Source organism: Scleropages formosus, chromosome 14 (genome assembly GCF_900964775.1).
Source record: "Scleropages formosus chromosome 14, fSclFor1.1, whole genome shotgun sequence".
NCBI lineage: Eukaryota > Metazoa > Chordata > Actinopteri > Osteoglossiformes > Osteoglossidae > Scleropages > Scleropages formosus.
The window spans coordinates 27,167,423-27,239,176 of record NC_041819.1 but is presented as its reverse complement, the minus strand read 5'-3'; the positions used below and the strand labels follow the sequence as shown (position 1 = coordinate 27,239,176).

Below are 71,754 nucleotides of genomic sequence, written 5' to 3'. Positions count from 1 at the left end.
TCATTCGGATACTTCAATATAAGTTATGTGAGCAAAGTAGCCACATGTGTGGTGGTGAGTTAACTTTGATTAGTTTAACTGGAGGAGAAGGATGAGCGCGTGTATTGAAGACACCATCATTGCACCGAGTTTTCCAAGCTGCGACCCTGTCTTGGGTTTTCAGCAGCAAGCACACCTCAGCAGTCATCCACGGTTTCTGGTTTGAGTGTGGTGATGGTCTTGAAGGAAGTCACATCATCTAAGCACTTGCTGATGTAGCCAGTCACTGATTCTGTGTATTCCTCCAAGTCTGCGGTGTTATGGTAGTAGCAGCCTCTCTGAACATATTCCAGTCTGTGTGTTCAAAGCAGTCCTGAAGTGCTGGGATGGCTCCCTCAGACCAGGTTCTCACCTGTTTCAAGACTGGTTTGGCACGTTTCAGCAGTGGTCTGTATGCTGGGATTAACATGACAGTGATGTGGCCCGAGTAGCCGAGGTGGGGTCGGGGTGCAGCCTTGTAAGCACCGGGAATGTTTGCGTAAATGAGGTCTAAAGTGTTTGCACCACGGGATGCGAAATCGACATGCCGGTACAATTTTGGCAGCACTGATTTGAGAGTCGCGTGGTTCAAGTCCCCGGCGACAAAGAAAAATCCATCGGGTTGTGATGTCTGTAAGTTGCTGACGGACCCATAGAGTTCACTTGGTGGAATGAAGACCGCGACAGTGAGTACGGCGGTAAATTCTCTGGGCAGGTAGTATGGTCGGTATGTCACGATTATAAACTCCACCAGCGACGAACAGTAGCTAGAGACCACAAAAGCATTCCTGTACCATTCGTTGTTTGTGTAAACACACAGACTACTGCCACCAATCTTACCAGACAGTGCTGCTATCCTGTCGGCACAATGCGCAAATAGCTCGGCCAGCTGAATGGCTGCACCTGGAGTGCTGTCGTTGAGCCGTGTTTGTGTAAAGATGAGAACACGGAAGTCCCTGACTTCACGCTGGGTAGTTAGCTGTAGTCTGAGGGAGTCCAGTTTATTGTCGAGGGAGCGAACATTGGAGAGGAGAATGGATGGTAGAGCCGGGCAGCTAGGGTTAGCCTTTAGCCTACTATGAATACCGGCTCGCTTACCACACTTCCACTGCCTCGCAAACCGTTTCTGGCACCCTTGATTCAGGCAATACCGTGGTCCCAGGGCCTGGCTCACGTAGCAGCCAGAGGTCACGTAGCTCTTCCCAAAGTCCATTGTTTATTCCTCCTGAGCTTTGTTTTCCAATGTTCAGCAGAAGCTGGTGATGATAGGTATGTGCACCAGTGCTTCCGATGCACATATCGGTAAGAGTTTCCCAAATGGTGTAAATAACACATAACATGCACCATGTTGTTTAAGGCTCCCGAAGTGGCCACTGCATGCTACCTTGCTGCCAACTTGTGTTTTCATGTTTGTGTTTTGTCTTGTGTTTGACCCCTGTTCGACTGTAACCCCATGGTCCAGGCCCATTTCTCCAACATACAGAGGTTATTGCGATGCGTTTGTTTACTACAGTCCTCCTGGTCAGGGTGGTTAGGACATCCACAGCAACACTCCTCCCAGGAAGCAGGGACACACCAGGCTCTACTGGAGGTCCAGGAAGTCCCTCCTTGTGTTTCCTGCTCTTGGGGACGGCAACACTTTGCTCAGCAGACTGAGGTGTTTCACCGTCAAACTTGTTAAATTTTGTCCAGTTGACTCCCAGTGTCAGACAATCGACTTTACCCTGCTTTACCCCTTTACACAGCAGGGTCATTTTTACTGCAGCAATTCAGGGTAAGTACTAGAGTCAAAGGCACTACAGAAGAGGGCTTTCAAACCCAGAACCTTCTGAGTGTCAGGTAACAGCATTAACGGCCCCACCCCCTCCTGCCCCGCTCTATACACCTGTACCTGTTGAGCACACAACCCTCATGAGGAAGTTCACTCTTCCAGACTCAAAGAGTTTGTATCTCTGACTCCAGTATAAGGGCTCTGTCCCTGCTCTCTGCTCCATGAGTGCACCAGTACTGCGGTAAAACACCTGGAATGTTAGGAATAAAAGGATCCATGTGCTCAGGTCCGTAACAGATCCATCCCCCCAGATGAAGAGGCCGAGGGTGCTGGGAAGAAACTGTATGTGTCATGTAACTTTGTGCAAAATGCTGCACTGCGGTGTGTCCTCATGTGGACATTCATGTTTCCAGGGACAGTTGTGTCTCAGGTGACAAACAACTGGGACTGAAAGTGTGTTCATAACTGGAACTCTTCATAATTGAAACTTTTTTTAACTGGAACTGTTCATAAGTCCAAACACTACATCACCATCAATGACTGAATTGTAATATGTTTGTGCGGGGTGCGGTGGCGCAGTGGGTTGGACCACAGTCCTGCTGTCCGGTGGGTCTGGGGTTCGAGTCCCGCTTGGGGTACCTTGCGACGGACTGGCGTCCCGTCCTGGGTGTGTCCCCTCCCCCTCCGGCCTTACGCCCTGTGTTACCGGGTAGGCTCCGGTTCCCCTGTGACCCCGTATGGGACAAGCGGCTCTGAAAATGTGTGTGTGTGTGTGTGTGTGTGTGTGTGTAATATGTTTGTGTCACACCCCCATCCATCGACTCATCGGCAACACTTGGAACCACACACAGGGGCACGGTATAAGAAAGTGTGCTGGACTCAGTTCAGTGTGGAACCTCCTCTGAGCAACCACAGGGATTACCCCATACCTGATTTATGATCTGTCTTATCTTTCTGGTTTTGACCTCTGCTTCATATTTCCTTCAACAATGATTTCTGGTTTTCCTCTGATGAATGTTTGCCGTGCGATTGACCCATGCCTGTCCCTGGATTTCCCTATTGGCCTGTCCCGTTGGCTTGGTCTACAGAAGACAAGCACGTGATTGAGCCTGTCGCTCAATTCTGTCTAGCAGGAATGACTGTTTCAACTGTGGGGATGGCACTCATCCTGCTGCGTTTATTGATGGACCGTAATGATGATGATGATAATAATAGCCTGTTTCTGTAGTTGTTGGTCATATTTTTATTTGTCTGTTTAATTGTATTTGCAATTTGTTAGGGTACATGTAAAGCAAAACAACTCCGTGTCCTGTACTGTAGAGTGGGTGTGACTCCATCAATCGATTAATTGCATCTGTTTGTTTTGGTTAGCATTGTCGTAGTAGTGTCAGTTTTGATTAGGACTCTCAGCTGATGTGAATTAGCCAGGTTTAAATAGCAGCTGGTGACCCACAGCTTATTGGTGAGAAGACTGGGGGTGCAAAGACAAGGGAGTCCTACCTCCAGGAGTCCACCACTAGATGAGTTCTGCCATCACCATTATGTTCCGCAAGGGATCCCTGCGGGAAGAAGCTCCTCTTCATTCTCTCTCTGTTGGCCTTCAGGGAGCGAAAACACTTCCCTGACAGGAGCAGGAAGAAAAGTTCGTTGTTCGGGTGGCTGAGGTCTTTCACCATCTTCCTGGCCTTGGTCCAGCACCGCTTGCTGTAAACAGATTGCAGGTCATGGAGTTCAGTGTGGATGATGCGCTCAGATGGTCGCACCACCCTCTGGAGAGCCTGCCTCTCCTGCTTGGTGCTGTTCCCAAACCAGGCCATGATGTTTCCCGTCAAGATGCTCTCGGTGGTACAGATGTAAAAATTCCCCAGCACCCTAGAGGGCAGTTTGAAGTCTCTTAAGCGTCTAAGATGGTAAAGGTGCTGATGGGACTTCTTTGTCAGGGTGTTGATGTGACACGACCATGAGAGGTCCTTTGTGATGTGACCAAGGTAGCGGAAACTGTCCACTCTCTCCACTGGGGCCCCGTTGATGTTAAGGGGGTGGTAGCTCCTGTCCTGCTTCTGGCCGAAGTCCACTATCAGCTCCTTTGTTTTGCTCACGTTCAGGATGAAGTTGTTCTCCTGGCATCAGTTCTCCAGGTTCCTAATCTCCTCCAGGTTGGGCTTCTCGATGTTATCGGAGGTCGGGCCCACAACAGTGTCATCAGCAAACTTAACAATGGTGGTAGAGTTGGAAGTGGCCACTCAGTCACACGTGTACAGTGAGTACAGCAGGGGGCTCAAGACACACCCCTGGGGGCTCCAGTGCTCAGGGTAGGGAGGGGGTGAAATATGTCTGCCCACTCATACTGCTGGTGGTCTGTCTGTATGGAATTTGGAGCTACAGGGACAGACAAAGTCCCAGGTCCTCCAATTTGATTATGAGTTTGGAGGGAATTATAGTGTTAAATGCTGAACTGTAATCTACAAACAGCATTTTAACACATTTCCCCCCTCTCTGTGTCAAAATGGGTCAAAGCTGAGTGTAGGAGGTATGAGATGGTGTCTTCAGTAGAGTGATTGGGACGGTATGCAAACCGTAATGGGTCCAGGGTGTCGGGTAGTGAAGAGGTCATGAAGTTTCTGACCAGCCTTTCAAAGCACTTCATTATAATTGAGACCAGAGCTACTGGGCGATAGTCATTGAGGCAGGCGGGCTGGGATTTCTTCGGGACAGGAACGATAATGGACTGTCTGAAGCATGTGGGGATTACCGGCTGTGCAAGGGAGAGATTGAACATCTCCGTGAACACTGGTCCTCGGGGGTCAGTGCAGCCTCTAAGGACCAGACCTGAGGTGCTGTCTGGTCCTGCAGCCTTCCTGTTGTTCACTCTCCTGAAGGCTTTCCTCATTTCGTGCTCCCAGATGGTGAAAGCGTTTACCGCTCTGACTTTCTCCGCATGCGCACTGCCATCAGCGTTCATAGCAGTGTTAGCGCTCTTGGCAGCATGCTCGAAGTGAGCGAAGTGAGCGTTCAGCTCGTTGGCCAGAGTTGTTCGCATTCACCATTCTGGAGGGTGGTGTTTCATAGTCCGTAATCATTCTCAGTCCCTGCCACAGGCTTCTAGAGTCACCTTCTTGGAACTGTGACTCTCTAATTTTCTCCCGTAGCGCCGCTTTGCTTCATTCACCATTCTGTGCACGTTGTAGGTTGCAGCCTTGTATTCATGTTCATGTTCCTGGTGATGAGCCCCGCATTGTAGGCAGTGGTGCAAGTTCTCAGAGTATCGCGGATGATTTATCCACCCACAGCTTCTGGTTAGGGAATGTACAGATGGGGGTTTTGCAGACTGTATCATCCACCAGTTTCCCTATGAATCCACAACCATTTCCATAAACCTGTTGATGTCATCATCCTAGCTGCTCCTAAACTTGGCCAAGTCTGTGTCCTCTACAGCAGCGGTGGGCAAATTTTTTGATTCAAGGGCCACACTGGGTTTTAAAATTTGACAGAGGGGCTGGGCCAGTAGCAGATGGGGGGAATGAACTAATATAAATTACATGTGAAACCCATTCTCCGAAAAGTAACAAGAACTTTTATTCAATTTCAATGGGAACAGTGTTGTTGGTGAACAGCGCCATCTAGTAGAATCAACTGAAATGCAGGGTATTGCAGGAAAAAGGTGACATGAATGCGGTCTTTAGGATAATTTTGTAAATACTCGACGGGACAGATTAAACAGCCCAACGGGCCGTAGTTTGCCCACCACTGCTCTAGAGTGACCTGAAGAGCGGCCACCAATTGGTCCGTCCAGCACGCGACTTCCCTCTGGACGGGAGCTTCCTGTTTCAGCCTTTGTTTGTATGATCTAGGCATGAGGAGATGGTGACATGGTCCGATTTTCCAAATGGTGGATGAAGTTGTGCCTTGTAGCTGTCTTTAAACAGACAGAAGCAATAGTCCAGAATCTTTTCACCCCTGGTGGGGCAGGTGATGTGTTGGTGAAAGTTTGGCGCTGCACGTTTCAGGTTAGCGCTATTAAAATCCCCAGCACAATGAGCGCAGCGTCCTGGTGGTGAGTCTGTTGCTGGGTGAGAGCCTCATGTAGTTCACATAAGACAGTGTCCATGTCCGCCTGAGGTGGAATATAAACGGTGCTGACTATTACCGAGGTAAATTCTTGAGGAAGACATTTGATAGTCAAGAGCTCCAGGTTAGGAGTGTGTGAGACTATCAATACTCACGCTGTTGCACCAGCTACTGTTTCCCATAGGACACACTCCACCTCCCCTTCACTTGCCAAACTCCAGTGTTCTATCCATGCGGTAAAATGAGAAGAACTCGGCCAGCTGGACAGTCCAGTACCGCTGGTTTCAGCCATGTCTCTGGGAAGCAGGGGAGGTTGCAGTCCTGAATGTCCCTCTGGAACTTAAACTTGGCCCTGAGATCATCGAGCTTGTTCTCCAGAGACCAGATGTTGACTAGCAATACATTTACATTTATATTTATTTATTTATCAGACACTTTCTCCAAAGTGACTTCCAATGAACTCTATGTAGTGTTATCAGCCCACACACCTTATTCACCACGGTGACTTACACTGCTAGATACACTACTTACACTGGGTCGCTCATCCATACATCAGTGGAACACACTTTCTTTTGATCACTTAAACACTATGAGTGATTTAAGAGTCACTAATCTACCTGAACGGCATATTTTGGACTGTGAGAGGAAACCCATGCAGAGAACATGCAAACTCTACACAGACTGAACAGAGATTGAACCCACATCATCTTGCACCCCCCAGGTGCTGTGAGACAGCGATGCCACCATATTTCCCCAGATACATGTGAGGACACAAACAAGATAGGTGTTAGTGTTATGGGTGTGGCTCTGAGATACGGTCATGATCCAAACAGCAGGTTGAGGTTGAAAGAGCTAGGGTTGTGTTTCAAAGAGCATGGAAAGGTTCATTATGAAGGGCCTGTCATCTCTATGATATTTCACAACCATTCATTTCCACCTGGAGCATCAGAGAACTGCGCACGCATTGCTGCTGCCAGTCAGACATCTCTGCATGGATGTCTGATCACCACCTCCAGCTCAACCTCTCTAACTGGCCTGTCCTCCTGTCACGATCTATCGATCAACCTGGACAACTCACTCATTTTCCAGCCTCCTCGACTAAGAGTCTGGGAGTGACGATTGACTCAAGTCTGTCTTTCTCTCAGTAGATCGAACCCACAATCTGGACCTGCAGATACATCCTGCATAACATCCGCAGGATCCGTCCTTACCTCACAACTGAGTTTGCTCAACTACTTGTCTGGGACATGGTGATATCCACTCTGGACACTGCAACTCTCTCCTGTGTGGCCTTCCTGCTACTGCCATCAAATCTCTCCAGCTGATACAGAATACCGCAGTACAAGTTGTGTTTGACTTGCCAAAGCGTTCCTATGTATCTCCTCTACTCGTTTCTCTGCACGGGTTTCCTATAGCTCCCTGGATCAGATTTAAGACCCTGGATATCGTCTACAAATGTATCAATAGAACTGCTCCCAGATATTTACAACGCTATTTACAGACCCCTACATTCCTCCACCTCTGCCTGCTCCGTGGTCCCGTGCACAAAAAGTAAAGCACAAAGGTTCTTGGTTCTGGGTCCGATGTGGTGGAGTCACCAGTCCCCCCGAATCAGAACTGCTGAATACCTGTCTACATTTAAAAAGGGTCTTAAAACTCGCCTCTTCTGGACTCACTTCGCCCCTGATCTCTAAGTGCACAATAAACATGTCAACGTTTTTGTTTAATAATTTTGTGATTGAAACGGTTGAAAAATGGTTAAACTTTTATACACCTACTCGTGTGTTGAACATTGGTTCATATGGTGGAAAGTAACAAACTAACTGTGCTTTAGAATCACGTGTCTGTACCTAAGTGTCTTATCCTGCTAATGTAATGAACACATTGTATTTTCTATGAGATGTACATCGCTTTGGTGAAAAGTGTCTGCTAAATGAATACATGTACATGTAAATGTCATTTGCTTTCTTTTTATGACATTGCTTACATTTATTATCTGTTTATTATTTTGTTGTGTGACAACAGATCACAACTTGGTATATGGTGGTATGACGGCTACATTACATTTATCTCATGCTTCTCTTCAAAGCAACTTTCAATGTTAAGCCATTTAAAATTATTTACCCACTGTCAGTGATCTTTCAATAACCACTCTGAAGGCTTGGAAAGGTATAGCCCAATACCAGAGTTTTATTAGTGTTCTTCAGTGCAAACCTGAAGACTTTGGAAGGTACAGGAAATAACAGGAAAGGCACAGTTGGGGACGAGATGATTGATAAACTCTACGTGAAGCGGTAAGTTCTTAAAGGGCCAAACTGAAGAGGACTCCTCGAAGAAGTTCCACAGTGTGTCAGGTGGTACTGCTCTCAGGATCAGCTCCACATCCTGGAGGTGTGACACCCATTTATACAGCTGAGCAATTTTACTGGAGCAATTTAAGGTAAGGACCTTGATCAAGTGTACTACAGCTGGAGGTGGGATTCAAACCTGCAACCTTTGGGTCCAAAAAAGCAGGTCAAACCTACACTACCAGCTTCCCCCAATATGCACTATGGTTACAATTTTCAATTGTTCATTTGCCACTTCTACTAAGGGCTGATTAATACCATTGAACTCCTGGGCTCAAAGTGAGTCTTACTGCAGTCCTGTGTGACCCCCCTAGGAGAGACAGAAAACATCTTCGATGAATTGATACACTTCTTCACTTCTTCATTTCTTCTTCATCTTCATCTTCATTCGTGTTCATCAAATGGAGAAAAGCCACAAGCAGTTAAATGGGCCAGAACCGCACTGAAGAAAACCTGGAAGTTGTTACATGGTCCAGTTTTGACTTTTCACATTTATTCATGATTGTGTACATGGACTTTATAATTTAGTTTCTTTGTGAATGTGAAATTTTCTGACATTTTTTGTAAACCATTGTACATTCACACCATTAAAATGTGACGACTTGAAGAAAAAAAATATAGGGGCAACTGGTAATGTAGTGGTTACAGCTGCTGCTTTTGGATCAAAAGGTCACAGGTTCAATCTCCAGCTGTAGTATCCTGGAGCAAGGTACTTACCCTCAATTGTTCCAGTAAAAAATTATGCAGTTGTATAAAAGGGTAAATAATTGTAACCTCAACGCTGTAAGTTAATGGATAAATGTAAATGAACCTCCTTACTGGCACCAGTAGGGGGCGACACTGTGTTTCGGGGAAATTTGTGGGGTTGGGTGGGGTCCGTTTCTAGGTTACAACAAACAGTAAATAAAACAAACAAAAATAAATTCTGGCAATAAACGTAGATTCCGTGCCAGAAATTACTATTTCGTTAATCAATATATTCAGTGTTTTCTGTACTGAAACAGACTGCTACAATAAAACGGTTCGATTGAAATTGATTAAATAAATGACTAAAGTGGGAAAAAGGATTAAATGGTACAGTACGAATGATGAACAGCAGCAGGTGACAGTGCCGTGCTGTGTTTTTACGCTGTTTTACAGTCATTTCCGTGTCGAAGGTCACTTAGCGCCTCACTTTTTTTATTTTTGGTTTCACACTGAGAAGAAAGAAAAAGGCGGCGCTTCTTCTGAGCTTCTCTGTTCATTTCGGTGATAAAGGAGGGAGGACGATGCGGACCGGACGGACGGATCATCATAAACTCCTCTTGTTGTATCTCCTTTCTCTCCTCCTTTTCACCCAATTTCTGCTCACTTTTGCCGGTAAGTTTATTCTTCCTTTCTTCCTGATTTCACAGCTCGCAGCTTCTCTCAGGAAACGGACTTTTTATTTATTCTGTACATTTCTGTCGTCTGTCTCAGTTAGTGTATGATAATGTGTGTTCATGTTTAATAATTGTCAGTAGCAATTATTTTCATTTTTTTTAAAACCCTGTGCAGCTGCTCGTCTCATCATCTGCACCGGTTCATGGCGAAAAGTCACAAACTGGCTGTATTTTACAATCGTGTGTTGTTGCGGTTTGCAGAGACGACACAACAGACTCAAGTTCGGGTGGTTTGTAAATGCAGACTAAGTTTATTAGAGAGTAACAAATCCAAGTTGGTCTGCAGAGCAAAAACTGCCGGACAACTTGCAAACAGTACAGGCTTTTACACAATTTGGATTGACCAGACACTCCCATTTTTACGTGCTCCAGATCCCCCCCCCCCGGATCTGGCCACTTTTTTTTACGGCTGTTTTGGTTCATGCCATTAATGGTCCTTCAGTCACAGTGGCGCCTACCATAATATGCCATGATAGTCTGCTCGATTCTCATCTTGACGTGGATCCTAACTTTCTTTGGGGTTCTACTTCCTCCTCCTCACGTGCTGTTCTCGCTACTCCGCTATTATCATGTTTTACAGACACAACTGCCTTCAAGGGATCCCCTTCACTTGATTGATTGTTACTGCCTTTAAACGTACCCTCATCGCAGGGCATACATGATATTATTATTACATGCATCTCAGCTGTGTTTACTCTTGCCTGGGTTAGTTTCAGCTCACATACATAAATCATACTTAAGCTTTAGTTACCATATAATCTGTATCCAAATCTCTGCTCCGGTTGATATAATGAACTCTCTGTTTTTCTCCCAGATGTACGTCGCTTTGGAGAAAGTGTTGGCTAAATAAATAAATATAAATATTTTTACACAGCTGTCACATCTCTCTACATTCCACTGTCCTCCACATGACATGTACAGTAAATTTTGTTTTTCCCACAACTGTTCTATCACCTTTGTCAACTGAAGTTATCTAGCAGTTTAAGTTACCGCGGTGAAGAAGGTGTGTGGGCCGCTAACACTACATAGACTTAATTGGAAGTCGCTCGGAGAAAAGCGGCTGATAAATGAAGAAACGTGAGCATTATATATAATGTAAAGTACCCAACAGTAAACCTGGTTTTGTGGTAATGAAAGTAAACACGGTACTGCGTTACAATAAAGTGGGTATTGTGTTCTTTATAGCAAATGGGTCAGTGTTGCAATAATACACAGGGAAAGATGTTCAACCCCTCGTGCCAAAATCGAGGGGGGCTGGACACAAACCAACCATGCCACAGTACTCCTTCCCTCCACAAAAAAAAAAAACTAAAAATCAGCCCACATCATGGGCAAGCACTATCCTCCTCACCGGGAGCCACCGCGAGCACTTCGTTGGGGTCATCAAGTGGGCACCTTCCTTCGTTGACGTTTCATTGAATTGAGCCCACGACACCTCCGGAAGGCTCAACGGCGAGATCTGGCGTCCCAGACCCACCCACCCCCCCCCTCCCTCCATGTAATTACAGTAAACCGGACAGCGTGTTTAATACAGTGAGCAGGGTAGTGTGTTCATCACAGGGGTTGGAGTGTCTGCGAGGGAGTCGTTCTTTCTGCGGAGTCATCGGTAACGCGGTAATAAAGTGTCTTTCTGAACTGTGGACGTGTTGCTAGTTTGCTGTGAACACCTTCCAGCTTCTGCAGTGTGTGTGTGTGTGTTTACTGTGTTTCACCCCATCATTGACTTGAGTCTGTTTTTAACTCCCCCTCTCGTCTCCGTCCCACAGCCCAGCAGTGCGATGTGACCACTGCGGTCGGAGACCCCGTGACCATTGAACTGCAATATTCAGGCTTCACACAAGACAATGAGTTGATCTGGAAACATGGAGACACAAAAGTTTTTGAGAAGAGGAAAGGAACAGTTATAATAGGCAGTAAAGAAAATGTAACCAGCGGTGGATCCCTTATCCTGCACAGTGTACAGATGGACCAGAAAGGAGCGTATTCTGCTGAAGTGTATGACAGTACAACAGGAAAAGAACTGCATAAAGCAGTGAAGAACTTGTGTGTGACAGGTGAGTGGAGCAGAATATAGAGACACTGATGGACTGTGACAGTAAAACGGTAAATAAAAAAAGATTCTCAGTCCTGTGAGGTTTAACTGTTCAAATTATTTTTAACCCTTTACATTCTAACTTTGTCAGAATTTTTGAAGTCATGATTGACATTTTTTTTAACTCTTTTTATATTTACTCCATGAATCAGATTCTTGCTTAATTAAGGTACCGTTATGAATATTGTGCAAATTATCAAAAGATTAACTTTTACAAAAATGTGAGTTTTAAATCTCCTGGGTCTTAAAACTCATCTCTTCAGGATTCAATTCATTGACAATCTCTTAAGTTCACATAAGGTGTAAATGTTCATGATGATGCTCAGATAAGTCCTTTACAGAGCCTCTCCTGCAATAGAACGTAAATGTTTATATGCTTTTCAAAAAAAAAAAAAACTACTAGGAGGGTGATCAGGAAGCATCAATATTTGGATGAACATTGGTTCATATGGTGGAAAGAAACAAACTAACTGTATTTAATAATTACACGTCTGCATCTATGTGTCTCTTTCTCCTAATGTAATGAACACATTGTATTTTCTATGAGATGTTCATCACTTTGGAGAAAAACGTCTGATAAATGTAAAAAGCATTGAATTCACCTCCCTGAAACCTGAATTTGAATATTCGGTCTGAAAGACTTAATTTAGTAACTTAATATCAATTCTTGACTTGAGTTTTTTTGTTTCTGTGAGACACAGAAGTATAAAAATCGATATCGTACAGTGAACTTCAAGCTGCACACACACCATCGTGTCACATTTACTGTGGAACTCAGATGAACGAAAGCAGCTCTGGGTTTGTTAGAACTTCCACTGTTTCCCCAGCGCTCTTTAAACACTCAGGTGTCTCCAATTTTACTGTTATCAGTGACCAATATGTATAATATTTTGGTTAATAACAGCTGAGCTCCTGCTTAGTACACATTTCTGTGGGAAACACACACTTGGACTGGAGACTCCACTGTGTTGCTGCTGCTGCAGGTGGTGTGTGTTGACCAGCAGGAGGCGCCGTTCACTGTAGAGGCAATGAAAGAGCAAAGTGGCAGAGTAGTGAAGGGGACACTGTACTCTAGAGAGTGTTGTTACTGTCCTCATAGTGACCATTAAACAGTCAGTGTTCTTGCTAAAAGGACAGGACTGCTCATTGCTCATCACACTGATGCTCCAACACACACCACACACACATCATCCTCATCATCATCATCATCATCACCTGGACAATAGGTGGTCAGTGGTCAAAGTGGTCAGTCCATCAGCACTCTGGTGTCCAGTGGAAGACAAAATACAACAATCTTGAGCATTTTTGTGACTTGAAGAGTCTTTAGAGCCACAGATTTGCTCCATATTTTACCTTGTTTACCTGAGCAGTTCTTTTCTTCTCCAGAGTCCAAAGACAGAGAGTTATCTCCAGGTCAGTAGTTCAATAAAGTGTTTTTACTCTTTTATTATCACGGTATCTTCATACCACAGTGTGGATGGTGGTACAGCTGTGGTTAAAACTCCTGAGTGGTAAAGGAGGGTAAAAGGTGGTATCTGTGTTTGATGAGCTCCATCCTGCTGAAAGTTGTTCAGAGAATCAGGAACATTTAATATTATAATGTGATAGATGTGCAGTGATTTGTCAGGATTTACTCACCATGTTAATCATGTTTTAAACTCTGTTTCAGCTGAAGGTTCTTCAGTTGGTCCCATCGTTGGTGGTGTCGTTGGAGGGGTGTTGGTCACAGTGCTGGCGGCAGGAGCCCTGATATATTGGAAGAAAAGACATCCACAGGGTAGGGAAAAGCAAACATGTAAAACAATTTACTGTGTTCAGAATTTCTGTTCCTCCAACATGACAGGAGCTGAACTTTGACTCAAGTGTGTTGATTGTACCTTTATTGAACTTTTACCGCATTTTGTTCACTCTAAACTCCGCTAGGTTGAATGTCCCTCACAGCCCTTTGAATCTACAATTTCCTCATTTCTCATGAGTGAAGTAAAAAGTCACTCATCCTGTGACATTTACACCTTTACTGACTCCAGGTGTTTCTAGTTCTTTGGTGCCGGACAGAAACCTGTCTGGGTTCAGGTGTCGGTGCTCCTCAACTGTATAAAAGGGTAAATAATTGTAAATACATATATGTAAATAAATTGTAAATTGTAAATAGCTGAGCCTTTGTAAGTCACCTTGGAGAAAAGCATCAGATAAAAGTAGATGTTGAGTCAATGAGGCAGAATAAAGTTATTTGAGCTTTGAGGGACTAGATGGTTCATGACCAAATGGGTCTTTCGTTTTATATTTACTTGATTAATATTGTTGACATGGGTGTCATGGTAACAAAGCAGGTACCCCTGGCACATCACACCACATGGGCTGTTTGGACATTTGAATCCAGGTCTATCTGTGTGCAGGTTGCATGTTTCCTCCGGGTGCTCTGGTTTCCTCCCACAGTCAAAAGACATGCAGTTTGAATTGGTGACTCTGATCTGCTTTTGGTGTGTGTGGGTACACTGCGATGCATAAACTGGGGTCCCGTTCAGCGTGCCCCCCCCCCCCCCCCCCAGCCTTGCACCCAGTGATTCTGGGATAGGCTCTGGACCACCATGACCCTGGCATGTGGTTATTGAACTGCATGAATGGATGAATACTATTGATATAGAGTTTTGTATACATTAAAACTATATATTTAAGATGTTAACTTTGCTAGTAGTACAAGAAAATAAAAAGAATAACTTGTGAAAACCAGAAATAAGAGGTAATAAATGTAATAATTACTGTATTCATTCACTAAGGTGTGTGTGTGTGTGTGTGTGTGTGTGTGTGTGTGTGTGTGTGTGTGTGTGTGTGTGTATCAGTGCTGGTAAAGATAGGTCCCTTTTGGAGACGTCCAGTGTAAACACGTCAGTAACAGGCCACACTTTCCAATTGGGAAACTGAGACCCGGGAGAAGATGCTCATCAGTTGTGTTTAGGCACACTATCGTACTGGAGACCTGGAGCAGTTCAGGTGTTTACTGCTCACTTTGGACATTTGGCCATTTGGACATCGTCCACAAGCAGGGAAAGTGACGGTGGAGCTTTGAGGGAAGCGCTGCTCCTCACCATCATGGGCATCCCATTGAGAGGAGCAGTGAGCTCCCATGTGGGCTGTTGATCCTGAACCACACACTGGCTACATGTGAAGAGCGATGCTGAAGGGCGGAGGGGCTACACACCACCTACACCTGTCTCACGTCTCTTGTCGTCTTTGCCAAAGGGTTTGAATCTCCGCACAACCGAAGTCCACGTCCGCTGTAGAAAAGGTCACAGTAAGTTGTTGTTCTTCTCCTGTTGTGTCGCTCACCTGCTAACTGCTCACTAACTAGTTAACCAGCTCTGGGTGCTTCATAGCCAGAACTTCAGTGTCCGTGGACTCTCACTTAAACAAGTAACTTGCACATTTACCTTACCATGGTAAACTAGCTGTATGATTTGTGTTCGGGTCAATACTTGGTAGTGTCTCGTTTTTACATCCTAAAAACTGTTACCTAAAGGAAAGTGATCGGGCAGCTGGAAGGGTTAGGGTTAGTGCTGCTCCCGTTAGATCCAGAAGTTGCAGGTTCCGGTCTTACCATCAGGCATAGTGCCCGTGATCAAGGAACTTATGTGGTTTACCCAACTGTAGAAAAAGGGAGGTAATTGTAAATAGCTCAACCTTTGTAAGTGACTTTGGAGAAAAGTGTCAGATAAAAGTAGATGTTGAGTCAATACGGCTGAAGCTCATAAGTTATGAGAAACTAGATGGTTAATTACCACACTGGTGTTTTGTTTTATATTCACTTGATTAATACAGTATTATTGACATTGGTGTCATGGTAACAAAGCAGGTACCTCTGGCGCATCACACCACATGGGCTGTTTGGACATTTGAATGCAGGTCTATCTGTGTGAAGTTTGCATGTTTTTTCCAGGTGCTCTGGTTTCCTCTCACAATCGAAAGACATGAAGTTTGAATTGGTGATTCTGATTTGTTTTTAGTGTGTGTAGCTACACTGTGATGCATAAACTGGGGTCCCATTCAGCGTGTCCCCCCCCCCCCCCCCCTTTGAGCCTTGGACCAAGTGATTCTGGGATAGGCTCTGGACCACCATGACCCTGATCATGTGGTTATTGAAATTGCATAGATTGATGAATATTATTAATATACATCAATTTTATAGACATAAAAACTGTAGAGTTAAGATGTTAACTTTGCTAGTGGTGCAGAACAATAAAAAGAATAACTTGGAAAAAATCTGAAATAAGTGACAATGGAATAATTGCTGTATTCATTCACCTTTTCAAGGTGTGTGTGTGTGCTTGTGCTTGATGAGTTGAGCAGTGTACTCTAAAAAAACTTACTATAAAACAGTGTGTAATGAACAAGGTATAATGTACTCAATGCTGTTTACTTATTAATATCTAAATTTTGCTTTTATTTGTGAAAACACACCAGACCTCAGCACAAGAAACTAATTTCTTTTTCCTTTTGTAAAACCTGTAAAATTTCTCCTAATTGTTTAAATTGTTTTCAGGAGAGTGTTCACATCCAGTGCAGGTTAAAAAGTGTTGAATACAGTGATTTACACTGGAAGTGTAGTAAAGGGTTTTAAGGTGTGAAACAGTGTACTCAGTCCTGTATGGATACAGATACATGAGATAAGATACATTTATCAATTGACATTTACCGTATGAGGCTGGATTTTTAGCTCAAGTAAAGGAACGAGGCAGCAGTGTGGATCGTGGTCTGAGCAGAAGGATTCGTGTGGAGTCTGACATGGGAATTTACTCTGTTTTGCCCCTTTCCTACAGAGAACTGTAAAGCACAGCAAAACACCACGCGGGGGGGGGGAAGAGCAGAGTCTGAAGGACAACAACTAAAGACTGAAGATGGAGCCACTGCTTAAGTCCATCGATCTTAGTGGACATTTGCTTTCACACAGCAGGCAGTTTAGGGCAGAAAACACGGTAAAAAAGGTGAACTGGTCACGTTTCACTGATTGTGAGTCCAGCTCAAACTTAACAGTTCAAATCCAGTGGAATATGAGTCCAACGTTTCACCTCCACTGTGACACACAACCCAACTTGTCACCTTCTCACTGAACACTTCACCTTCTTACCGTAGTAAAAATTGTGTGGAACTCTAGTCACGTTTTTATTTGTAACGCTTGAAGTGCAGAAGAATTTTGACATTAATAATAAATAAACGGGGAAAGGACACTTAGCTTCTCTCTCTGTTCCCGAATCCCGCAATTTTTGTCGGTCTGTCTGCCCCCACAACGGCCTCGGACCGCAGAGGCGCCTGGTCTGAACACTCGTCCGATGTGTCCATGAATGATCGCGTGTGTCCAGGAAGAAAAGATACTTGTATTTAACAGCCTGGACAAGGCGACTCTTTTTCTGCCTTCTTTGGGAAACTGAACACAAGTAAATTAGTCACAGTTTCAGTCAAAGTTTGTTTCCCCCCCCCCCTTTATTTCAATGGGTTTTAATGTATGTTAATGTTTCTGCTTGGGGGGGCAGTTTTATGCCATTTAATTTATGGTGGGGTTTGCGGGGGTTTATTTACATTTACATTTTGCATTTACTCATTTAGCAGATGCTTTTATGCATTACATTAAGAGAAGGAGACATAGCTGTAGCCAGAGATGTTGGGATACAGAAAGGATGGAGGAATTTCCACCCCACGTGATGCTCATATGGTGATGTACAGGTTGGGTGGGGGGAGTGTTGGTCTCTGGGGTTTGAGTGTTTAATTTGCTTTTGTTTTTTTCTAATAACTATTTCACTGGATCACAGCTTTTAGTTTGTGTTCTTTGAACCCATATGGTGGTACACAGTATTACCTGGGCTGCACTGTTACTATTTATATGGAGTCATTACCTGGAATGTTGTAATAAAATTTTTATATTATTAAAGTAAAAGTAGTTATTACTTTGTTAGAAACCTGTCTTTGTCCAACAGAGCATTTAAAACTGAAAAGAGACAAAAAAAATGAGACCCCTTCATCTCTAGATTTATGTGGAACAATAAAATGCCCAGAATTATGCTATAAAAACTTGATGAACCAAAAGACGGGTTGGGGCTTCTGCACCGGATGTGAGATTTTACTGCACAGACTAAACAAATGAGTAGTTTGACACATTTTATTCCAAGACTGGTCAAATAAAAGTTGACTGGACTTTTAACAAAAAGTTTGATTTCTCCCCAACTCTTCTCTTGTTACATTACAACCCAAACTCCTTTCTTGCTCATGTTACGGTGTGTAAACCAGGTATCTCTGACATGTTTGGAAAAGAAATGTATTTCAATGCTGTGGTCGACACGTGAAGTTCCCTCTGTAAACGTGTGGATCACTGAAGTGTTTAAGTTTCTCCCACTTGAAAAATTTACATTTAATTTCCATGACCATTCTGTTGAATTCTGGAATTATCTGCACATCCTTCTGGAAGTTTCTAGAAAGAGCTACATGATCTATTGTAACCTTTCACCCCTGAGCCCTTGCTGTGTGTATGTGGACATATTTACTGTTTCTTTATAACATTCCTTGTCTTCAATTAATGGGAAAAGGTCGTCTGATGGACCACTTTTGTGGACCAGATTGTCTCTTTGGAGGAAGTTGAGTGTAAAAATCTTTGAAAGACAAGTTTATATTGTTGTTATTTAGCTTAAAAGCACACTAAGTGCTGCTTGTTTTTCCACACGGGGGTGCGGTGGCGCAGTGGGTTGGACCAGGTCCTGCTCTCTGGTGGGTCTGGGGTTTGAGTCCCGCTTGGTGTGCCTTGCAATGGACTGGTGTCCCGTCCTGGGTGTGTCCCCTCCCCCTCCAGCCTTACGCCCTGTGTTACCGGGTAGGCTCCGGTTCCCCGTGACCCCATGTGGGACAAGCGGTTCTGAAAATGTGTGTGTGTGTGTGTGTGTGTGTGTGTTTTTCCACACTGAATGTTCACCTTGTGTGTCGCTTTAAATCTCTTTAATTAATGTGTATTAAAGTAAGATCAACTAAACTCTTCTATGTGTTCAGTCCTTTGTTAAAAAGAAGAAATAGTGAAGATCAGAAAACAATGAAACATTCAGTTTAACACATTGAACACGTGGTTTGGGTTTTAAACAAAACTTCACGATTGTTTATGTATGAAAAATGCATTTTCACACAATCCATTCTGTGTTTATTTATAACACTGTTTAAAACATCCTTCAGTTGAAGGCAAACTGGTAAATCAGTGTAAGGACTGAAGTGAGAGCTGCACTTGTACAACATTTACCTGGTTTACTTTGAAATCACTGTGAAATGAGTGACTCGCAGCACTTAGTGTGAATGTGTGTGTTTTTACCACGGTGCCAGAAGAACCAGAGAGAGGTCCCAAAGTGCGGAGCCCCGTACTCCTCACCTCATGCTTGGTGGTGTGTGAAACGAGATCCTCCTACTCATGCTGCTCGCTGGTGTCCTCTTGAGGTGTCGTGTTGGACACACTTGTGTGGTGTGGAGCAGGACACTCAGTTCCTCTACTTTTCACTTCGATAAATACATGGTAAATAACCCGTTGTTAAGGTACCCCTCCCCCCAGGTACTTGCTCATCTCCTCCAGCTCCACTCCATCAGCTCTCACTGGACACACCAAACTCTTCCACCACCATCCCTTTAGTCTTTCCATCACTGAGCTGCTGATGGTTCCTTCTGCTCCACTCAAAGTCCTTCACCAGGCTCCTGTACTCGTCCTCCTGCCCCTCCCTGATACACCCAGCAATCACTGTCCTCTGAGAACTTCCACAAATGACACAAGTTGGTGTTGCACCTGAAGTCAGAGGTGTACAGGGGGATCAGGATGGGAGCCGTGACTTCCTGTGAGGAACCTCTGTGCTGCACACCATCACAGTACACAGTGCTGCACAATATGAGAAATTACACATATTTCATGTACATAAATCAAGAATGAAAGTATAGCACATCCAAGTGTCCCTCCCTCTCACAAACCTCTCTAGTCAACCAGGTTACTAGACCAGTCTGCTCTAAACACCCTGACACCCTTGACATCCCACCCTTCTGCACTGACATGTCAATATCTACATTCCTGAGGAGGAGGAAACACTGAGCAAAAATGCTGAAGAACAACTTGAGATCTGAACTGGTTGACCCTTTCTGAATTCTCCACCTTTGGGATCCACACCCCTTCGGCACATCTCCCCTGGTGTGCAACTATGTCCCTCCTCCAGATGATCTGATGACTGATATGTCTACATACATAAATGACAGGGGAAAGAATAGCACATCCAAGTGTCCCTTCCTCTCACAAACCTCTCTAGTCAACCAGGTTACTAGACCAGTCTGCTCTAAACATCCTGACACCCTTGACATCCCACCCTTCTGCACTGACATTTCAATATCTACATTCCTGAGTAGGAGGAAACACTGAGCAGGAATGCTGAAGAAGAATAACTTGCCTTCTACACTGAGCAGAGACCTGAACCGGTTGAGTTCTCCACCTTCGGGATCCACACTATGGCCCATGACCTTCGGGATCCTCCAGAGCCGAGCAGAACACTTGTCGACGGCCCTTGTAGACCCCGTGGCGTGATCCACTGAGACCTGGAGCTCCAGTAGCTCTTGCTTTCCTCACAGCCTCCGGTACCTCCTTCCAAGTAGCTTCTCCCTTGTCCTGTGTGTCCACTGGACTGTGTGGTTCCATTAAGTCCCTGCACTGCTCCAGTTCCTGGTCTCTGGACGAGTCACCGCATGCAGTTTGGAGGTTGTTGTCAATCTCCTTGGAGCAGATCAGCTGCCCGCTGCACTTCTTCTCCAGTCGACCACCAGTGATGTCAAAGAGATCTGCTGGAAACGTGCAAAAAGAGTGAGAAAAAGTCACAAAAGCTCAAGAAGACAAGTGTTTATCCCTGTTGCTGCTTCTGAGTCTCGAACCTGATACCTGCTCTGGTGTCTCTCGTCTCTCACTGCCGAGGAAGAGGGAGGAGAGGATGATGTCAATGATCCAGAAATCATGGAGTACCATGTCAGATACTCTTTGTCCTTCTCGATTTTCAGGCATCTTCTGCTCCATCGTCACTGCTGGTGGCATCAGCCTCCGACGAATAAGAGACTTTCCTCAGTCTCCTTGCCTCTCCACACTGTGTCACTTCGCAGACATGTTATTGCCTTTTTTTCATTCATTTCAAGGGGCAACACAGTGCCTGGATGGTGAAAGAGAATGTGGGTTCAGTGCCTGCTCAGCCTGTGTGAAGTGTGTGTGAGCGGTGACCCTGTGATGGACTGGTATCCTGTCCACGGTGTACCCCCAGCTTCCAGAACAGGCTCCAGATCACCATGACCCTGCTGAGCACAAGTGCTTATTGAACTTGGACGGATAGATGGATATTCTGCTCTACTTTTGCTTTGAATGTTGAATTAATATATACATTTATTTACATACAAACGGTGACCTGTGTACAGATGTTTGTGTTTGGTGAGTGTGTGGTGCACAGCAGCTACAAAGGAGCTGAACATGTGCACATGGAGTTATGCAGTATTACAGAGAAATTAATGAAGGGAATTAATGTGCATTTTCATGGGATTTGGTGATATTTTAGCATAAATGGGAATCACTTTTCAAGTTTACCTTTGAAACTAAAGGTAACGACATCACTGACTTACGAGAATTCATCATGAAACCATGACTTTTCCGGGAATCCATGGCCTCGGTAAGCTGACAGACGACTGAAGTATTTTCAGTTTCATTTTTGTGTGTGTGTGCGTGTGCATGTTCTAATTAAATGCCCATATATGTATTATACATAGAGCCCATAATCCTTGGATTGGTGGCTGTATAAGACCCTCCTGGAGCTCAGAAGCATTGATCCGTGGGAATAAAGAGTGACGATTTTTGCCTAAAATCCCTGCTCCGGTGTTACTCAGGTTACTTCTGCTGACGGCCCCTGATCCACAGTTACATTAGATACACCAACAAAATCACAACGTGACAGAGGTTTTTATTGATCAGAGGTCCCACCTGTTCACCTCTGGGATTCAACTACTAATCCCCCCCCCCCCCCCCCCCCCCAAGTACTGGTTTGCCCAGAAGAAGAGAGTTCTTACTGTGTATCAGTGAACAATAGTGTATTTCAGAGCTGTTAGAACTTCCCATAATTTGCCAGCATCTGCTGGGATTTAGGCCCTCTGTACATTAGAAACATCTGCATGACATTATTCATTCCCTTTTCTCCAAAGCGACTTACTGTGGACTTGGCTACTTACAACAATTTGCCTAGAGGGAAAAAAAAAATGGTCCGAAGGCTGTGCTTCCAACATGGGATGGAGGACAGCTGGATGTTCAGCAGGAGCGGAGAGCTGTTGGTGTGGGGCATCACTTCAAACTCAAAGTGACCTTTACTGTCTCTTCCACAATATGTTTGGAACACACATCGGCGTGAGACAGTGTTTCTCCTGGACCACGGTGTGACGCAGAGGACAACATGTACTGTTACTACTAGAAAGTCTTCATTCATTTCATCATTACTTCATTCAGTACTGCTCCGCTTCATAGAGGGCAGACATTCTCTGTAAAACTGGTCACGTGGAGGCTCTTCTAGAACAATCGAGCATCAGTGTGTGTCAGCTGAAGCACCTACATGTGTGTATCCGTGTGACACAATGACCCTGCTGCCTCGTGGAACAGGCACCCACCCGGCAGTCATGTCTCTCCATTGTCTCCTCTGGTATAAGTACAGTACACTAAATTACTTTACTACATCTGTGTATCCAACATTAGGTGTATAATTTCTACCCTGCCCTACCGCTACTTTTAAAAACACGACGAAGTATCTGCAAACATCTCAAAGGAGAAAAGTGCTCAACATGACCAATTTCGGGAGGAGATGGGATCTTCTGAAGCTTCTGAATGAAAGGCAGAGATCTTAACAGTGTTGAGGAGCAGAAGCCTCACCCTTTTCTTTGTGCTTACAAAGAATGGAGAGTTTACAGAAATGCTTAAAGAGACTGTAGGGCATAGTAATAGTACACTGGAGGACTTGGGTGACACAGGGTAAAAAATGTGAACGGAAATTTTTGAGCATGAGAGGAGCTTCAGGGAGGAGCTTTGGGGAGGAGCTCATGTCCTCCGTACAATTTAAGGAACTAGAAGGCTTTGACTGTGACTCTTTGCAGCAGAACATTTAAACGGAATAACAATCATCTGTCTCAAGTGTAATGAATACGATACATATTTTTAAAAATATTTTAATTTTTCAAGCTCTATAAACGCTACCATTATTTTATTTCGACACAATATCGTAATACTCCAGTTCTCGATCGTTTTAAAGCTACTTTCACGTTTCTATTTTCAGTCATGGATCCTAAATCGTTTGCGATTTTGCCTGGATTGTTGCACAAAGCAAAGGCAGTTCTGCTCACTTCAGCGCTGGTGGCTGTTTGCATTCTGATCAACTTCCTGCTCAAAGCGGAGTACCGCTGTACCTGTAAACCCTGGGAGACATACCTGTCCCCCTACTTTGCATTCTACATGCTTCTTCCAGCACTAAGCTTGTTTCTCATCGTCACCGTGACACACACGACCTGCAGAAGAGTCTTCCACCTTCCCCGCCGCTCTGCGGATCAGTCCGAAAGGTCACGTAACTGTTTCTGGCACAAGAAACAAAGGAAAGCGGTCATGAAGGGTGTGTTCGGAGCGTGCGTTTGGGTGATATCGGTGCTGTTTGACGGCAACTGGTTTGTGTGTCTCCGAACATCATATACCAACAATGAAACCCTTCTTCCCTGTATGAGTAAAGATCGTCGCACGGATGAAGAAAATTCCATAATCAATCGGTATTACATCGAATCCCTGGTAAGTGCAATGTTTTTACACTGAAAATAACTCTGCTGTGTTAATGTTTACTGGACACTATTTGCAGACACTATGTTCCTTGAGTGACGTTCCTAAAGGTTGGTGAGCGTAACCCGAATGTAGTTTCCGAGGCTATTAGTGATCCCTCAACTCTCTCTTCCTGACACATTTGCTGATTCTCAGTTCTCGTGTCCAGTGAATGACCACTTTGAACCCTAATCTGTTTCTTCTGAACTGTTTTGTGTTGAATTAAACACTTTTTTTACAGATTTCAGATGCCTGATGTATGACATGCAGCGCCTACTAAAATATTCACCCCCTCCCTCCCCACAGATTACTCTCTTTGATGGAACAGTTTACTTAAGTTTGTAAAAGAACTGCTTACATTTAATCATTTAGCTGATGCGTGTCTCTAACCCAACTTACAATTATTCACCCATTAGTCCTTTTTACTGGAGTAATTTACTGTGGCTATCACGATCAAGTGCATTACCAGCACAAGTGAGGTTAGAACCTACAATCTCCAAGTCTAAAAGTAGGAGCTCGAACCACTGTGCCTCCTACCGCCCTGTTCATGTAAAAGAGATTGTCTTACCACACATCCCTTATATATATATAAACTTCAATAAGTGTTAATGTTCTAAAAATCCCCCCCGATTCTTTTCAAATCAGATGAAAATACACCAAAGCATCAGACACTGCAAATTGTATTTACTTTTACTATTATTCTTACTACACAAAAGACACACATAAGGCACAGTTTTACAGGTCCATGGCTACAACTTTCAAAAGACATATCAAGTTTTATTCAACACACCATTATTTGTGATGAAGTATGCTGGACTTTTTATTTCTCATCTGAATGGGGGGGAACCAGGAGTAACATGTTCTTTCTCTTTTTCAGCTCATGAGCCTTGGATTCATCTTTGTCTTAGTGCTTCTGTGGACTCTAGTTAAATTTTGTCAGTGTGATTGGTGTTGTAGATCATATTTTGAGTATAAGTATGATAAATATCGGGCAGAGGAAACTAAGAAAGCAATAAAAAATTTTTTGAAACAACTGGCAAAACAAGAAGCTGAGACAATCTGCGCTCTGAAAATGGCACACGTTCAGGAAACATCTTCCACAGACCAACAAGGTACAGGTGGGGCAGCTACTTCAGTCGAGGATGAGTCACAGCCTCCAACTGTGGAACAAGTTATTGTAGAGCCTTTAACTGAAACTCAGAGACGAAACCTAATCGACAGAGCAAAAAAGATCCAACTACAACAGGAAACACTTGATGATCTTTGGGGAAAAATGTCAGAACCAGATTTTTACTTATCCGGACTCCAGTCAGTTATAGAAAGTAACCAATCAGCAGTCACTGCAGATCCAGCATCGACCGATGGGAGCCGTGGGAGGGCAGGTCCCTCCGGTGAGAACCAACCAGCAGCACCCAGTCAGAGTGAAGCGGCAGCGCTGTTGGGTTCCACCACTGACAGGCAGCATAGACCCACTACAGCTGATCACATGGAACTGAGAGGGATGCAGTGACAGTTACAGGTCAAAGTCACATAATTCGGTCTCAGTGTTGCGGATAGTTTGCAGAAACTTGGATGAAGATCCTCCAGCATCAAACAGTAAATAATGATCCTCCTCTTTGAACCTCAGTGATGGTGAGCAGCGGTTCCATCATGGTGAGAGCTGTTCGGTCCTGGGTTTGAAACCCCATCCTGATGTATTACTTCGAATCAAAGCTGTTCCCTGATTAACTCCAGTAAAAATATTCTTTGTAAGCTCATAAATAATAGTGGGGATAATAATGTCAACTAATTAAGAAGTAATATTTTTCTTAATTGTTTTTCTTTAACCGGGGGTGCGGTGGAGCAGTGGGTTGGACCACAGTCCTGCTTTCTGGTGGGTCTGGGGTTCGAGTCCCGCTTGGGGTGCCTTGCGATGGACTGGCGTCCCATCCTGGGTGTGTCCCCCTCCCCCTCCGGCCTTACGCCCTGTGTTGCCGGGTTAGGCTCCGGTTCCCCGTGACCCCCTATGGGACAAGCGGTTCTGAAAGTGTGTGTGTGTGTGTGTGTGTGTGTGTGTGTGTGTGTGTGTGTGTTTTTCTTTAATTTTACTTGACTTTGAGATCACTTGCTGTTAAGATAGTTAATCAAACTTTATTTCTGTTCCAGAATTGTACTTCTTTTACATAATTTGGTTAGCCAGCACATACTTGTCACCTATGAATTTAATTTACCTTGGTTGTCTGAAATACATTGTTATATAAATTAACCTTCATATTTAGTAGTCTCTTATATTTAGCAGTTTTCCATTTAAAGGCATTTTTTAGTTGGAGGTACTGGACATAGTGTGATGATCTTATAATATAGGGCTGCATTGTCTTTCAAACTCATGAAATTAATATCCTTAAAATGATGGTAAAGGTGTGATACTCCATTTTGCTTCTAATGATTTAAGAATGAATGTTTCCATATTTACCACACAACCTGTGTTGGACCAGAATGAGCTGAACTCATAGGGTAGAAGTGTGAAGCCAGCGATGGAGTTCAGCTTAGTGATTACTGCGTTACTGAACAGTGTGTTTTTTGGATTTTCTGAAAAAAGGGAAGTCAGCCACATGGTGCTTGTTCAGTGTCAGTCCAAGGAGAGCACCACTGCTCTGGGTTCAGTCAGCACATGATATAATGTACCTCCTTTGCTACACATAATAATACAATATTAAGTAAAGAGCGACGAGTCCTCTGTTTGATTTCTTTCTGTAAAGTTGTGAGTTTGATCAGGATGTTATTCTTCCAGTAAAATCTGGTGTTAAAGGAAAGTGGTGTGGAAAGTCTTTTCCTGGATGGAGTGGCTGAGACTGTGGTGAGCTGTCATAAACTTTTGGTAGGATGATCATGACCACAGAAATTCTCCAAATGATGGTGAGGGGTCATTTCATCTAACCACCGAGCTGATCTTCAGTTTTCCAGAGGCCAAAGTTCACTTGAAAGAGTATCGTAAGTTGCAGGTATCCTGACGAATGCATGTACTGTCGCGTCCATGCCCACACCTCACTCGACAGCACCTGACTCCAGTCAAGCACCTGACTAACCACTCACCATTTAAAAGACCCTCCTCAGCTCCCACACTTTTGCGGAATCTCATTAGAAACACCCGTCCTCCTTTGCAACATCCAGTCCACACACAACCCTTATTCCTGGTCTCCATCCTCCGGTTTTTCACCCCTCGCTTCGTTCCCTGACCACGTCCACGGATCTCCGCTCCAACTCCGACCGCGGAATGACCGATCCTTCGCTTCGCCCCCTGACCACGCCCACGGATCCTCGCTCTGACTCCAACCGCCGATCAAGCGACCCCTCGCCTGTCCTCAACACCGAGAACTTGCCTGAGCCCTTGAGTCCAGGCGAACTACCCTGCACTTGGGTCCAGCCGTTCCGGCTCCCTCGGTTCCGCGTGACATGTACAGTATCTACTGTAGAAAGTACATAATTTTCAATAAGGAGTTAGGGCCACCCTTTGTCTGCAGAATAGTTTCAGTCCTTGTTGGATTGCTGCCATACAAGTGCTGACCTGTGTCTACTGGGCTATTGCACCGTTTTTCAAGGACAAAGCCCCCCAGTTCTTTGAGAGATAAAGGAAGTGGAAATCTGCTTCTCACTCTGCTTTCCACTATTGTTCATAAAGGCTATGGAAGGTGTCTGAATTCATCCTAAAAGCTGATGGGGGAATCATCATTCTGGGGAAAAAGGGAACAGTGTTTGAACTACAGGATGCACCTGGTCCTGCAAAATGATCTCAAATCCCTCGGCCGTTACACGGCCATGTAGACCAATCATGAGACCTAATAACCCCCAGCCGATGGCTCCCAAACTGCTACAGATCCTTGCTTAACATTTGGTCACAGACATGGTGAGCTGAAGGCATCTTCTGGCTTTCTCGGAATATAAGCCTTCCAGGTGTAGGAAATAGGGTGAAAGACGACTCATGAGGCCATATTACTGCACTTGGGTCCAGCCGTGGATATACACACACACACACACACACACATTTTCAGAACCGCTTGTCCCATACGGGGTCACGGGGGACCGGAGCCTACCCGGCAACACAGGGCGTAAGGCTGAAGGGGGAGGGGACACACCCAGGACGGGACGCCAGTCCGTCGCAAGGCACCCCAAGCGGGACTCGAACCCCAGACCCACTGGAGAGCAGGACTGTGGTCCAACCCACTGCACCACTGCACCCCCAGCTGTGGATATTATAATATATTACTGTTATATAATATAAGGGGGTGCGGTGGCGCAGTGGGTTGGACCACAGTCCTGCTCTCCGGTGGGTCTGGGGTTCGAGTCCCGCTTGGGGTGCCTTGCGACGGACTGGCGTCCCGTCCTGGGTGTGTCCCTCCCCCTCTGGCCTTACGCCCTGTGTTGCCGGGTAGGCTCCGGTTCCCCGTGACCCCGTATGGGACAAGCGGTTCTGAAAATGTGTGTGTGTGTGTGTGTGTGTGTGTTATATAATATGTAAATATATCATATTACTGTTTTCCATTGCTCTGGGGTCCAGATTTTGTGCTCTTACACCCAATTATGTGTCTGTGTACTGGTCTTGGCAGCCGTGCCATAACCTCCAACTTTGCGAAGCTCATAGCAAACAGGTTTTTTTTGCCACTGGGTCACAGAGGTACTGATTCAATACTCTGGTAATTTCTGAGGCTGTACTTTTGGGGCATTTAGCAACTACCTTGTGAAGTGACCATCTGTCCCTGTCAGTGACCTTTGAACTTGTGACCACTTCTCCTCTTTGTCAGTGCAGCTTCTCCGTGTTTCACATGTGCTATCATCATTTTTCAGACTGTTCTCCTGGACACATCGAAGAATTCCCACACGTCCTCTGTCAGTGTAAGGTGCTCAGTGCCTCTAAGGTCACCAGAAAATTGTCAGAATAAAACAGCCCATATTTTAAAAGAGTATGACATCACCAAGTAAACAATAAAAGGCTCTACATATGGATCAAAGCAGCTCAGTCCTGCAGAAGTGTATTTTTGTGGGTTAGTGTTGTATGGTTATAAACATGTCACCTGTGCACCTGAGGGACGGTAACCATGGAAACGTCCATGAAGCACAGATATGTGTGAACTTCAGTCTGTAGGCAAAATTAGCAAAAAAAAACTTTCCTCCAATAAATACATCCCTATAGTGACAATATTCCCGAATCAAGGAATAAAAACAGCAGCTCAAGTGTGTGGATGAAGCGCCACCTGCCGACACCCTGCGTTGGGTCGCTCCTTGTCCTCTGGCGCCCCCTACAGGACAAAGGCGGCGACACGGAGTGGCAGGTTTGTGCAGCGCAACGTAATAATAAACTGTACCTGCAGCCTTTATTTCCTGTACTTGTATTTTTTTATTAACAATATTTTCATTTAGGGGGTGCGGTGGTGCAGTGGGTTGGACCGCAGTCCTGCTCTCCGGTGGGTCTGGGGTTCGAGTCCCGCTTGGGGTGCCTTGTGGCGGACTGGCGTCCCGTCCTGGGTGTGTCCCCTTCCCTCTCTGGCCTTACGCCCTGTGTTGCTGGGTAGGCTCCGGTTCCCCGTGACCCCGTAAGGGACAAGCGGTTCTGACAATGTGTGTGTGTGTGTGTGTGTATTTTCATTTACACTTATTTCCTTTTTAATGTCACTTTCTGACCTCGTCCAGAGACTTTTTGTTATGGATGTGTATTTTCAATTCTCATATTTACTTTAGAACAAAACGAGCAAATTAATTTGTAACATTTCTCATTTAAAACTAATAATTATATCGCGAATTACCTGTGTGGTGAGTGCACAGTCACCCCGGTTTTGGGAACCTCAGTGTGCAGGTGACATGGCGGGGGGTGAACGAGCCCCATGCAGGATCAGCACTGGTGTACACACACACACACACACACACACACACACACACACACATTTTCAGAACCGCTTGTCCCATACGGGGTCACGGAGCCTACCCGGGAACACAGGGGCGTAAGGCCGGAGGGGGAGGGGACACACCCAGGACGGGACGCCAGTCCGCCGCAAGGCACCCCAAGCGAGACTCGAACCCCAGACCCACCGGAGAACAGGACCTGGTCCAACCCACTGCGCCACCTGCACCCCCAATCAGCACTGGTACTAATCACTAAACTCTGAGACGGATGACTAAACCCCGCTGACACCCGACCAATGGCACATGATCACACCTGTGAAAAATTATAACCTGTTTCACCTGATTTACTATAGTAACTATAGCACTATATGTCACGTGTGAGGCTGTAGCTGTAGTTTCTCCGCGTGCCCCTTCTGCCTGTATGACTGTCATAGTATGAGTGTGACGCAGTGCTGCTCATTCAAAGAATAATTTAAAAATAATAATAGGCAAAGTGAGCAGAGGAAGTGCGACCCCCGCCCCCCCACGACTCCGCGCGCGCTCCCGCACGACTTACACGCCTCTCAGCAGCCGCCTCGCGCTGACTAGCCCAACCACCAGATGGTTCGGCCACCTGCCGCCGGCGCGTGCCGCGCGCTCCCGCCAGACCCAGAATAGAAACGAGTGCAAACGGACTTCCTGTCGGCGGCGCGCTCCCGCGTGTGGCGTGTTCATGAAGCGCGGTGATTTACCTGATGTTACCTGATGTTACCTGAGAGCGGAGGGGGTGCGGTGGCGCAGTGGGTTGGACCACAGTCCTGCTCTCCCGTGGGTCTGGGGTTCGAGTCCTGCTTGGGGTGCCTTGCGACGGACTGGCGTCCCGTCCTGGGTGTGTCCCCTCCCCCTCCGGCCTTACGCCCTGTGTTGCCGGGTAGGCTCCGGTTCCCCGTGACCCTGTCTGGGACAAGCGGTTCTGAAAATGTGTGTGTGTGTGTGTACCTGAGAGCGGAGACTTAGTTTTCACCCCGCAGTGCGGAGCCAGTGCGGGTCGGGGACAGTGAAGTTGTGTAAAAAAGCGGTTTTACCGCGGTAAAACCTTACCGCCGTACCGCTCTACGCGTTTCCAAAGAGGATGGACATTAAAATGTATTTAAAGGTATTTATTCAGAACGTATCTGCGGTCCCCGCCGGGCACCATTAATAATGCGGGGATTTACTGTGCCCCCCCCCCGCCGCGCCCATTTTACTGGGTCACGTGTGCCTCTTTACATCGTTTTTGATGACACGAGTATTACCGAGGACACGTCTCTGATCATCAACTCGGTAAAACTGAGTTTCCATGGAAACTTTTCCACCGAGATGTCAGTAAAATTAAAAAAAAGGGCTTCAGCGCGTTTAAATATTTTGAAAAAAACTGGTTCATTTATCTGGCTCCCCTCCTCCAGAGGAACTCACTGTGTGTGTTAATCTGCTGACACAGTCATTCACCCAGTGGTATAGCTGGGGTAATTCAAAGTAAGTACCTTCCTCAAAGGTACTACGGACGGAGGTGGGACTCGAACCGGCAACCTTCCCCTCTAAAGCAGCGGCAGTAAGGTTATCATAACGCTACCAGCGGGACACTAAGACGCAACTCATTCACTCAAACTGCTACTGAAAACAGCGAAACATCAGAACCGCGACACTTCAATCACTGCACCGCTATTACCACGCTGTGTACCCTGGTACGTCACTGCAGAACCTGTGTACAGCCTGGGTGTCCCCCGCTGCGAAGGCCGGACAGGTGACAGGTGTCCCGGAGCGATGTTCACTCACGTGCTCAGTGTCACATTATTTATGAGCGCTTTTTAACGCACGTGCGGTCGCTCGCGGCACTTTGATACATATATGGCACTTTGATATTGTGACATGATACAGTATAGCATTTACACACACACTTTCTGAACCGCTTGTCCCATACGGGGTCGCGGAGCCAACCCGGTAACACAGGGCGTAAGGCCGGAGGGGGAGGGGACACACCCAGGACGGGACGCCAGTCCGTCGCAAGGCACCCCAAGCGGGACTCGAACCCCAACCCACTGGAGAGCAGGACTGTGGTCCAACCCACCGCACCCCCTTAGCATTTACATTCACATTTAACTGTATTTTTACTGATTTTACACAACTTTCTGTCCAGCCTGCGTCACGTACATCTCCGAGAGAAAAATACAGAAAATTCATCGTCATACGACTGTAAATATGTGCGGTTAACACTTCAAGAGTTACCACAATTTACCAGGCATAAAGCCCGACTTTTCACCCTTTATTTCCTCCTCATGAAACCAAAACTTTTCCGACAAACACCGTTCAGCGCTCCTACACACACGGTGAGGAAATGACATGGTCGTTACCTTGTTCTTACACTCGCAGTTTACTCCATAAACACAGTAAAGGACACGAGTGACGGAAGTGTTTCCCGCCAGAAACGTTAAAATATCTGCGCGAGAACTGAGAGGAATTCTGGGATGTCTGGGATGTCTGCGCTCCTCTTCACTGTGTTTACCCCTGTACTGTGGTACAGGACCACACCTGACAAACACTGTAATCTTGTGCTGTCCCTCGGGGGTGTCCACGTGGGGACAACTGGGGATGGACTGGTAACAGGAACTTGGACACAAAGGTCACGGGTTCCAATCCCACCTCCAGCTGTAGTGCCTTAGAGCCAGGTACCAATGGAGGAATTTATTCCTGTCGAGTTGGACAGTGTGTGGAACCGGACACCCTTGGTGGGTTGGTGATCCATTCAGATCCGTAAAGAAAAAAGAAAAAAAAGTAACATTAACGTTGTCAGTTTCTTTGTAGAAAAACGAAATGAAAATGTTAGAAAAATTACAGTCCGCCGGTGTTACACTTCACTCACTGTTGTTCTCTTTGAACATTTTCTCTCCTTTTTTTGCTCGATTGTGTCCCACCTGTCCGCGCGCTCCCCACAGGTGTCACCTGCGTCACCGATGCCCCGCCCCAGTGGCCGGAAGGTGCGCGCGTCCTCGCGCTGTGGGCGTGTCCTCACTGCTCTTCGTGCGCGTGAAGGGAGCGAGAGTTGTGCACTTTTACCGCGGTAAGGAGACGGACAGACGGACACCCCCTGTCAGTGGATTGGCATTTTTTATTTTATTTTCCATTTATATGACAGTTGTTGTAACGCTATTATAGTTCCGTTTATTACTCTTCAGTTTATACGTGATTTATACTTTCTGTGTTTTTTTTTTTTTTTTTTTTTTATTTTTTCCCCGCTGAAGTCGCGCTCTGGGTCCGACATGACGAGTTCGAAGCCCGGATTCTTCTCCACATTCTTTTCCAGCTGCTCCTTGGTGTTTCTTCTCGCTGCCCGTGAGTCTCTGCACCCCCCCCCCGCATACCTGATATTGAATGATATTGTCAAGGATTAGATTAATGTTGTGTTTCTGTGATTTGAGGCTTGGAACCTTCAGCTCCTCCTTCCTTCCTCGTTTCAGGTTTATGGGTTTATGTCTCTCAGTGTCAATAACTGGGTTATGGAAAAGGAACTCATGTCCACTACCTGTCCTCACTTCTCTGCAAGGGACACGCTGACCCCCCACGTGTCCATTGGCTCTTGGTGTTGAGTGTGTGTGTGTGCGACCCCACACCCTGCTGGGACCAGCCAGTGTGTATAAATAACCTGTGCGCTCCACTTGTCCAGTTGAACCACAGCCAGTGGAGCGTCTTCCTTCCTGTGTGGGCCCTGCGGGGGAGTGTGTGTTGTACTGTAGTGTGTGTGTGTGTGTGTGTGTGTGTGTGTGTTTGTTGTACTGGAAACTGCACAGTCCCAGGCAGGATTGAGACACACAGGTCTTCCTAGAGCCCAGCCCCTGTCTCTGTCCCCTGCCTCTATTGTTGTCCGTCCCACTGTCTCTCTCACTGTCCATCTCCACTCGTCCCTCTGTCCCCATTGCTCTCCTTCTGTGTCTGCATCTCTGTCCAGAGTCCCAGTCACTGCTCTTGTGCCTGTGGAAACCTGATGTGACCCAGTGAGACCAGTCACCCTCTGTAGCTCTCGCTCAGTGATGGGACGTCCACTGGACTTCTACTGACCAATCGGCAGTCAGCTGTGCTGGTTATTAGCTCATATCCTCATATTTCATAAATGGCTTCATCTCACAGAGATCCTCTGTGGCAGCAGTACTCGCCTGGGGGGCAGTAGGCACTGATGAGCCTGACTCTGTGTGTGTGTGTGTGTGTGTGTGTGTGTGTGTGTGTGTGTCTCTACTGTATCAATCGATTCAGTGTTGCAATGCTCACAGGTGATTGGTTACACCACTTTTTGTGTGTGTGTGAGGAAGGGTGTGTTTGTGTATATACTGTATGTCCTGGGACTTTCCTGCCTTTCACCACACAGCGTGTCTGTTGATTGGGGCTCGGTTGTCACAGTCAGATGATGGCATTAAACCCTGTGTTTGTATTTCTGGGTCAAGACCCTTAATGACAGTGGCGTAACGCTCACAGTGGGACTCGAATCAGCAACGTTCTGGTCCATGGCTTTGACCACTGTGCTGCTGAAATGTGAGAGTTTGTCGCTTTGTGATGAGACCTGCTCTTCTCATGTTGGACCAGCAGTGACAGCTGGACCCTGGAGGTTCTATTGATGACAGTGATGGACTGACCGTGGTCAGCTGGTGTTGGTTCTAGTTGATGGTCCTGCGGTCAGTCAGTTCTCGCTTCCTGCTGAACATCCAGAACTTCCACACTGCAAAAATGATCTGGATCAGCCATTACACAACCTGTGTGTTTCGACCTGTGTGTCACATGAAGGAGGCGTGTCGGGGTCGAAAAGACCTTCATTGTGTTAAATCTGCGCACTTGTTCAGAAACTTTGACCAGAAGGGTTCAAATAGAATTGTGATCACTGGGGGGGGGGCAAGGTACTCTGAAGAGATGAGGAAGTGAAGAGCTTCACTCAGCAGTTGACTGCAGTGGGAGGGGCACAGGAGGGGCTGTACTGTTGGACCTTTGAGTGTCACACCTCTTAGGCAAATAAGCAATAAATAACGACGGACGTGAGCACCGGAGCAGGTGGAACAGCAGCTGAGTGACCGTCCCGCCTCTGTTTCTCTGCAGTGGGAGGCCAGGGGAGACTGGTGACCATCCCCAGGGGCCCCCTGATCCGCGTCGAGGGACAGTCGGTGTCCATACGCTGCAATGTGTCCGACTACGAGGGCCCCCTCGAGCAGGACTTTGAGTGGAAGCTCGTCCAGGGGAGCGTGTCCTACGACCTCGTTTCCACGATGGACCCGCAGTTCACAGACACGAGCTTCTTGGACCGTGTGACCAGCGGGGACCTCTCCCTGACACGGCTCTCTGACAGCAGCGCGGAGCTGCGGATCGGGACCGTGAGGACCACAGACGGGGGCACCTACGTGTGCAGCACCCCCAGCACCGACGTGTCTGTCAGCGGGAATTACGACGCTGATGTGGAGCTGAAAGGTGGGTGAGCCATGGACCGTTGAAACACGGTCATGATATGGTTGAGCCCCGAGCTCCAGCTGACAGGTGCACCACACTGACTGGTGGTACTCCTTGACAGCACTGACCACACTAAACTACTGCTCTACACTGACCACATTGACCACAATGACCGCAGCTCCCTGTGAGGACATGCTTCTTCTGAGCTGAGGGAAAAAACTTGACAGCTGCCATCTCGATTTCTTTTACCTCCACTGGTCTCACAAATCCATACATGGAGGGTCACTCTGGATGGAGACCTTAGGACATCCCACCCTGAAGGACTGAGGGTTCTGACCGTTGACATTGGATATGGGTTTAATGTCTTCGTTGCTCACTGGACAGGACATGCTATGAATTCGGCCACTGGTTGCACTGGTTTCTTTGACACATTTTCCTTCTGCAGTGATCAAGGACAGCCTACAGGTGGCACCAGTGCCCTCGCCAGCGCTGGTCCCAGAGGGCGGTCCACTGGAGCTTCGCTGCAACGTCACCCGGGTCATGACGGAGAACACCTACCTGTCCGTGACCTGGTCTGTCGGGAGAGGGACGTCCCCTTCGAAGGACATCCTGACCGTGGGTCCTGACGGAGATGTGGAGGTTGGGGAGTTTTACACCCAGCGGTACAGCGACGGGGGCCTCCTCCTCAAGCTGCGGGGGGGCGGGGCCTTTGGCCTCCTGCTGACCGAAGCATTTCCCAGCGACCGGGGCGAGTACAGCTGTACGGCGAGGGAGTGGGTCCCCGAGGGGGGCGGAGTCTGGCAGAGTATCCTGGAGAAGAGGGTGGAGCTTGGCCAGGTGGACATCACGCCCGTTGGTGCGTCACAGAGCGACTGTGTTACACCTGTGTTTGTTTGTGTAAAGTGTATTTTTTAACTGTGGAGTTGTTTAATTTCAGTTGCGCTAATCTGCTGAATGTGGGACCTTACGATACAAACCTCTGCAGATGCCACAGTGGTGGGAGGAGCTTGGCTATGGGGGAGGGGCCAGGTCAGAGGGGAGGGGCCAGGGCATTGCTGTGATCACTCCCCCTCCTCACACAGTTGCTCAGGAGACCCCAGTGTTTCCATGGTGTCTTTTTCAGTGTCTCCTCGACTCGCAGCGTTTAATTAAGACGGGAGGAATGTGGCCATAAGGACTGTCTGAGCGGCGGGTCGAGACCTTGCGTGGGGGGAGGGGGTGGACTCTGCACTTGGCAGCATTCCAGGTCTTTAACCATGAACATGGAGGCTGTCATCAGCGTTTTCTTTCACGCTATCCTGTCTGCTGCGCCGAACATTTGATGAATTAGTGTTTACACAATGTTTACCATGGTGTACAGCCTCATAAAATGTAGCTACAGTAATAATAAGAATATTGAAAAGACGCCTACATTCTCCCTGCATTTCAGTCCCGTTAACTGTGTGAAATACACATTTTTTCTGCTCCTCCATTCTTCCATTTCTTCATTCATTATCCGTAACCACTTCTGCACTACTGGGTCACCGTGGTCCAGAGCCTATCCTGGAAGCCCTGGTCGCAGGGCAGGGAAGGATGTCGTCCGTTCCCTGCTGTCCAGTGCTGAGTGGCTGTTTTTGCAAGAACTTCTGGCCTGAGTTTCTGCGTTTGGTCCAGAATAAACAGATGTCTTCGTTTCATTCTCAGTCTCTCGCTGCCGAGCCCCAAATCGATGCTCTTAGTCTCTTTCTGTTGAACTTCTCTTCCTGAACTTCCTGTGTTTCAGCTGCATCTCTCCTGGTCTCCCTGGAGGACAACACCACCCTCGACGTGGGCGAAACCCTCCGTTTGACCTGCTCAGTTGCCGGTGACCACCAGGTGGCACTCGGGCTGGAGGTCACGTGGTCCGTGAGCCCGACTCCCGGCCTGAACGGCTCCGGCGCCCCTCGGGTTCTGGGTGACGTGAACCGAGACGGAGTGGTGTCCAACCGGTCCGGTCAGGTGGAGCTCAGCCAGGCTGGCGGGGGCGTGTTCCCGCTCGCCGTGCACCACGTGGACCGGTCCGACTCCGGCTCCTACTCGTGTGCGGTGAGAGCCTGGGTTCGACAGAGCAACGGCCGCTGGTACCAAGCGGCGGAGAAGAAGTCTGGTCCCGTCCAGGTTCAGGTGACCATGACAGGTGAGTGCAGACGGAGAGCAGATGTTCCTTAGTGGTTGTTTATCATCTGCTCACTACAACTGTGGTCAAATTTATTGGCTGGGAGAAATTGAGCTGCACAGCTTTCAGGGATGGTGACCACCTTTCACTGCTTCTTGTTATGTCTCTCCTGGGTGCTTTTTGAGTTATGTTTTATGTTCTGGATCTTGATCCTGCTGTAGGACGGCTATGGATGGGGTAGGACTGTTATGTTGGGGTAGGACCACCATGTTGTGGCCCAAGCCCAGTGTGGAGCTGCTTCTCCCAGGCTCCCATCGCTCTCCATGGTCCATCGGTACCGTAACGCTCAATGACCTGAACTCCACTCTGTGATCAGAAAGCCTTCAGGCTGTTTGTTGTGGTGAAATTTCCTTCTTTCCTGTTAAAAAAAGAGACAAAAACAAAGGAAAGTGAATCTCCGTCCCTCTGTGGTCTCTACGGTTTTCTTTTCTGCTTTATTCCTTGGAACCGGGAAGGTTGGGAAGGATTGGAGCCACTGGTCCGATTCTTGATTTTACGAAGACTCATAAAAACCATTAATGGTTGAGGAAGCTGAACCTCCGGTGCTCCTGGGGCTCTGAGGAGACCTTCATCCATCACTGGAACTGGGCTAATGGCTCAGTGAGCCCAGTGTGGGCAGCAGGAGGCGCAGTGGTTGGAGCATGAAGGACCCCAATTCAAATCCCACCCCCTGCTGTAGAACCCATGATCGAGGTATTTTCCATGAAGTGATAAAGTAGTAGCTACCATGCTATATAGCAGGGTAAATCACTGTAATCCTGCTTTGGAGAAGAGTGCCAACTGAATTAGGGGGTGCGGTGGCGCAGTGGCGCAGTGGGTTGGACCACAGTCCTCCTCTCCAGTGGGTCTGGGGTTCGAGTCCCGCTTGGGGTGCCTTGCGATGGACTGGCGTCCCGTCCTGGGTGTGTCCCCCTCCGGCCTTACGCCCTGTGTTGCCGGGTAGGCTCCGGTTCCCCGTGACCCCGTATGGGACAAGCGGTTCTGAAACTGTGTGTGTGTGTGTGTGTGTGTGTGTGTGCCAACTGAATTAATAAAAGTAGATGCCAGCGACGTGGGTCGGTTCCTCTCAAGGCGGGACCTTTCGGGACTCTTCTCTGGACACTAAAAGATCTCCTTTCCATCTGGTTTGTTGCCATTGTGCACATTCTTGCCTGAACGTGATGCCTGAGTAATTGAGTTATCTACTTTACCGTGTTTACACCATACTGGCAGATTATCAGAAAAGCAGAAGGTGGTTTGCTCTGAAGGTGGTGTTGAGCTGCTGATCTGGTCAGACTGCTTTTCACTTCTAGATGTTTTAAATTCTCCTTTTGTTAAAGAAACAAAGTTTGTTTAGTGTGTGTGTGAAGTGTGTCATTGTCTGTGGTTATTTGAGCAGAAAAGGTCGTGTGCCGTGGTGTTGCGGTCACAGTTTGGTACATGGTGTCGAGTGAGATAAACCCCTGAGGAGATGCTGTGTAAGCTCTAACTAGACGGTTCATGAGACAGACCATGAGATATGAAATGAAATGGTTGAAGTGATCCCTAAGGTGGACTCTTGGATGGTTCTTGAGATGATTCTTGAGCCTGAGGGAGATCCCTAAATGATCAGTGAGACAGTCCATGAGAATGCTGCTGAGATGGTGCTTTAGATGATGTCTGAAACAGATACCAAGATGTTTCTCGAGACAGACCCTGACACGGTCCCTGATGTGATCTTTGAGATGATCCATAAGACGATCCCTAAGGTGGTCCTTCAGAAAGTCCTTAATATGATCCCTGAGATGGTCCCCATAATAGTCCTTGAGACGATCCTCGAGATGCTCCCCTGAGGCGGCCCCGGCAGTGCCTATTCTGCCGCACCCTTCACATTCCTTCCACTCTTGTCCACATAAAGAGTCGTCTGAAACGGTGCCGTTGCCGTGGCGTCAGGAGAGGCTTTTCGCCGGGACTCTGTCTCTGTGTTTTCCGTCCTGCCAGTCAGGGTGGACTTTTAATGAAGCTGGTTGAGGAGACGTGTTCTCATCTCCACCCGTGCTGTTTGCAGAGTAAGAGGATCTAAGGGCCGCAAGGGACAGCGGGGAGGAGCGGCGCCACCACCAGGCGTGATGGATGCGAGTGGGGGATCAGTTAGCTTTCCGTACGTGTCCTTCGTCATGATATTTGCCAAGAAAACACAGTGAGATGGGTGTTGCGGGGCGACGTGAGGAAAGCGGCCGCTGGAGACGTCCCCTAGCGAAAGAGGGACAGAGACGGGAAGAGGGCGCCCCCTCCTGCCCGGAGAGGCCTTATGGGTCTCTTACCTACATAGTCTCTTGATCTTGACTCCTTGGTCTCACCTTGGACACCTTTGGGTCACTGTGAAGAAGGTTCAGTTCTGGGGGGAGATGGTGAATGTGTAGGGACCTCCAAAAGTGTCCCCAGAGGGTGGGTTGTAGCTCCCCCAACAGGCAGAGCGCTGTAAATGCAGGTTTCCGTCGCCCTAACTCCCCCTGCAGAGCACGGACTCGTCATCTTTCAACACGTGTCTGTCCCCCCAACCCCCTTCCCACAGAGCCCAATTTCACAGTGACCTTGAGTGACCTGGTCACCCCGCGGTTCTCCGGAGACCCCGCGGAGCTGGCGTGTCGCGTGACCGGTGCTCCGCTCCTGCAAGACGGCCGCCTGGGGGTCACCTGGCTCCACGGCACCGGCTCCGACCCGGTCAGGACCGCCCGGCCCGTGGCTGCGCTGGACGAGCGGGGGGAACTCGTGGTGTGGGACGACTACCGCCCCCGGGTGGAGAGCGGACTCATTTCGCTGTCCAGGGTCAAGTCCCTCACCTTCAGGCTGCGTTTCCTGCACATGTGGGAGTCGGACCAGGGCGCGTTCCTCTGCGCCGTCTCCACCTGGACCCGTTCACGGGACGGGGGATGGGTCAGGAGCCAGGAGGTCCGCTCCAACAACCTCACGGTCCACTGGGAAGTCAAAAGTAAGAGTTCTCATCCACGTCTGTCCACCGCTGTTGGCTTTTCCTGGTAAAACGTGGTACAATCCACCTTTCCCATTAACACTGCACACGGGCGAGGACGGCATTTCTGGACCCTCTTCACTAAGGCTCGCTGTAGTGACCGCGCTCACAAGACCGCACTTAGATGCGACCCGTAGCCAACCGGTGCCGCTGACCCCCCACACCGATGGAACGAGCTGACGGAATGTGGCTGTGCTGTTATGTAAGGCCCTCCCGCCCCCCGGTCCAGCCCCACAAAGAAAACAAATAACCTACAAAGAAGCCTGAAGGGGTCTGTGGTGATGATTAACTGATGATCTGCTGAGTTCACCGATGAGTCTCTGACATCGTTACCGATTTGTTACACATTCCGCAATGTCTCACAGGTGATTCAGTTCAGCTTTGAGGGACTCACTAGGGGGCCGGTGTTTTTGGCGCCACCTACCTGGACCCACCGAGGCAGGAATTCAGTCCAGTTCAGTCCAGTTCGCACCCCGAGCCGAGTCGGGGCGTCTTTGGGTTCCGCCTCTTAAAACGCAACCGAGACCGAAAGCGTGTATTTAATTTCAGTAGTTTGTTGTTCCAGAGTCACTTTTACCAGCAAGTGGACCGCAGGAGACCGAGACCAGGTGAGCTATGCTATCTGGACACTACCCACAATCCCTCCCTTGGTGTTGCAGTGAGCGCTGTGTGATGTTTCCAGAACATTCAGACAACGCCGCTTCGAAAGCTTGTTTCTAACTTGTTTGCTTTGTAACTCCAAGGTCTCTCTTATCAAGAAGTGACAATTAAGAAAAGCTTAATGATACCTGTGGGGCCAGTAGGGGGTGTAGCGCTTGGAGATGCGAGCTGTACTTCCCTTGATCAAGGTACTTTCCCACAATTTCTCCAGTAAAAATTACCCTGTTGTATAAGTGGGTGAATCAGCGCAAGTGTCGGATAAATGGAAACGGACACCCCTCCGTTCATTCGCTCGCTCAACTCTGGCGCTCTCAGCTACAACAGCGTTCGGTAAAAATGCTTTGCAAGACTTTTAATACTTTTCATGACGTTTTGAGCTGCATCGAAAAAATTTAAACTATTTAAAACTGCTAAAAATAAAAACGCGTCATCGCTGCTCTTCGGTATCGACTCTTCGTCAATTCACGCCATAAATACGCGCAACGTTCCACATGTTATTGATCAGCGATGCTCAGGAACAGCAGACAGGAGCAGTAAACATTGTGGAAGTGAGTTGAATTGCGGCGGTACGGTATTCTACCGCACTGTACTGCTGTACTGTTTCTTTGCTCTTTGCTGCCACCTGTGGGCTTGTCACGCAACTGCAGGTCACATCCGCTCCACTGCAGGCTGCGGTGTTGGAAAAGAGATGAGTGTAAAAGGCAGTAAAAGCATAAATAACGGAGCTGGAACATGTTTGCATCTTTGACAGCTTGTAACTGAGACCTTAGTTGGTCGAGCTGCTGGCGTTTGTCTCAATTTGTCCCTGCGGTCGTGTCCCACGGTAACGTCTCCCGCTCTTTTCCTCCCGCAGAGCCGAGGCTCGGAGTCGTCGCTTACAGACTGAGGGAGGCCTCGTCAGCCGGGGCCACGTTTGAGATGAGCTGTCGGGTCATCGCAGAGAACCTGCAGGAGCCCAGTTACTCGGTTCACGTTCAGATGGAGCAGTCAGTGAGGAGCAAGACCCGCCGGATCGTGTCCCTGGGCCCCGACCTGGTCGTGCAGCCGGAGGACGGGGGCGACCAGGAGAGGCGAGACAGCGCGGTTCTGGAGAAGAGCGGGCCGGCCGAGTTCCGCTTCCGCCTCTATGGGGTGCAGGTGTCGGACCGCGGGTTCTACTCCTGCGCCGTGACGGCCTGGACACGTGACGCAAGCAGGAACTGGACTAAAGCTGTCAGCTCAGAGTCCAACAAAGTCCAGATTGCCTTCGTCCACACAGGTAACTTTCTGCTGGTGGACAGTTGGACAGGTGATACAGCTCGGGAGCCCTAGCTCCTCCCGCTGAGGACACACTCCTCCAGCCCTGTCTTTGGACACTACAACATTTGTCCCAGGGTTCTCCGATGTCCACTTCCTGCTCGCCCTGCTGGAGCGGTGTTGGACACTATCGATACTCCCAAGGCACCATGTTAATCCCCATGTTAGCTTTGACGCTCATAGTGTTTCACAGCACGTTCTGCTTGTCCTGCTGTCCATACACCCCCCCAATTGTTTACTGTTGAAACCTCTGACTCCCATGTCCCTTCTGTCCAGGTCCCACGTTCAACATTTCCATCCATGCTGACACAACCAGTATCTACCCTGGGGAGACCACCAAGATGGACTGCATCCTGGCGGTGTCGGGGTCCACACCTAATGCAGGCAAGTACACCGCCCCTCGTTTGAGACAATGACTCCCCCAAAAAACAAAACATCACTGTTCAAACTCTTTTGATACCCTGGAGTATCTTCTGTGAAGGCCTTCTCATTGCAGTGTGTTTCACATCTCGCAGCTGTTTCACATGTTTCTAGTTCCTTGGAAGAGATGGGCTTACACTTGTGGAGTGCGGTAACTTTACCGGGACTTTACTTTGTGCTGAAGTCAAGTCCACATTTATTCATATACATTTTTCCAAAGGCATGTAAAGCAGAGTACAAAAAATGCATCGGCAACAGGAAAAAAAGCTTTAGTCACAGACACTGGATTATAGAACTTGTGTGTGTGACACCACCATGTTTCTGGTTCACATCCCTCCGGTAGCTCCTATAGAAGTGACTTTCAAACAGCAAATACACAGTTAATCATAGCAGATGGTGTTAGACTCCTTGATGGAGCTGTCAGGAGATCACGAGCGAAGTGGCTCTCAAAGAGATGGGTTCTAGACCCTTCTTCAGTGTTTGGAGAGATTCAGCAGCTCTGAGGGACACAGGGGACTACGGAGGCTTCCCATGTATGTTGTCACCAAGATGGACTTTGGTTGTGGCGGAGCAACTCTATGGCGATTGCTTCATGGTTTTCTGATGACCAGCAGCCATTGTGATTGGCTAGGCTGCGCAGATGCCACGCCCACTCTGCTGTGACTTGGTCCCGGGTTCCACGTGGCACATGACAGCTCCCCTCCATTTAGTTTCCAGAGCAGGCCTCAGCCAGAGTAATAAGTCCACTTATTTGGATGTTCCAGACCCCTAAGCAGCAGGAATTTGCTCCTGAATGAAATCCGTTGTGCCCTTTCACTCTGGAGTTAATAAAAGGTAATAAAGATTCATTCATTCATTCATTCATTCATTCATTCATTCATTCATTCAAATTGAGATGACTGGCTGTAGGGGGTGCGGTGGCGCAGTGGGTTGGACCGCAGTCCTCCTCTCCGGTGGGTCTGGGGTTCGAATCCCGCTTGGGGTGCCTTGCGACGGACTGGCGTCCCGTCCTGGGTGTGTCCCCTCCCCCTCCGGCCTTACGCCCTGTGTTGCCGGGTTAGGCTCCGGTTCCCCGTGACCCAGTAAGGGACTAGCGGTTCTGAAAGTGTGTGTGTGTGTGTGTGTGTGTGTGTGTGTGTGTGTGTGTGTGTGTGGCTGAAGTGTGTGTTGCTATGGAGCTAAGCGGTGCCAAATAAGTGTAAAAGTGAAAGTTCAGCCATTCTCTGCGCCATCAAGGCACGGCCTCGGGGAACGTGTATCCTCGGCTCTGTCTCCCGGGGGTTGGGCTTGCTACACTGAACTCACACACACACACACACACACACATCTTCAGAACCGCTTGTCCCATACGGGGTCACGGGGAACCGGAGCCTAACCCGGTAACACAGGGCGTAAGGCCGGAGGGGGAGGGGACACACCCAGGACGGGACGCCAGTCCGTCGCAAGGCACCCCAAGCGGGATTCGAACCCCAGACCCACCGGAGAGGAGGACTGTGGTCCAACCCACTGCACCACCGCGCCACCGCACCCCCTTCAAGGGGTCGCGGGGAACCGGAGCCTACCCGGTAACACAGGGCGTAAGGCCGGAGGGGGAGGGGACACACCCAGGACGGGATACACTGAACTCATAAAGTAAAATTTACCGCGCTGTATAAGTGGGTAACGCCACACAAGGCAAAAAGTAGCCGAATAAAAATTAACGTGTGATCTGACCGTAATAATTCATATCTGGACACGAATGGACATAATGCAGCTAAACGCACTGACGTTTATTCTTGATGCTGTTTCCACCTCTGTGCCCATATTAGAGAGATATTAATATACACCCCCTGTAAACGATTATTCTGTACTTTTGCACTGGTTGAATATTATTTATTTTCTATTACTTGTAATTTAATATTATTTATTCACAGCACCTCGTTCACCATTTGCTGAAACATTGTTGGTGTTCTGTATGTTGAATACATCATGTGTAAAAATGTTCCTGATCTCCAAAATTATGTTTTCCCTGTGAGCAGCTCAGTCTTGTTCATCGCTTTGGAGAAAATTTGCCTCCAATTAATAAATAAATGAATTAATAAATAATGCGGAGCGTTTTTAGATTCAAGAAGGCAGGAAAAGACGAGTCCCTCCGGTCGAGGGACACACGTTCTGTGATACATGTGGTCGGCGCACGACTTCCAGAGACGCGGGGACGAGCGGCGCCGGGGCGCACAACGGCGCCGGTACACCTGCCCGCAGGTGCCTCGGGTGTGACTCGGGTGTATCTGTGGGTTTGCGTCACTTTCCCACGGCACTCATCCTGAACAGGTGTGTGTGTGTGGCTGTGTGTGTCACCTGGAACCTTCTGGTCTCTGGTGAAGGCTGTGTTGTATACTGGCTGCTCAGGTTCAGTCAAGGGGGAGGTGTGTGTGCGTGCGTGTGCGTGTCGTCACAGAAACAAGTCCGTACACACACACACCGCTTCTAGCGACAGCGTGGAATTACACAGGATTTCATTAGTGCTCCAGCAAGAACACTCGCAGGATGTGCGTGTGCATGTTTACGTAGCTGCGAGTGTTTATAGGCTCAGAATTCCGAGAAATGTGAAACATCAGCGCTGAGGTTCTCGCGGACAGTCCGGGTTCGACTGCGGATCTGCGCCATGGATGTGACTCGGAGCAGCTGGGCTGGATCTGCAGCGTGTGTGTGTGTGCGTGTGTGTGTGCGTGTGTGTGTGCGTGTGTGTGCGTGCGCACACGCACGCACTGACAGGAGGGTCCTGGTACAGCAGGGTTTCCAGCAGGCCTGCTCTGATAAACACCTCCAGCTGCATCTCTGCTCTCGGTAACTCATGATTTTACTATGGTTTACTATGATTACCACAGATTTATGGATCTGGATGTCACTGCTGTGTTTCCAGTAAACTCACATTTATATTTGCTCAGTTAGCTGATACTTTTCCTCCATTTATGTAGCAGGGTAACTTTCACCATATCAGTTCTGGGTAAGCGCCTTGCCTAAGCTTACTACAGCTGGAGGTGGGATTCAAACCCAGCTCTGCTGAGTGTAAAGGCAGCAGCTCTAAGCGCTGCCCCGCCGTCCCTCCCCGCCTGTCCTCTTTGTCCCGTCTCCTCGTTTGCTGCTCTTCCTGCTCGAGCTGAAGGTGCTGCTGAGAGATGCCTCTCGACGTTTCCATGGAAACGGGAGCCGAAAGGTTGCTCTCCGAGAGCGACTCCGTGGTCCGAAGCCTCTTTGGTCGCAGCGAACGCGACCCGACGCCGTCGACTCGGCTCCTCGTCAGCGGGGGATGCTGGGAGATGGGGGGGCGGTGGTGATTTGAGTGGTGCTCGGAAGTGTTTCATTAGAACAGCCTCGGGGGGGGTCAGTAGTCCAGTCAGATCACTGCGTGTTCCTCCCACCTCCCTGGAGCTCATTACCAGGCTAACGGGGGAGGTGGGACCAGTACATCAGTGGTTCGCAGCCCGATGCCTCGCGGACCCTGAATATGGTGTTTATTAATATGTTTTTGCTCCAGCTGAGCTCTGAATGAATCTGAAATGATTCAGGATCTGATTGAAAGGTTCAGAGCAGGTGGCGCAGTGGTTAGTGCTGTCGCTTTGAGCCTGAAGGCTGTTGGTTCAAATCCCACCTTGGATCAAGGTACTTAACCCTGAACTGATACAGTAAACATTGCCTACCTGTATAAAAGGGAAAATCAGTTGATTATCCAACAAATGTCACTTTGTACAAAGGTGTCAGTTTAATCATTTTAACCAAACACATTATGAGAAGAAAGCAGTTTTCATACCATATTTTCATTGGTTGAAAAACATTTTTTTACACCATTTAATTCTGTATAAAAAAATTTAATATTGAAGCACATTCCAGTTGCTGAATGTATTTACACTGATTTACCACCTATACTGCACGGTTATTCTTACTGTATCAGTTCAGGGAAAATACCTTTATAAAAGGGACTTCAGGAGGAGGTGGGGTTCAAACCTGGGTCCTTGAAGGTCGAAGATGGAGGCTGAAACCACTGCGCCCCCTGCTGTCCAGTGAACCACGGAGGAAGGAGAATGAATGAATCATTAATGGATCAATTAATATCTACTAGACTGTGAAATAACTGAAATAATTACTGTAATTTTACTGTAGAACTAAGAGACGTGTTTGAACTTCTATGATCGCTGATATTCCTTGAACTCAAGTTCAGTTAACAACAAAAACAAACCGAAAACAGTCCTCGGGCGACACCTCCAATTTAACGATATTACACATCAGCCCCGAACCCGGTCACTTGTTCTTGTTGAGCCGTGGTAAAATGAGGTACGCTGTAGTAACGGTGAAATTTCCGCGGTCGCTGCAGAGCCGTTGGGTCTGATGTGGTGGAACCGGTCCTTCTTCCGAGCGAAACGTCCCAGCTACGTGCTCTCCGTTACGGTCCTCCGCACCCTCCTCGTCTCACTCGCCGCGCTCCTCTGTATTACGCTGGGGGGTTCGTGCTCTGGGTCACGACTTGCTCGCTGACCTCCACCCTCCCCCAGGGCGCTGCTGTCGAACCCGCGTGGTGGATGGCCGGAGGCTGCTCCTCTCTGGGCTTCTGGCCGATACGGTGGAGTTGGCGGTCGTGGTTTAGCGCCGCCCGGTGGCCTCTCGCAGGATTGCTGCACTTGTGGTGTTTTTACGGTGAAATCACTGCCTCTGCTGGAGTCTCTTCCTGAGTGGGAAGAATCAGAAGAGAACAAGAGACCACATGATTTAGGGCATTGATACAACACACTGTTTATGTATGTATGTTATTTACCAGATTGTGTTTATCCCTCAAGCCAACAGGACTCGCCTCAGTTCCGCAGTGTTTACAGCTCTCGTCTCCTGTTCCCAGGTGTTGGGAGATGAGGGACTTGGTAGATGTTTGCGGGATGAATCAGTCACTAGTGTTGAACTGGAGTCTGTGGAGATTCATTATTTTAAACTTGTTGCAATTTTAATGCAGCTTAAATCTGAAAAAGTTACAAAAAAAATCTCTTTTTTTATTAAAACTGTATATCAGATGTTTGGAGTATCTAACCTATAAATAAGTCGAGGGACATCGTCATCATTAACTGTTTACTAATTGTGAATTTGTGGTAAGTGACTGGAGTTACAAACAAACCTGATTATGAACAGACCTTCTCCTAACGTGGGAACGTTCCGGAAGGTAAGCGTCAGGCTCACCGCGACGCCGATTTGTGTCTCCGCCTCCTGCAGGTGACATTTTCTACGAGGTGCAGTGGTACCAGAACCACTTTCGAGTGGATGGTGGCGCCGCCCTGCTGGCCAGTATGGACCGCTGGGGCGTCGTGAAGAAGAGCCCCAGGAACAGCAGCAGCGACTGCAGCCTGGAACGCGTCTCGTCGCAGGTCTTCAGACTCAGCATTCACAACACGCAGGACACGGATGCCGGCGAGTACCGGTGCCGCGCCGCACCCTGGATGCGCTCCTCAGCGGGGACCTGGACCCGCGGTCAGGACCTCTCCTCGACCACGGTCTTCCTCACAGTCCGCTTCGCATGTCAGTATGCCCTCGGCACGATTTGACAGAGGTTCAAGTGTGAGACCAGTTTTGTGTGTGTGTGTGTGTGTGTGTGTGTGTGTGTGTGTGTGTGTGTGAGAGAGAGAGAGAGAGACCTGACATGTCCCTCTGTGTGCGGTTCCAGTGTGGGACTCCATGAAGATGCCCCTGCTGTACGGGGCAGGTGCCGCCCTCATCGTGGGCCTCTTCTCCCTCTTGGTGGGCTTCGCTTGCGCCCACTGCTGGTGCCGAAAGGTCGCGCTGGTGCCTCGCCGCTCCCGCAACCACCTGATGGTCCAGGACATGGAGTGAGGAGCACCCCCTCGGCCTCGCCCACGCCGACCGGAACCCCTCCGCACAGCCGACGGCGGACCGGAGCCCGGGAGCAGGGCGGGGCATCTGCTGCACTGTCGCGCCCGCTGAGCGAAGAGCAGTCGGAGCAACGGGTCTCAACTCAGGAACTGCTGGACGGAAAGTGGCTCCTCTGACCAAACGGCTGTTTGACACCTAGATCTTATGACTGTGAAACACACCACTGAAGCTGACATGGGGCTCGGAGGAATTTGGAGATGATGAGGAGATGATGAGGGGGATGGAAGGAGAGATGATGGCAGAGATGATATGAGCTCATGAATTCACTGAGGCTGGTGATGCCGGTCTCTTCAGTACCACGTTCCCTGTGAGATGTCCTGGTCCTGCTGATCCTCCTGCTGGTCCAGTTCCAGGTGAATATGGAAAACGCTGCCAGCTGATCCCATAGCTCCAGGAGTGCTGGTTCCCTAGGAACCCCTCCAATCTCTCCTGTTCCATGTGACACTTGTAGAGGAGTCCAGGTCTGAAGGTCTGAAACTCCTCATGTGGCCCAGTGTGATCCGTCATCATCTGTCCTTCATCTCCTGTGTGGTGAAAGAACTTTAGATTTACAGTGTTACCTGCTGGAGTGAAGTGAGGCCTGCAGTGCATAGCCGACTTTTTTGCGTGCGTGTCCGTCCGCACATTCCGTCCTCCTTACACACACACACACACACACACACAGTCCCTCGGAATGTAGCTCATGTGTAAGCGACCTGCTGACCCTGGATGCCTCCGGTGCCAAACTTTTTATTAGAAAGGCTGAACTCTTTGTTTTTATCATCTACCTGAAGTTTTTACTGTTTTAAAGTTTATAAACACAGTTTTTAAACTGAATATTTGGCTGTTTCTCTCTCTCTCTCTTTCTCTGCGTGTGTTTCTGGGGTGATCATTGACCAAGATTGTCCAACAGGAGGTTGCTGCCAAAACAGATGGGAGGAGCCAAAACTCCACCTTGGCCCTGATCCAACACCCCGCTGTTCTCCGTATTTGGTTCACTGAGGGGTTCTGAGCAGAGGCGGCCGTTAATATTTCTCTCCCAGCTGTTCTCCGGCTGCTCCTTGAGTTCAGTAAAAGTGGGTGGGCGAGCAAGCGAGCGAGGGGCTTCCTCTGTTGGGGGCGTGTCCTCGTACCCTCGCCGCTACTCCTCTGGACCAGGACCCCCTCCCCCCACAGCTCCTTCACAAACTTCTCCTGGATGTTTATCCCAAACTTCTTACACATTTGACCATTTTCTCCATCCATCCATCTATTTTCTTTCCTGCTGGTCCTACTGGGGTCCCCCGCAACTTCCTCCGCTTGGCTCAGAGTCACTATTTGATCAGACTGTCGGCCAGGGATACGAACAGGGTGGAGGGAAATTCCACTTTGTATTTACCCCCCTCCTGGTAATTTCTGCATGACAAGTAAAAGTGTCTGTATTCACTGGTTTTATGGTCAGGAATCTGCACCCTGCTCACATTTTCTCCACATATCCTTTGCCTTTCTTCCACTGGACTGTCTGACCTGCATGGCGATGCTCTCAATGACCAGCAGGGGGTAACATTCGCTTTTCAATGGTCATCGTGTGTGTGTGTGTGTGTGTGTGTGTGTGTGTGTGTGTGTGTGTGTGTGTGTGTGTGTGTGAGAGAGACAGAAGCTGAAATTGAGCTTTAAACATTGACTTACAGGACAGAAGCATTCAGTGTTTCTTACTGTTTTACTGTTAAACATGGTCAACTTTACAAGAAGACAGACAGGACGGTTCAGCAGCAGGAACTGGGGTGTGTCTTGGAGGTTAAAGGTCATGGATCGCCATGTTTGTGCTCTACATGTGAACCCAGCGGTGTATCTGGTCACATGTTAAAGACTTGTGATCATGTCACACCTGTGAAGAAGAAGTAGAGAGAGATCGAAGCCCATGGACACAAACAGCTTTTTTCTTTATTGCTCAGGATTCTTGAGGCCAGATATATTATCCTGGAGACAATGAGAGAAGTTCAACAGCAGGCACTGAAAGTGTGACGTGAAGCAGAGAGCAGAACTTCACAGGCAGGACCATCAACTAGGAATTCACTCGTAACCCTGAAGAAGCATTGAAATGGACACAATGATGTGACGTGTAGCTATGAAACGCTGTTGGAGGAACTGGACTCTTTGTGCTTCTGCTCTCAGCAGTCGCTCTAGTCCAACATGACCTTCTGCTGAGGGACACTTTGACTGAAGGTACAACCAACAGACCTCTGTGACAGATACAGGTCCTGAACCTACATGTCATGGTATCTGTTTATTAATTGAAAAACGTATTTGTCTGTTTTTAAAAATGAGCTTTGATGATCTTCATCTTGTTTTATGACAACAACTTGCAGTAACAGCCACGAGAACAAGCAGCAGCATCTCAGAGACTCCAACGATGACAACTGTAATCAGTCCAGTGGAAAAACCTTTAGAAGAAATAATTTCAGACAGTAAAAGCTGATAAATCATCCTACCTTTTAATATTTCAAATCATTCTATATTTTAATTTCGAGATCATCTGTCAACAAAAGTTAGAGAAGGTCATCAAGTCCCAAGATGAGAAATTAGTTTTTCTTTTTTTTTTAAAGCTGTCGAGTCAATGTTGTTGAACCACTGACCTGGAAATAAGTCCATCTCAGTGAGAGGGTCACTGTGCTCCTCACTCTTAGGGTTACTGAACACACAGGTGTAACTTTTACTCTGCTCTCCACTCTTCTCCACCATCAAGGTGTTTCCCTCCTTTACAGTTTCATTGTTCTCTTTCCAGGAGTATTTGGTGTGTTTAGTCTCCTCTCCCACACAGGTCAGGATGCACTGGGTCTCGTTGCAGGACGTGGTCACAATGGGTTTGGACACAGGATCTGTAAGAAACAAACATACTGAAGTGTCCTTAAAGAAAATGAGAAACTTGTCTTAATTTTCTTTTTCAGGAACTCATTCCATTTGCACACATATCTATATATATTTTTTATATGTGCCTTTCATTATCGTGGTGCCCATCAGTGTGAACAGCAAACAACAGAGCGCACCGATGGTAATCCCTCCTACGCCAAGAGTTGACGCTGTTGACGTGATGTGACCACGTAGGTCAGGAGATGAAGGAACTTGATCTTCTTCCGAGAGTTGAGCGTTCACCCCCAGTTTCTCCCCTCCACACTCAGGCCAGCTGGTGACAGTCACGCACCTTTCCTTGGTCTATAACCTTCTTGACCTTTTGCCTTCTATAAAGGCCAAAAAGTGCTCCAAGAAACATTGCTCATTGAAACCCCATGGTCTTCCAAGGTGCACATTATTCCTGATGTGAACTTAAATTTCACAACAGTAAGTTATGATTTTTGTTTCTGTAGCATTGCAGGTTTTTACAGGGAGGAGCTGCTAACCCCACACCCAACCCTCCTCCTTTTGCATCCAGGCTTTGGACCGCTATGGTGAAGTTTACACGAAGGAGATGGGATACACCTGGAGACAAGTTGACAGATGCCTGGAGAGCTCTTCTCGGTGGCCTATGACCCAGGAGGGGCCAAAGGATATTAATGTGGCCTTTGAAGGCTGCACAGGTTTAGTTTCACTTTCGCTTGTAGTTTTCCTCTATTTAAATATGCCACTTGCTATCATTTTTCCTCTGCTCCAAATTTTTTATTGCTGTTTAATAAAATATAGTATAAGTATTTTCCTTATCCAGTTACTGAAATTATCATCAGTATAATCACTAGAGTACTTGATTACTAAAACAATCGGTACGTTGCAGCCCCAGTGTCTCTGAAAGAGCTTTGTAGGATCTCCACTTGGACACCAGAGCCCTTCTTCACTCTCTTGTCACTTTCATCCACATTATTTCACTGTGATACAGTCAATGAAAATTAAACACTACACCGTGAATGTGTTGTTTGAATTTTCACAGTGGAGTCACATTATTCCCAAACCACACGGTAAAAGTTCATGTTGTGTAAACTCACACACATTGTCTGAGACCACTTGCCCCAAGCAGGGTCGCAGCGAACTGAAGCCTAACCCAGCAACATAGGGTGCAAGGCTGGAGGGGGAGGGAACACACCCAGGATGGGACGCCGGTCCGTTGCAAGGCACCCCAAGTAGGATTCGAACCCCAGACCCACCGGAGAGCAGGACCTGGTCAAAGCTGGTGCACCACCACACCACCACACCCCCTCGTTGGGTAAACTGCGTTTCTCTATTTATTCATCTCTAAATCATGTACTTAAAACACAAATTCTAACAGAATTCACTGGACTTGAAATCCACTTACTGAGTACGATGAGCTGAAATTCCTTTGCAGGTCCTTTGTTTATTTCAGCAGAGTATCGTCCTTCGTGCTCTCGTCTTAACCCTTTCAATATCAGCACCCCAGTGGTGATATTCTCCTCACAGAAGTTCTGAAACAGACATCTGCTATAATAAACCGTGTTATGACTCCTACCCCCCTCAAATATTCCAGTGTTGCTTTTCTTCCACGTGATGCTGCTGATGGCCTCAGTCACGTTTGGATCCAGTTGAACCTCTTTTCCTATTAATCCATAGACCTGTTCAGCTGTTCCCCCTGTACAGGTATGAAACGCACAGACACACACACCATGACCACACATCCTTATCTTCACTGAGAGACCAGGACACAGTGTCATTGTGCATATCGCTATCCTGATCTAAACAGATTCTACACAACTCCTGGTCAAGACCATGGTGATATCCCACCTGTGGTGGCAAACGCAGGAAACCAGGCAGACGGACTCAGATGCAGGTGCTTTTATTTCTGGAACACAGGAGTCATATTCACAGTCTCAGAACGTAGAAGTCTTGGAGGGCAGACGAGGAGTGCATCTTTTCATGTTGAGCTTCCACGCCCAAGTGCGTCTGACCAGCTGCTTTTATAGTCTGTGGTCGTCAATTTCACGGTCATCAGGCGCACGATCCGGGGCAGTGACACCGCCTGGATGCTGCAACTCTCTCCTGTCTGGCCTTCCAGCCTCTGCTATCAACCCTCCTGAGCCGATACAGAATACCGCAGGACGAGTTGGGTTTGACTTACCAAAGCATTGCCAATGTTTCATGGCTCTGTTAAATTCTGTAGGATTTACCCAAGTTGTGGAAGGTCCAGCACGTTCTCATTAAAATATACTCCACGTTATCATTGCTTATAGTGCAGGTGTTAACAGTAAACCCACTAAATGAAATGATTTCAGATTATCTACTAGCTTTTGATCTCAACCTGCTGGTGTCACTTGTTATGACTAGAAGAAGAACAGTGTGACAGCTAGATGATAATAATTTTATCAAATTTGAGATGGTGAGGAAATTAAATGTTATACAAAAAGGTAAATATTAATCCAGCTTACTGTGGATTATAACCCAGTTGTATAACACAATGAAACAATCCATGGTTTCATCCAAAACAAACATAATTAGAGCTATAAAAAACTAGAACTATAAACTTTTGGAACTATAAGAAAACAGAAGTAGAATCTCAGAAACTGAACGTAAATGGAGACTAAACTGTTCTATTTAAAGGTGTTTACCGTGTAGTATTGGCTGAAAGTGTTGAAAAAAACAACGAAGGCACTTTCTGCAGGCAGATCTGCTCTGCCTTTATCAAATAATCAACAGTTTCTGCAAAAATTTTGTGATCGTGCTTCTTCTTGTTTTTTTTTTTTTTTTTTTTGACCAGATAAGAACAGATAATGCGTACCGCAAGGTTCAGTTTTGGATCCGTTAAAGTTCTCACTCCATCAGCTACCATTGGGGCAAATTATTTCAAAACATAATATTAGTTTTCATCTCTGTGTTGATGACACTCAGCTCTGTATATCCATTAGATCTAATGAGTCCTCACTTGCTTTGTGTTTATCTAATTGCTTCATCAAATTACAGCAATGGATGAGCAGTGAACTTTTATCTCAGCACAGGAAAAACTGAAGTATTCGTGGTAGTTGGGGATGCTGAAAACCACGGACTGATTACATCTCTCAACTCACATTTCTAAACTTTCCAGGTCAAAAATTTAACTGCCGACTGTGTTAAAAACCGGAGAGTTTTTTTTTTTTTTTTTTTGCCTAATAACCTGAATCTTTTTCTTTTCACGTCGCTACGCTATTTAAGTCTTGATTCCACCAGTTGAGAAAGACAAGTGATAGTGTCTTTTATTAAGGCAAGATGCAGAAAAGCTAGTCCACACATTTAATTCTAGCACAATTGACTGCTGAAATACTCTGCCAACAGGTTGACCATATTGGACTATATCCTTGCACTGGTCAGTCACATATTTTAACTTGTTTTTCAGTGTCAGAACAGCACACAAGGCAACAGGAGACAAAAGAAAACCCCAGAATGTGTAACAGGAGAAAAGAGATCTGACCACCTTGATTGTCATCCCCAGGATTCCACAGAGTCTCCCTCACTGCACATGTCAGCTGTAAAGAGTGTCTCCTGTGAACCCCCCCACAATGGACATACAGCCCAACTGGACTTGTGGGGTTTGAGGTGAGCCGAGGTTTTCGAAAGACAACCTGACAAGTATCTCTTTACCACGGTACAGTTCACGCGTAGCACAGCCCTGGAGGCCAGATGGAGCTGTTCTTACCGCAGCGGACGCTCGTGCTCAGGCTCAGGAGAAGCAGCTTCCAGAGATGGTATTCCGGTCGGTTCATCCTGTCCCTGGGCGTCCAGACAGCTAGGCTGGTGGGCTTGTTGAGGGAACTCGAGAGGGCTTCCCTCAGAGGAAGGAGGATTTGAGAAACTGGTGGCTTTCCTGAGAGAGAACGTCTACTAGTTATGATGGAGCTAAGATATCATAAACTCACGCCTCCCTGGGCCCTTTTATCAGCATTTCTGGTGTCACAATCCAGCACCTTATTTTGAACAACGTCCAGTGTGTTCAGTGGAGGGATCTCAGGTATACTGTCTGAACCTCCATTTCCTTTCCCATGACCCCCCTCCCCATTGTAAATTTACTGGTCACTTTAGATTTTTCGGTTTCAATTCATATATTTTGGTCTAGGGGGTGCGGTGGCGCAGTGCGTTGGACCACAGTCCTGCTTTCCGGTGGGTCTGGGGTTCGAGTCCCGCTTGGGGTGCCTTGCGACGGACTGGCGTCCTGTCCTGGGTGTGTCCCCTCCCCCTCCGGCCTTACGCCCTGTGTTGCCGGGTAGGCTCCGGTTCCCCTGCGACCCCGTATGGGACAAGCAGTTCTGAAAGTGTGTGTGTGTGCTTTGTGCGGAGGTTCGAAGACAATCAGATACCTTCGTAGTTCCGACCGTAAATGATGCCGACCCGCGATCATGCGGCGTTATTCCCATGACCTGCTGGGTAGCGTCCAGGAAACCAAAGTGTTTGGGTTCCAGGGGCGAGTATAGTTGCAAAACTGAAACAAAGGAATTGATGGAAGGGCGCCACCAGGAGTGGAGCCTGCGGCTTAATTTGACTCAACACGGGAAACCTCGCCCGGCCCGGACACGGAAAGGATTGAGAGATTGATAGCTATTTCTCGATTCTGTGGGTGGTGGTGCATGGCCGTTCTTAGTTGGTGGAGCGATTTGTCTGGTTAATTCCGATAACGAACGAGACTCCCGCATGCTAAATAGTTACGGGGCCCCGAGCGGTCGGCGGCCAACTTCTTAGAGGGACAAGTGGAATTCAGCCACACGAGATTGAGCAATAACAGGTCTGTGATGCCCTTAGATGTCCGGGGCTGCACGCGCGTCACACTGAGTGGAGCAACGTGTGCCTACCCTTCGCCGACAGGCGCGGGTAACCCGCTGAACCCCAACCGTGATTGGGATCGGGGATTGCAATTATTCCCCATGAACGAGGAATTCCCAGTAAGTGCGGGTCATAAGCTCGCGTTGATTAAGTCCCTGCCCTTTGTACACACCGCCCGTCGCTACTACCGATTGGATGGTTTAGTGAGGTCTTTGGATCGGCCCCGGCGGGGTCGGCCACGGCCCTGGCGGAGCGCCGAGAAGATGATCGAACTTGACTATCTAGAGGAAGTAAAAGTCGTAACAAGGTTTCCGTAGGTGAACCTGCGGAAGAATCGTTAACAAGAACAAAGCCGGAGCGGCCTCTCGCGCGTGGGCGCGACCGTCCGACCATCCGACCGTCCGTCCCAGTCGGCTCAAAACCCTCATGCCCTGTCGGCGAGCCAGATGTTAGAGCCAGATGCCGAGAGGCGAGAAACTCCAGAAAAAGCATTGAGGAGTCCACACAGTTAACACTCCGCTCAGAGTCATTATTTGATCAGACTGTTGGCCAGAGGTACGAACAGGGTGGAGGATAATTTCACTTTGCATTTACCTCCCTCCTGGTAATTTCTGCATGACAAGTGAAAGTGTCTGCAGCATGCGCACAATGACCACCAGGGGGCGACACTCTTCGACAGTCATCGTGTGCGTTTGCATGTGCGCAGTTGAAGGCTCATTTATGAGTTTCAAGCATTGACTTACAGGACAGAAAAGTTCAGTGTTTCTTACTTTTCCCCAGAGACAATTACACTGTTTTACTTTTAAACATGGTCAACTTTACAAGAAGACAGACAGGACGGTTCAGCAGCAGGAACTGGGGTGTGTCTTGGAGGTTAAAGGTCATGGATCGCCATGTTTGTGCTCTACATGTGAACCCAGCGGTGTATCTGGTCACATGTTAAAGACTTGTGATCATGTCACACCTGTGAAGAAGAAGTAGAGAGAGATCGAAGCCCATGGACACAAACAGCTTTTTTCTTTATTGCTCAGGATTCTTGAGGCCAGATATATTATCCTGGAGACAATGAGAGAAGTTCAACAGCAGGCACTGAAAGTGTGACGTGAAGCAGAGAGCAGAACTTCACAGGCAGGACCATCAACTAGGAATTCACTCGTAACCCTGAAGAAGCATTGAAATGGACACAATGATGTGACGTGTAGCTATGAAACGCTGTTGGAGGAACTGGACTCTTTGTGCTTCTGCTCTCAGCAGTCGCTCTAGTCCAACATGACCTTCTGCTGAGGGACACTTTGACTGAAGGTACAACCAACAGACCTCTGTGACAGATACAGGTCCTGAACCTACATGTCATGGTATCTGTTTATTAATTGAAAAACGTATTTGTCTGTTTTTAAAAATGAGCTTTGATGATCTTCATCTTGTTTTATGACAACAACTTGCAGTAACAGCCACGAGAACAAGCAGCAGCATCTCAGCGACTCCAACGATGACAACTGTAATCAGTCCAGTGGAAAAACCTTTAGAAGAAATAATTTATCAGACAGTAAAAGCTGATAAATCACATACACACACACACTGCCTGAGCCGCTTGTCCCGTACAGGGTCGCGGGGAGCCGGAGCCTAACCCGGAAACACAGGGCGTGAGGCTGGAGGGGAAGGGGACACACCCAGGACGGGACGCCAGTCTGTCACAAGGCACCCCAAGGGGGACTCGAACCCCAGAGCCACCAGAGAGCATTACCCGGTCCAGCCCACTACACCACCGCACCCCCCCGCTGATAAATCATCCTACCTTTTAATATTTCAAATCGTTCTATCTTTTCATTTCGAGATCATCTGTCAACAAAAGTTAGAGAAGGTCATCAAGTCCCCAGATGAGAAATTAGTTTTTTTTTTTTTTTTTTTAACTGTAGAGTCAATGTTGTTGAACTACTGACCTGGAAATAAGTCCATATGAGTGAGAGGGTCACTGTGCTCCTCACTCTTAGGGTTACTGAACACACAGGTGTAACTTTTACTCCGGTCTCCACTCATCTGAACTGTCAAGGTGTTTCCAGGTGTAGTTTTTCCGTTCTCTTTCCAGGAGTATTTCGTGTGTTTAGTCTCCTCTCCCACACAGACCAAGAAGCACTGGGTCTTACTGCAGTCTCTGCTCACTCTAGGTTTGGACACAGGATCTGTAGAGGAAAAGATCTGCTCAGGTAAACAAGGCAAAAAATAGATGCGATCAAATCGGGGGCTCTAAAGACTCAATGTCTCACTGATGCTGAGATTGTTGTGTTTTCTTCTCCAGTTAATATTTATATATAATGTTATTATTAGTTGTAAATTGAATTAAAAGTTTTTTTAAATCTAGAATGCCCGTGAGTGATGGGCAGCGACTGGCACTTGGACCCCCAGAGGATTTTTTTTTTTTCCTCTTGCCTGTGTGAGAAGAGCATTCTATAAAAATAAAATGAGGACAGTAACAACACTCTCTAGAGTACAGTGTCCCCTTCACTACTCTGCCACTTTGCTCTTTCATTGGCTCTACAGTGAACGGCGCCTCCTGCTGGTCAACACACACCACCTGCAGCAGCAGCAACACAGTGGAGTCTCCAGTCCAAGTGTGTGTTTATAGAAATGTGTACTAAGGAGATCAGTAACCAAAATCTTACACAACCCCATCTCCAAGGAAGTTGCGATAGTATTTAAAATGCAAATAAAAACAGAAAGCAGTGACTGTTAAGTATAAGTGATCTTTAACCATGTTTAACTGAAAACAGTTCAAAGACAAGGTATGTAAAATTTAAACTGATGAACGTTTATTTTGGTAAATATACACTCACCAACACACCATGACAGAAGCTGGATTTTCAACTTGGCTTTGGTAAAAATTGAGATCCTTTTTGTTTTTGGCCCAGAGAACATGAAGTCCCCACACCCACACACACACACACACACACACACACACACACACACACACACACACACAGAGGCTACAACCGCTTGTCCCAAGCAAGGTCACGGTGAACCAGAGCCCGGCCTGCCAGGGCTGGAGGGGGAGGGGTCGCACCCAGGACGGGACACCAATCCATCGCAGGGCACCCCAAGCAGGACTCGAACCCCAGACCACCGCAGAGCAGACCCAGCTCAAACCTTGCCGCGCCGCCGCGCCCCCTCCCCCAAGTCCATTTTCTCCAAAAACAAGCCGAAAGGCGAACTCACGAGACCACTTTGCTGCGACAAACTGTGTTTATGACAACGGTTTTCCAAACTAGTCCTGAGCCCATGTGGTTACATTCATTACAGACACATTTCGGACCCAAACTGATGCGGTGCAGCCCGAAGGCTCCAACATCACCGACCTTCAATGTCGCGATCTTGACCTTTATGCCCTTGACCGTTTTCCCTGGATTCTCGGACTCTTTTAGGGAGGTTATTCACAACAGATGGCGAAATCCCTAAATCCCTCGCAATCGTATGTTGATAAATGTTGGTTCCAGACTGTTCAACTATTCACTCACGAGTGCAGCGCAAAGCGTGGAGCCTCGACTCATCCTTGTTTGTAACCAACGGAGCTTTTCATGAATTCTCCTGTTATACCCCGTCATGGCAGTGTCACCTGTCACCTGTTACCTGTTCACCTGTGGAAAGTTCCTAACAGGTTTTTTTTTCCCACTCATTTCATAGGTAAACAGGTGTCTATCCCAGCTTTTTGGAACATGCTGCAGGCATCAGAAGTGGAATTAGCTTATATTTACAATTTTTTTAAATGTATGAGGCACAACATTATTTTGTCCTTGTCCTCTTTTCAGTGAAATATGGGTAAAAGAGCATTTACAAATCACTGCTTTCTCATTTCACATTTTTTGAAATACACACACATTTTCAGAACCGCTTGTCCCATACAGGGTCACGGGGAACCGGAGCCTACCCGGCAACACAGGGCGTAAGGCCGGAGGGGGAGGGGACACACCCAGGACAGGACGCCAGTCTGTCGCAAGGCACCCCAAGCGGGACTCGAACCCCAGACCCACCGGAGAGCAGGACTGCGGTCCAACCCACTGCGCCACCGCACCCCCCTCCATTTTTTGGAATAATAGATATAAAATTATAAAGCTAAACTTTAACCCTACTTACCAAGTACAGTCACCAGAAACTCCTCTTGAGATGTTTTCCCATTTATTTCAGCAGAATATGTCCATTCATCTTCTCGTTTTAACCCTTTCATTACCAGCACCCCAGTTGTGGGACTCAGGTCACACTGGTCTTTCGAACATCTGCCATAATATTCCGGTTTATCACTTCCGTCCCACTCGGCTATTTTGTCCTTCTGTTTCTTCCATGTGATGCTGCGTATGGTTTCGGTCACTTCTGGTTTCAGTTCAGCCTCTTTTCTTATTAATCCATAGACGGGTTCAGCTGTTCCACCTGCACAGGTATCAAACACACAAACACACACACACACCATGTTCACACACCATCTTACCGAAAGACCAGAACACAGAGTATGATCAAAAAAGGGGGAAACACAGTAAAAACTACAGGAACACCATGAAATGTATGTAGACAGTTTATACAGGGTGTAAATATTCATAGTTTTTGGAACAGGTGAGAGAAGAATAAAAATACACCTGTGGCACAAATCACTGTAATATTTCCGCACTTGAGTGTTTAAAGAGCCTTGGGGAAACAGTGGAAGTTCTAACAAACCCAGAGCTGCTTTCGTTCATCTGAGTTCCACAGTAAATGTGACCCGATGGTGTGTGTGCAGCTCGAAGTTCACTGTACGATATCGATATTTATACTTGTGTGTGTCTCACTGCGTTCAATACTGTTTAGCGCATTAATACAAATAATACTTAAATCCAACTTACCAAGTACAGCGAGCTGAAATGTCTTTGCAGATGCTAGAGAATTTAAATCAACAAAGTAATTCCCTGTATCTTCTGGTTTTAACCCTTTCATTATAAACACCCCAGTAGTGGAATTCAGGTCACACTGGTCTTTAGTCCTACATCTGCCATAATAATCCACTTTATTACTGATCCACTCAGCTAGTTTGTTGTTCTCTTTCCTCCATGTGATGCTGCTGATGGTTTCAGTCACTTTTGGATCCAGTTGAACCTCTTTTCCTATTAATTGATAGATGAGTTCAGCTACTCCACCTGCACAGGTATCAAACACACAAACACACACACATTTACATTTACATGTGTTCATTTATCAGACACTTTTCCCCAAAGCGACAAACATCTCGTAGAAAATACAGCGTGCTCATTACATTGGCAGTAAGTGCCACGCTCACGCAGACGAGCCAACGCGGAACACCTGGGGCGCGGCACAGACTGACGCATATAAGACAGCGCCAAAGTAGGAGCTGATGCGGAACCATGTTCGGCCTTGTGATTCGCGATCTCCTTGCTGGCCCTCAACTCCTTCCCGATCCCTTAGTCCTTTCCCAGTCTCTTTACCCTGCTTCCTAGCCTTCGTGCCTCTTTATGATTATCGACCTCGCCTTTTGGATTGTCCCTTCAACGACGTCTGCGCATGAGAGACCTTTTGCCTGTTCTGTGAAGAAGATTCTTGGATTTTCCTGAATAAAGCCCTTACCCCACTCCGCATTTGGGTCCGCCGCTTCCTTCCGGAACCAGCCATGACAGAAAGACACGGTTACATGCAGACGTGTGATTTTTCAGTCCACTTAGTTTGTTTCTTTTCACCATATGAATCCATGTTCATGAAAGAAGTAGCTGCATGAAGCTTTACGCCTTCTCACACACACACACACACACACACACACACACACAGAGGAAAGCAGTAATGCGTTAAACCACGTTCATTCTCTCTCTTACCTACAGACACCATGTGGTCGGTTGCTATGAGTCGGGTTTGACTCCAGTGGCAGTTTCATGTACATTATAAAAGGTATCTGTATGATTTATTATTAGTTACATTCAGCAGTTATTTTTGATCGAGGGAGAAGCACAGTGTCTGTGTGTTTTACAGAGTGAAACATAATAAGCAGTGAATAAAATACCTGCTGTAGCAGTAAAATTACCATGTAAAAATTCTATAGCACAGAAAAATAAGCCCAGTGTGTGAAAAATAGTTCATATTTTCATGTCACTGCGGCAGGTTTTCATTGTATGAGGGAAAGATGTACTTTACTGCGTTTACTTCATTTACATTAAATACAGTTTAATAGGGATTAAACACCAGTAACTGCAAAATTAATACCAATTTAACATCATTGTAAGGGGGTGCGGTGGCGCAGTGGGTTGGACCGGGTCCTACTCTCCAGTGGGTCTGGGGTTCAAGTCCTGCTTGGGGTGCCTTGCGACGGACTGGCGTCCCGTCCTGGGTGTGTCCCGTCCTGGGTGTGTCCCCTCCCCCTCCGGCCTTACACCCCCTGTGTTGCCGGGTAGGCTCCGGTTCCCCGCGACCCCGTATGGGACAAGTTGTTCTGAAAATGTGTGTGTGTGTGTGTGTGTGTGTATTTAATTTCATCTATCCATTTTCTTAACCGCTTAGTCCTTCTAGGCTCGCAGTGGCAATAGGAAGAGCAGAGAAGCCCAGACGAACCCAGGGGTTCCCCAGCTGCTCTCAGGCCCACTGGGAGATATAATCCCTCCAACGGGTCCTGGGCCGACCTCGGGGCCTCGTCCCAGTTGATCGTGCCCGGTATACCTCCAAAGGGAGGCGCCCAGGGGGAATCCTTATCAGATGTCCAAACCACCTCAACTGGCTCCTCTCAGTGTGAAGGAGTAGCGGCTCTACTCTGAGCTCCTCCCGGATGTCCGAACTCCTCATCCTGTCACGGAGAGTGAGTCCCAGCACCCTGCGGAAAAAACTCATTTCGGCTGCTTCTATCCGCGATCTTATTCTTTCGGTCATCACCCAGAGTTGATGACCATAGGTGAGGGTAGGGACGTAGATCGACCGGTAAATGGAGATTTTTGCCTTATGGCTCAGCTCCCCCTTCACCACTACAGTCCGGTACAGCGACCGCATTACTGCTGCCGCTTCTCCCAGTCTGCGGCCGATCTCACGCTCCCTTCTCCCCTCACTCGTGAACAAGACCCCAAGATATTTAAACTCCTCCACCTGGGGTAAATGCTCTCCCCTTACCTGAAGTGGGCATGCCGTTCTTTTCCATGAGTGAACCATCCCTTCCTGCATCAGGGCCTTGTTGTGACGGAAGGGTTCTAGCGATCACCAGAGCCATTTCATCAGGAGCAGTATGTTCCTGGTAGGGTCTCTCATGGCCACCAGGTCTAGAGTGAAGATCCAGACTAACATGTTCAAAAAAACCCCTACGGTGAACATGAACAAATTAGCATTTACCCTGCCTGGAATAGGGTCACCGGGACCTACCCCTGGAGTCAGGCCTTGGAGTAGTGTTCCTAGGCAAGCACCTGGAGGCCGGGCAGCCCACATAACCCGGCCGGGCTCAGCCCGAAAAGGCAACGTGGGGGGTCGGGTGCAATTCCTTTCAAGCAGCAGGAGGGGGCGGGGTGGTGCAAGACCACGGACCCGTGCGGCAGAAACTGTATTTAATTGCTAAGGATAATTTCTTAGAGCTATATTGATCGGGGGTGCGGTGGCACAGCAAGCTTGGCCAGGTCCCGCTGCATGGCGAGTCTAGGGTTCTACTCTTGCTTGGGGTGCCCTGTCTGAGGTGTGTCCTCTAGCCCCACATCCTGTGTTGCCAAGCTTGGCTCCAGCTTGCCACGACCCCGCGTTGGATAAACGATTTCAGACAGTTTGTGTGTGTACATTGATCGGACTGAACAAACCGAAAAAGTTTGAATGCATTTTTTGAGCCATCGGCTTAAAATTTAAATTAAATTTAAAATTTTTGTAATTTGTGACTTTGCACTAATAGTAATTTTTTTAAATTTGTGATTTACACCTTGTGTTTACCTTGTGTTTTTCTTTCCTTACGTCCTTACAATTTATGTCATAGGCTGCTGAGAGGATTCACAGAGTAAGAATTTCATCGTACAGTGTAACGAACTGTTTACTGTACACATTACAATAAACTCCTGAATATTGTAGATTGAAGACTGAAGATTAGTAGGTGGGAGTCCTTGGGCACAACCAACTTGATCGGGTGTTTTACTGTGTAATGGGATAAATGTTTTTATATATTGTGAAGGTAATGATGGCGCCGCGGATGGCCGCCTCGGTGTGGAGCTCCACAGTTGTTTTACTGTTTTTGTTAGTTTGCCCTGTCTTTAGTTATACTCCGACAATCAGCTTTACCAGGGAAGAACTGCTGAACATTCGGCAGTACACACCACCCGACATTTTACCGGTTTTCGACTATTCTGACGTTTTGCTGGACATTGTAGTCGGAGGTGCAGCGGCGCTGCTCAAGCGCTCCAAGCGCTCCAAGACGCGCAAGCGCGGAAAGCGAGCCGGCGCGCGCTTGTCAAGCTCCGAAAGCGCGGCTTTAGAACAGCGCTGCCTAGTATCCATCTGGCGAACCTCCGCTCCTTACCCAACAAAATGGACGAACTTTTCCTCCTGTCCCAAAGAAACAAGGACTTTTTCAACTCTGCTGCTCTGTGCTTCACGGAAACCTGGCTGAATGAAGCCATTCCGGACAGCGCGCTACATCTGCCGAGCTTCCAGCTGTTCAGAGCGGATCGCGACGCGGAATCAGCGGGGAAATCACGTGGCGGTGGGACATGCTTCTACATCAACGAAAGGTGGTGTACAGATGTAACAGCGTTGAAGATGATGTGCTGTCCCGACCTAGAAGCGCTCTTCAACTGCAAGCCTTTCTACTCGCCGCGGGAGTTTTCCTCGTTCATCCTCGTAAGTGTTTACATTCCACCGCAAGCATGCGTGAACGCAGCGCTGCAACAGCTGGGCGACCAGATCACAGACACAGAGCAACAACACCCGGACTCTGTTATAATCATTCTCGGGGACTTTAATAAAGCAAATCTCTCCCGTGAACTGCCAAAATACAGACAGCATATTACATGTCCCACCAGAGACAGTAATATTTTGGACCACTGCTACACCACAGTAAAGGATGCATATCACTCTGTTCCACGGGCAGCTTTGGGGCTCTCTGATCACTGCCTGGTTCATCTTATACCGACCTACAGGCAGAAACTGAAATCAGCTAAACCTGTAATAAGGACTGTTAAAAGATGGACTGGGGAAGCAGAGCAGGACTTACAAGCCTGCTTCGAGTGCACTGACTGGAGTGTTTTTGAGGCTGCTGCTAGCGATCTGGATGAGCTCACAGACTCTGTAACATCATACGTCAGTTTCTGTGAGGATATGTGCATCCCTACCAGGACTCATTTAAACATACAACAATGACAAACCGTGGTTCGCTGCAAAACTCAGACAGCTTCGTCAGGCCAAAGAAGACGCCTACAAGAACGGGGACGGAGTCTTGTATAAACAGGCCAAAAACATACTGGCAAAGGAGATCAGAGTGGCTAAGAGAAACTACTCTAAAAAGCTGAAGAAACAGTTTTCAGCCAACGATCCTGCATCAGTGTGGAAAGGCCTGAAAGACATCACTAATTACAAGACACCACCCCCCGGCACCGTGTCAACTCAACAACTAGCCGACGATTTGAATGAGTTTTATTGCAGGTTTGATAAACCCTGTCTCACACCCTACACCCATTCAGACCCTCTCTCCACCAATCACTTAACAACTCAAGTAACCCCCACCTCCCCCCCTCCTGTACCTTTGATCTGCGAAGAGGAGGTGCGTCGGGTCTTCATCAAACAGAAGACAAGGAAAGCACCAGGCCCAGACGGTGTCTCACCGGCCTGCCTAAAAACCTGTGCTGACCAGCTGGCCCCTATCTTCACAAAGATCTTCAACAGATCACTGGAGATGTGCGAAGTTCCTTCCTGCTTCAAACGCTCCACCATCATCCCCATCCCAAAGAAACCCAAGATCACAGGACTTAATGACTACAGACCTGTCGCCTTAACATCTGTGGTCATGAAGTCACTTGAAAAACTGGTGTTGGACTACCTGAAAGACATCACTGGACCCTTGCTGGACCCCCTGCAGTTTGCTTACCGAGCAAACAGGTCTGTGGATGATGCAGTCAACATGGGACTGCACTACATCCTGCAACATCTGGACAAACCAGGGACTTATGCGAGAATCCTGTTCGTGGACTTCAGCTCAGCCTTCAACACCATCATCCCACACCTCCTCCTGTCCAAATTAACCCAACTCTCTGTGCCCACCTCCATCTGTCAGTGGATCACCAACTTTCTGACAGACAGGCAGCAGATAGTGAGGCTGGGAAAATTCTCATCCGAAACTCGCACAATCAGTACTGGAGCCCCCCAGGGATGTGTGCTCTCCCCACTGCTCTTCTCCCTGTACACCAACGACTGCACCGCGAAAGACCCCTCTGTCAAACTCCTGAAGTTTGCAGACGACACCACACTCATCGGCCTCATCCGGAATGGCGACGAGTCTGCCTATAGACAGGAGGTCCAAGAGCTGGCTGTCTGGTGCAGTCATAACAACCTGGAGCTGAACACGCTCAAAACAGTGGAGATGATCGTAGACTTCAGGAGAAACACCTCAGCATTATCCCCACTCGCCATCATGAACAGCACTGTGGCAACAGTAGAGTCATTCAGGTTCCTGGGCACTACCATCTCACAGGACCTGAAGTGGGAGTTCCACATAGACTCCATTGTGAAGAAGGCCCAGCAGAGGTTGTACTTCCTTCGCCAGCTGAGGAAGTTCAACCTGCCACAGGAGCTACTGATGCAATTCTACTCTGCAGTCATCGAGTCTGTCCTCTGCACTTCTATAACTGTCTGGTTCGGCTCAGCTACGAAGTCAGACATCAGAAGACTGCAGCGGATAGTTCGGACTGCTGGAAGACTCATCGGCACATCCCCCCCAGCTCTCCAAGAACTGCACTCGTCCAGAGTCAGTAAAAGGGCGAGCAAAATCATTCTAGACCCCTCACATCCAGGCCACTTCCTCTTCAGACCTTTGCCATCTGGCCGGCGCTACAGAGCACTGTGCACCAGGACAGCCAGGCATAAGAAAAGTTTCTTTCCTCAGGCCATCTACCTCATGAACACCTAAATCTCTCCCCTAGAGAGTAAACCGTGCAATACATAATGCTATTTATATTTATAACTATTTATCACATTTCTCTTACACTCCCTTGCATTTGTATCTAGCGACTATTTTTGTACTATTTTTGTATATTGGGTACTTTATATTTTTTAATATTTTTTGTCCCTTGCTCGCGTGCTCTATCTTCTCATCTGTGTCTTGTCACTGTCATTCTGTCTGTGCTGTGGTGGTTCCTGTCACCAGGACAAATTCCTTGTATGTGCGAACATACTTGGCAATAAAGCTCGTTCTGATTCTGATCTGATTCTGATTCTGAAATAGGGATATTTATAACAGACAAATGTTTTGTATGTCTTTGTATTTATGTTGTTGGGTGTAATTTTTGGGGAATATGTATTTTGGAATTAGTTGTTGAGGCTGTTATATGCAGCCAGAAGGGCGGAGTTACTGCTATAAAAGGTTGTATTAGGTCACTAGTGAGAGACAGACACAGAGAGGAAAGGAGAGCTGTGTATTGCTGCTGGTGCAAGAGGTTTAAGCCCATGGCTCATATGCCTCATTTCCTTTTGTAACTCAATGTTTTTTTTTCTCAGTTTATTTTTGTATTTGGCTTGGGTTAAAGTGTTTTGTTATTGGTGAAGATCCATTTTTTAAGTAAAGAAAAATAAATATTTTTGGTCCTACTACTTTGCTTCTCCACTACTGCCTCCAAACCCTGTGAGGATAAATCCCTCGGCCCAACGCATAGCCAAGGTAGGCAGCTTCCTCCTTCGCCAAAACACAGTTGTGTGGGTGGATGGTGAAACCTGTCTGCTTTCTCAGGGACGTGACATGTTGCAGATGGTGTAGATGCTCCTCCCAGCTACAACTATAGATGACAATGTCATCCAACTATGCTGCTGCAAAGCCCTCTGTGCCTTTAAGTACATGGTTTATTAGCCTTTGAAATGTTGCAGGTGCCTCATGAATCCCAAATGGCAACACTTTAAATTGGAAGTGCCCAAAAGGAGTCCTGAATGCTGTCTGCTCATGGCTATCAGCAGATAAAGGCACCTGCTAATAAAAATAATAATAATAATAATAATTCCTTTTAACAGCCAATTGCATGTTTGTCATACTTCCTTGATAAAACAGATGTTAGTAGTTAATGACAGAACATGGATTCCAGTAGTCCTTTCCCAAACCTGGTTGAAACAAATAATGTTATATAAGTAAAATAATGGACCAAAACGAACAGTGAAACAGTACGAAATGAAATTCAAAGTACGGTTTCCACTGAATGCATATCGCTATTGCATCATTGTAAGGTTGAAAACTCGTAAGTCGGACCATCAAACAGTTTTTTTCTAGGAGGGTGAAATGAGAAAAGTGGACATGGGGATCTCCTGGAGCGAGACCCACTTATGGTTCTTTTGACTGTCCACGGCTAGACTGTTTGAAGGTAAAGGAGGCGTGATGAGGTACAGAGACATTTGTGATCTAATGAAGAACTTTGGCAGCGAACAAAACAGCAACCAGTAGAGGACAAAATACTCCAAAGACGTTGGCAATGGATCGGCTACACCCTTCGAAACCTGCTTCCGGCATCATACGGCAAGCCCTCACCTGGAACCCGGACGGGAAGAGAAATCGAGTCCGACCAAAAAACAGCTTGCGCCACAACATAGAAGCAGAGATGAAGGAGATGGGATACACCTGGAGACAACTCAGGACCGGGATGCCTGGAGAGCTCTCGTTGGCAACCTCTGCCCCAGGCAGGGCCGAAGGAGATGATGATGATAAGCTTGCTCAGGGTACTACAGCCAGAGGTAGGAATTGAAACTGCAACTTCGGCAGTAGCTCTAACCACTACACTACACTACACTACCAGCTGCCCCTGTGGTACATTGGGCACAAGAACATAAAATACAAGGGGTTTTAATGCCAGTAAGCAGAGTAAAAGAGGATCCAGCTCATAACTCTGTTATATGCATGCTAAGTAAAGCTTTGAAATGGCTACATGTATGGACAGATGAGTGTAACTGACTAAAGATGATGTAAACCACGTATTTGGAGTTTTGACTGGGATAAGTCAGAGCTTGCTGAAGGATTTTGAATCAAGAAAAAAATGAAGACTAACGTGGACTCAGAGAAAGAGAGGCACGGTCAAGGACTAGGTACAGTAAATGTACCACCTGGTGCTTGTTTTATGGTGGACAAATGGGTCCTTTTCGCAGAAGTCAGGGAGAAGTTCACCTCACTGGGGCACACCCCAAACCGGCCCCCCAAGCTGGACCCTTTACCTCGAATAATCATTTTGGGGAGCATTTGGTACTCAGTAGGATGAGGCCCGAGAGACACCAAGAGCGCAGGCTACTGATCTAACTGCTTCTCCTTCTTCTGAACCTTATCTCTCGCTTGAGGTAGAAGGTGCCAAGCTGCTTATCCATGTAGATACCGGTGCTGTTGTGTGTTGATAAACCACGTAACTCATCCGATGTCTGGTGCAACAATTATATTTTTATTACTACTATACACACACAACCTATATAACGCACACGCTTACATTTACATTTATTCATTTAGCAGAGATGAAGGAGATGGGATACACCTGGAGACAACTCAGGAGCGGGATGCCTAGAGAGCACTGTTTGCCGCAACGCTTACATTCTGACATGACGTGACAGACGCCACCCTGTGCTCTGTTTGTCATGCTGACTTCCGGATGTTCCCTTGTCCGGATGTTCCCCATGTACTAATCCCTTGGCTGTATCTCTCGGCCCGCTCTCGCAAAAACTCTTTCTTACTCAAAGAAGCATCGCCTGCTAACCTCCTCGGGAGAAACCTGCTGTACAGCGGCTCTAACCACTTTGCTACCAGTTGCTCCCTAAGGAGAACTGTGCATAGTCTTATGTGTTGGAGAGTCATTACCGCGCTTAAATCATGGTCAGTGTTTTTATTTTAATAGAGCTCTTTTCACCAGTGACACCGGGCACTGACCAAGGTTGCTGTAAATGAGACATTAGTGCAATTTACTTTGATCCAATAATACAGTAAGATAATAAGGAGCACGGTAGACTAAGCCATCTGGCAAATAGCCCTCGGGGGTCTGAATACCAGGTACTGCCCACCTTTCCTGGGCATTTTATTGTGGTCACAGAGGACCTGTGTGTACAATGCTGCTTGAAAGTATGTAAACACCGTGGGGATGTCTGTGTCCCTCAGAACATTCGGTTTGACACAATCAAAGCAGTTAAAATGTACTGTATTGTACCAGCGCTGAGGGGGGGCTGATGTACATTAATGTAAATAGTGTCTATTTCTGTACTCAGTCCTGTGTTCTGTTTTGATTGGCTGTTATGTTGCTTATGCTTAGTTTGCCACAGGGGAATTCTGGGGGATTCAAGGGGTGACCTCCTAACCATATTGTGGAGAAGGGGGGTTAGAGTGATCTGGGGGAACCAGTGTTTGGGGACTGCTTGTAGTGTCTGAGATATCTTTGTGAAGATTGTTATCGAAAAGACACGTATGCGGTTAATAAAGAGCATTTTCCTAGAGCCCTGACTCCCGAGCTTGTCTCCAGTACTTCCATGGGGGGATGCTATAGTATTTATGCACTTATAACTGTCTTTCTGGAATAAAAACTCGGATTTCTTTTCCAAATTAAAAGTTTAATCAATTATTGAACTCAGTCAAGCAACATTATTGCATACAATAAGGAAGTTCAAATACCTCCATAAAACATGGCTAAATGTCTCAAACTAATATACCATAGCAGAAGCGTGATCTTCACCTGTACAGACACCACTATCCAATAACAGAATGTAACAATTTTGCAAAGTTCTCGGTTGTTGACTATGATTAACATTTACTGATTACATAAATGCCACTAGTTCTTCTAGAGTGTCTGTTTTAGCCACAGAAACTTGCAGTTATTAGAAGATTCTAAAAGGTTCCAGAACATTCTGAAAAGCATCACATACTAAGAGGTACTGGAATATTTGGTGGCAAAATTTACTAATTTCCAGAATATGGAATATTTTTCCAAGAACTGACACAGTATGAACTTACACCAAAAGTATGCTTAATCTAACAAAGCTGAATGGAAAATCCTTAACTCATAATAAAATTTGTTACATTGTGCAATCTTGATATACTGTCATAATACGCGAAGAATAAACTGGTCAACAGAATATAATCAGTGAATTTGACTGTGTACTGCGCAAGTATTCAATTTCAGAGCTTTAACAGAATAAGAGGATAAATACCTTGGGTTTTCACAGGACAGAAAGGAACAGCATGACCCAATAAATGGATGCCATGTCCTCAGTTCATGCCCATAGAAGGGTTATTTCAGTAACAAATGAAGAAAATTAAATTTATGTTGATACACTAAGCACATGCTAGAGAAGCCAAGAAAGGGCAGTTCAGAGAGAAATCAAAGTTGGTTTAACTGTCTGAAAGGGAAGGAATCTCAAAGCAAAGTCAAATTAAGAAAGAAATAAAAAATACTATTACCTAACTGACGGTGTTATTTCCATAATGACTAATTTACACAGCATGGTATTCTTACTGGAGTAACTCAGGGTATGTACTGTAATTCCTCCTATTATAAGGCGATTCAAACCCGGGACCGAACAGCTCTC

The 71,754-nt window shown here is 47.2% G+C and overlaps 2 protein-coding genes and 1 long non-coding RNA gene across 4 annotated transcripts in view; 1 reads left to right on the top strand and 2 right to left on the bottom strand.

Moving 5' to 3' along the window:
• Positions 1–32,502: 32,502 nt before the first annotated feature.
• LOC108926877 (prostaglandin F2 receptor negative regulator-like) lies at positions 32,503–49,121 on the top strand. Of its 2 annotated transcripts, XM_018739847.2 has the most exons (10): positions 32,503–32,531; positions 32,713–32,803; positions 34,550–34,915; positions 35,340–35,750; positions 36,657–37,049; positions 39,622–40,038; positions 41,591–41,995; positions 42,310–42,417; positions 47,686–47,988; positions 48,134–49,121. In XM_018739847.2, exons 2-10 carry the CDS (start codon positions 32,731–32,733, stop codon positions 48,298–48,300), a joined length of 2,643 nt encoding a protein of 880 aa, XP_018595363.2. In that variant the 5' UTR covers positions 32,503–32,531; positions 32,713–32,730; the 3' UTR covers positions 48,301–49,121. The 2 variants fall into 2 exon arrangements, with proteins under 2 accessions (XP_018595363.2, XP_018595362.2); XM_018739846.2 differs by having other exon boundaries at positions 32,509–32,803.
• Positions 49,122–58,199: 9,078 nt separating this feature from the next.
• LOC114912194 (uncharacterized) lies at positions 58,200–60,937 on the bottom strand. The gene is made up of 3 exons (XR_003798138.1): positions 60,906–60,937; positions 60,169–60,459; positions 58,200–58,223 (listed from the first exon to the last, which is right to left on the bottom strand). It is a non-coding gene; the product is annotated as an uncharacterized LOC114912194 (long non-coding RNA).
• Positions 60,938–70,790: 9,853 nt separating this feature from the next.
• LOC108926880 (uncharacterized) overlaps positions 70,791–71,754 on the bottom strand; it is a 3,717-nt gene continuing 2,753 nt past the window's right edge. Inside the window, exon 2 of the mRNA XM_018739855.2 lies at positions 70,791–71,754. This exon is cut by the window's right edge and continues 754 nt beyond it. The gene's annotated coding sequence lies outside the window, so the exon portion shown is untranslated.

Bases quoted from the DNA above. Each gene is read 5' to 3' on its own strand.
- LOC108926877 (XM_018739847.2), top strand. From the start codon at position 32,731: ATGACGAGTTCGAAGCCCGGATTCTTCTCCACATTCTTTTCCAGCTGC. The intron at 34,916-35,339 runs GTGGGTGAGCCA...TTCCTTCTGCAG, and splicing joins CGCTGATGTGGAGCTGAAAG to TGATCAAGGACAGCCTACAG. The intron at 42,418-47,685 runs GCAAGTACACCG...CGCCTCCTGCAG, and splicing joins GGGGTCCACACCTAATGCAG to GTGACATTTTCTACGAGGTG.